Genomic DNA, 72,089 nt, shown 5'->3' with positions numbered 1-72,089 from the left:
CCAATCAACGTTAAGGGAATTCAGAGTTTCTTGGGTCATGCGGGGTTCTATAGACGATTCATCAAGGATTTCTCTAAGATAGCAACCCCCTTGACCCAACTCCTTGCAAAGGATGCGGAATTTAGTTTTTCCCCCGAATGTTTACTTGCATTTAATACGCTAAAGGAAAAACTAGTTAATACACCTATCATGGTGAAACCCGATTGGAACCTCCCCTTTGAACTAATGTGTGATGCGAGTGATTTGGCTGTAGGTGCTTGTTTGGGCCAACGGGTGGATAAACTCTTTCGCCCTATCTATTATGCGAGCAAAACGCTCAATGAGGCCCAACAAAACTATTCCATCACGGAAAAGGAGATGCTTGCCGTTGTTTTTGCTTTCGATAAATTTAGGTCATATCTTGTGTTATCCAAAATTATCGTATACACTGACCACGCAGCTCTCAAGTACTTGATGACTAAGCAGGACGCCAAACCACGCTTAATACGGTCGATCCTACTCCTACAAGAATTCGACATCGAGATCAAAGATAAAAAAGGAGTGGAAAATGTTGTGGCCGACCATCTCTCTCGCTTACAAGGCGAGCAAGGCGAATCTCCAGAAGCTATTGAGATTAAGGAGACCTTTCCCGATGAAGCACTCTACGCGGTAACATCTTTACCTTGGTATGCCGATATGGCAAACTACAAAGCCGGTAATATTCTTCCCCCGCACCTTACATATGAGCAGCGTAAGAAATTCTTTCATGATGCTAAGCACTATTTTTGGGAAGAACCCTATCTGTTCAAATCTTGTACCGATAACATTATTCGTAGGTGTATACCGGAAGAAGAGGTTAATCATGTGCTACATATGTGTCATACCCAAGAGTCGGGGGGCCACTTTGGCCCTAGTCGGACTATGGCAAAAGTCTTATAATGTGGGTTTTATTGGCCCACTCTGTCCAAAGATTCCCAAGACTTCGTCAAATCATGTGACGCTTGTCAAAGGAGCGGAAACATTTCCCGAAAACATGAAATGCTCCAACAAGGAATCCTAGTCTGCGAACTTTTTGACGTGTGGGGGATAGACTTCATGGGACCTTTCCCTAAGTCGCATAACAACGCTTACATTCTTGTAGCAGTTGACTATGTCTCCAAATGGGTAGAGGTCGTTGCCTTACCTTCGAACGACTCTAAGGCGGTAGGGAAATTTATAAAGAAAAACATTTTCACTCGGTTCGGGACCCCGCGAACTATCATTAGCGACGTGGGTTCCCACTTTTGCAGCCGACAATTTGATCAACTCTTACTTAAGTATGGGGTTGCACACCGAGTCTCTACACCCTACCACCAGCAAACTAGTGGGCAAGTTGAGGTTTCTAACCGAGAGCTAAAACGCATTTTAGAAAAAATGGTTAACTCCTCTAGGAAAGACTGGAGCTTGAAACTCGATGATGCTCTTTGGGCTTACCGCACGGCGTTTAAAACGCCCATCGGGATGTCCCCTTATCGTCTAGTTTTTGGAAAGTCGTGCCATTTGCCTATGGAATTAGAACATAAAGCATATTGGGCGCTGAAATTTTTAAATTTTGACATGCAGGCTACAGGAGAACACCGCCTCCTCCAACTCAATACTCTTGATGAACTTCGCTTAGGGTCATACGAAAATGCCAAACTTTACAAAGAACGTACAAAACGGTGGCACGACAAGCACATCCAAGTTCGGGAGTTCAACAAGGGGGATCAAGTTCTCCTCTACAACTCTCGCCTCCGGCTATTCCTCGAAAAATTAAAAAGTCGGTGGTCGGAACCATACACCGTCATCAATGTGCACTCCTCCGGAGCAATTGAAATTCAAGGCCCCGACAATGCAACCCTCCGGGTCAATGGCCACCGTCTAAAGATATACCGCGGCGGCATCTTTCCACAACACAGCGAAACCACACTCCTCGCACCACCGTAAGCTTACGCATCACCAAGGAAAGTCGAGTTACTCCGACTATAAATGTAGCGCTGGTTTGATGCTCTCAAACCCTGTATATATCCATTCATTTTTTTTCTGTTTTCTTCATTTCGCTTCACTGCCACGGAAAGCCAAATCCCAATTATAATCCGACGTAATACGCGGGGCGTCCCTTTTCGCACGCCCCACGTCTTTGTGCCTCTGACCCAAAACAATGCAAAGGACACCTTGCACGCAGGGCGTACCCCCTATTACGCCCCGCGTATGAGTCCCTCTCCGTGGCTCCCAATGTCCAGAAACTCGAACACACGGGGCGCCCTGTTCCTGCGCCCCGCGTATTTGAGTCTCTGACTCCAAAAGCAATAAAAACACACTACAAAAAAATGGTCTATTACGACGCTAAAATTTAAGGTTTAACGACGCTTTTCGGTGTCCCTAAATGCTTACCCACGCTTTTTAAAGCGTCGTCGTAAGTGTCATTAAATCGCGTGTCGTTAATTATAACGACGCATAAAAGCTTGTGTGGGTAAATTCAATCCGGCGACATACCATATATAAACGTCGTCATGCTTCCAACACTTGCATTTTTAGTGTCGTGATTTTTTTATATATTATTTATTTTCCATTTCAGAAATTTCCACTACGTTCTGAAAAAGCGCCGCAAAGTGACCGACACATAATTTTTTGTTATGTCGTTATTTCCTTTCGAAAATATTGATAGCAACTTAAATACGGCGACACTTTAATTTAAAAGCATCTTCAAAATGAAGATATTTAATTAAAAATATGTCTACATTTGGCTAATAAAAATCCATTAAATATGTTTTTTTTTTTATAACAAAGGCAAATTTCATTACAAAAAACAAACTCCATGTGTAGTACATGCTTGAATAGAAATGGGTACAGATTCAAATAAAATTTGCGGAAATGAGAGGGTCAAGCTCCCTTGGGCCAATTCATGTGCAGCCATGTTCTGCAGTCTGCTTTCATATTCGAAGATTACTGTTTCAAATTTTGCGGTTTCCTTCCGTATTGCTTGGGTGATCACATCAGTGTAGCTGAGGTCAGAAGCACGATTGATGTCCTCAATAGCATTCTTACAATCAGTTGCAACAATTAACCGTCAGAACCCGCATTCACTCGAGAAAATTAAGCCATTCAGGATAGATAGTAGTTCAGCTTGTAGAGGAGACCAGCAGAAACCAAGTGGGCAGCCACCGCTCATGAGAACTTTACCCAGATTGTCACGAACAATGAAGCCCGCAGCACTGCATCCTCCGGTTAGTGGGTGAGCAGCATCACAATTTAACTTATAGTAATCTGCTGGTGGCGGTTTCCAGTGCTTAGTGGAAGTGGCCTGTGTTTGAGTCATCCCACTTCTGCGTTTTGAGGCAAAGGAAACAGCATTATGGGCTCCTTGGATTAGATCGACCACATCCATTGCACCCTGCCCATGGGAACTTATTTCGAGCTGTAAATAGGAAAGCCTCGCCTCGTTAGATATGGACCCTTCATTGCTAGCTTCCTTTCCGATCTTAAGAAGAAAAAGAAAAGGGAATTACGAGGGGTGGACTTAGGCGAGCAGGTAGCAATCAACTTTCTGAAACTCATACGGTCAATCAACTCCTCTGGCTTTCTTTTAAAACAGAAAGATGTGAGATCCTAAAGTACTGAGATTGATTGGCAAACCTGTTGGTGGATAATAAACATTGATCAATTACACTAACACCTCATAAGCTAAAACAAAGCATTATAAGTCTTTGTATTCACCATGTAATGTCAATTTTCTGTTATATAATGTAGAGAATCAAGTTAGTATTGTTGTAAGAAAATCAAATACAAATCATCTCAATTCCAAATAGATATGATACATAGATTTATATCTAAACCCATGATGATGTTTGCTTTTTGAAATAGTCACTACATATTTTTAAATACTTAAGAACAACTAAAGTTGCCAAAGAAGTTGATTCCAAGTTTCAAATTCCTAGTATGATTGAAATTAACTGAAGGATTTGATCTACATCCAAGATTAGCCTCTCATTACACTCTGCAATTAAGTTCTAAAATCATAGTTATTTAAACTTACTACAATTTAAATCCAGCAATAAGGTAATTAAAGTTAACAATCATGGAATTTTGCAATAACATACATATCAATTAGTTTAACAATGAAGAACTCCAGTAGGAATAGTGAATGTAGGACATAGAAACTCATTTCCCATACCAAAAACCCTAAAACTCCATAAAAAGAATGACTGTCCAAAATAACATACCTGTACCATGTCTTTTGCAGCCTTACAGAAGAATGCAAATTTCTCTGTCAAATGGGTAAAATAAATTATCAAATTAATTAAATACCTAAACTGATGAAATGTAAATCAATTAAATTGTTAAACTAGAATAGAATTTTCCAAATTCTTGCCCTTCTCAGTATCAAACCATAGCAGAAAACCCAACCATTACACATATATATGGAACAAAAGACACGTGCTAAATTATAATGCTCTGCATACTTATCATGAGCTTGAAGAAGGGTCTTGCTCTTCTATGCCCCTTTTTCACTGTGTTCTTATGCAAGGGGAAGACCAAAAATCAAGTACCTATAATTCAAACCCAACTTACCAAGTCAACAATCAGAAAGAGATGAAAGAATCCAAGAACAAAACTTTCTTACGATGACATATTCATATTTGGAGAAAGAGAACAACTGAAAATGATGAAATTATAATCCAATTAATCAACAGTGGAAATAGAAAATTAAGAACAAAAATTTGAATTGCATACCTGGCTCGATCAGACAAAAAAAAAATTCTCTGCGCTGCAAAGAAAGAGGCGGATTTGAATCTAGGTTGTTAGGTTCTGGAGAGAATAATTGAAATTGAAAAAACAGAGATTGTTTTGTAAAGGTGAAAAAGAGAGTAATTAAATTATCAAAACAAAGAATTGAATAGCTTACCTAGTTCCTCAGACGATTGTGATGAAGATAAAGCAAATTCTCGACAGAAGAAGAAAATACGTTCTAGGTTTTAGAGAATAAATGAAATTCTCAATATCAATTTCGCTGCAAATTTATTTCCTTGTAGAATTCTCTTTTTTTCCTTGTTTCAATTTTCGAAATTGTGAGCGGGAAGTTTACCTCCAAAACTGAAAACCATAAATGGTGGTCTTTGATTCCATTAATTAGCAGAAACGGTTTTCAATTTGGCTATTTTTTAAATGTCTTCAATATCAATTATCTTTTTTTTTTTTTAAGAAATCACTTATCTTTTTATCTTTTTGAAACCTATATAGTGCAAATATATGGACATAAGACTATAATATATCTCTCGTTGTTATCTGTGTTATAGTGTTTCATTTTATTTTTTATTATTTATTTTAAATCATTATGATTAATTTATTTTTTTACTAATCATTTTTTTTAGTTTAAATCATCATTATTATTAATGCAAATAATTTTATTTGAACCCACAAAATAAAATTAAAAATATTGAGATATTTTTCCACTACATAAATTCTAAATCGTCTTGAAGTTAATAAATACCGACATTTTTTTTTTCAAGTGTCTAGTTAAATTTTTAAAAATACCAATACAAATAAAAAAATGTTATTAAATTATTATAAAAAACGACACAAATGAAAAAGTGTGGTTGATTTTTTTAAAATACGGGTAAAGAATAAAATTATATTCTAATGCCAAAATATCGAGACACTTATTTACGATGCAAATTTTAAACCGTCTTTCACCTAAAAAAAATACCGATGTTTTTTTTAAAAGCGTAGTTATTTTTTCCAAAATACCATCGAATAATAAAAAGTGTCATTAGTTGGCAGTAAAGGCCGACACATTCACAAAAGCGTGGCTAAATTTATAAATATGGAGACACATGTTGAAAAACGTTGCTAAAAATGTGTCGTGATAGACCCTTTTTTTTGTAGTGACGCCGCCCTACGCGGGGCGCCCCCCTGGGTACGCCTCGCGTAGGGCCCCTGACCACTAAGGGTCTCCTTTTCCTTCATTACCTTTATTTTTTGTTTTTGTTTTAATTTCTTTTTACGACGCCCTTGGAATAGGCGTCACTTTAAATAACGCGGAGGGTCGTGCAATCCCGCACTTAACGTTTGTTTTGCACTAACAAAAACATAAATAAAAATAAAATAAATACAAAAATAATTAAACTACTTTATTGAATCTTTCAAATTTTTCCCAACACGCTATCCCTCCTTCGGAAATTAATTAAAGTTCCGTTATTTGTCATCAAAAATAAAAGACGTCGACACAAGGGGATGACCTAATTAAGGAATTTTAGTCTTGGTTTTGAAATTAAGGAATTTGTGCAAAGCTTAGGTTAGTACTAAACTAAGGCATTGAGTCTTAACCCAAATGTTATCTCCATAATAAACTTTAAAAAGGCAATAAAAACGGGATAGTTGAGAATTTAGCGAAGACTTGATAGTACACAATTTGAACCCGAATCTTTGTGAGGTATTTTTGAGCCTAAAGGAGTTCGTACGAGAACTCCAATTCTTTCACAATTTTTCGAGAGCTTTGACTTCACTCGACTCATAGAATTTGCATCCAATACCGGGTTAAGTACACTTATTTTTGGTAAAAAGGCAATAGATGATAAACCGAACCCACGTAGGCTAATTTTCCTTAATTTATTTTTCTCGTTTTCATTGAACATTAGGAAACCCCTTCGAGCCTATTAACCAACCTTTTCGTTAACACCCTTTTAAACATTTAACCCTTTTTCCTCTTGTTCAAATACCGACATAATCAAGTTGCACCCGAATTACCCGAAATAAGTCACGGCCTTGGCAAATGAGCACCATAAGTTGTCAAAATATTGTTTTTGTGCCTCTATCAGAACAAAGGATACCGATAAAAATAAAAAGGCATTCTCAAGCTCCACCCGAGCAATTTTGAAGTATATTTTGTAAAATTCGCCAAGGCCGAAATAAACAAAAATATGGTGCAATCACAAAACGGTATTTTTGAGCTCGGGTTTCTTTAAACTAACCACTAAAGAAGCCACCCACATTACAACCCCCCCTACGGGTTCATTTTTAATGTTGCCTAACCATATTTTAGGAGGAAAAACCCGGATGAAAATGCAAATTCAACATGATCTCGAGTAAGTGCAAAGAAGAGTGCTAAAACACCGACCCACCTAAAATTGAGCGTAAGAGCGAAATCCCTTAGTGAGGTACTATCGGATTCTCAAAAGATAATCAAACCCCGTTAATATTGCCTATTAATCTTGATCATGGAGGTTTCAAACAAGTTCGTACTCAATTGTTTGCGTAGGTACTTACCGAAACCTTTGCATAAAACCATAACTTTGAAATCACGCACTTGGCAAAACCAACCTTCGGTTTGTTTCTTAATTTTCTCAATCCCTTGTCTTTCGATTTCTTTTACTTGAGGACAAGTAAAACTTTAAAGTCCGAGGAGGTTTGATAGGGGCATTTTACCCCTATCTTTTAGCGTGATTTACGGGTTGATTTTGGATAAAATAAATAAGTTTAATTACAAAAATAAAGTGTTTTGATAAAATAAAGAAATAAAAATAAATCTCGTACTTTCAGTTAATTTTCCGTGCTTTTGATTAGTTTAGGAAATAAAAACGTCAAGCTAACTCGGCTCGCAAGATTTGTATTTCAGGTACGAGCTAGGAGCAAAAATCTACTCAAATACGCGGGGCGTATCATCCTTTACGCGGGGCGTGAAACATGTTGTCAGCAATAATTGCCTTATCCGCAGGCGCCGTGTGGAATTGACTCAGCATACGCGGGGCGTATGACACATATCGGAAATGATTGGCCTAATCTTGAAAGTCAGACTGCACTGTCTCCCTGAGTCAACTCTTCGTACGCGGGGCGTATAACTATACACGCGAGGCGTACCAGGCAATTCCTCAATGATAATAACTCAGAGACTCTTTTACGCGGGGCATACTTCAGCTACGCACGGCGTAAAAGCTCTCATTCAAGCAATAAAACTTCAGAGACTCAAACACGCGGGGCGTACTTTAGCTACGCAGGGCGTGCTTGAGACAACAAGACATGGAATTGGTCCACATGCAGGAGATTTCTGACGGAATGGCCATTTACGTGGGGCGTATCATGGGATTTCTGCACCAAATAATGTTGCTCCATACTTGTACTTTGTGAAATTACAACATTGCCCTTGCTTGATGTCTATAAATAGGAAGCTCTTGAACTTCATTTGACACCAAGAAGAAACAATTACACACTAGAGAGCAAACTATACTTATTTTTATTATTGTTGTAGCATAGATTCAGTTTTTGTAGCTAAACTCTCCACCTCGAGAGCTTGTTCGGTTGTTCCGGCATTCCATCGAAGCTCCGCTCCACCATTCGTCACCAAGCTCGAGAGTTCCACCTCCACGACCTAGGGGACGGCTTTGAGTCCGGTTAGCTAGTTTCAAGGGCGGATTCTCCCCTTTTACGTGCTAATTAGCTTGTACTCTTCCTATGTACTAGGCTTGGTTGTATTCCATTTATATACATTTCATATTTATAATTTCATGATTTATAATCTCTATTTCTCTTTACGTGTTAGTGTTTGCTACTTGTTTTGATATTGATAATTGATTATTGTGTAGGAGAACGTGATTTTTGACGCCATTCGGGCTATCCTTAGGGAGTTATATAGGTGTTGCCCTACCGGAAGTGACAAACCGGAAACCGTAGGAATTGACAAGCCACGGAACTTACGGGCCCTAGTTTCTAATTCCCCCGCATTAGACACGCCTTGACTAGGAATCACGTAGTCTAAGTGCTTCACGGGTCGGTCCTACTACACTTAGTCGTCTTTGCAAGAGTAAATCATTATCCGTATACATTTAGAGTCGTTATTTATCGTGATTATAACTTATCGATATTCATCCCAATTCACAGGGTTTTAGCTACACAAATCTGTGTCGCCAATAGTTAGGGATAGTGTGTAGTGGTGTCTTACTTTACCCCAAAGTAATCGCCGCTTAAATAATATACGAAACCGAGTCGTCTAATACTTGTAATTATAAATCCCGTGGATTCGATACCCGGTCTTAACCGGATTATTACTTGATACGACGGGATACACTTGCCCCTAAGTAGTCGTAGCGTCTAGTAGAGTTAAGAGCAATTTATAAAGATCACATCCATAGATATAGAGTCCGCACTCATAATATATACATTTCATCGTAGAAACTCTACCACTAGGCGTCGCGCTATCATCGCTCCCACGATCCCGGCCAACACATACAAGATCAAGACCGGCATGATCCAATTGATACAACAATGTGGTCAATTCGGAGGGGAACTCCATGAGAACCCCAACGAGCATTTGGATAAATTTCTTATGTGTGTCGATACCTCTCGGCAAAATGGTGTTCCCGTTGAGGCTGTGAGACTAAAATTGTTTCCTTTTTCATTGACAGGGTAGGCGTTGGAATGACTACACTCATTGGAGGCGGGATCCATCACATCATGGGAGGAGCTCGAAAAGGAGTTCCTTTCCTACTATTTTTCGCCATCCAAAACAGTCAAGTTACGGACCGATATCACGTCCTTCAGGCAATTGGAATGTGAGGCCCTTCATGCAGCTTGGGCTAGGTTCCGGAAGTTGCTCCAAAACTGCCCCCACCATGACATCCCGAAGCACGACTTGGTAAGCACTTTTTACCACGGGTTAACCCCCACTAACCGTGTGACTGTTGATTCCACTGCAGGTGGGGATCTATTTCGGAAGTCAGCTAGTGAGGCCTACGAGCTCATTCATGAGCTCGTGAGGAAAAGCGTGCAATGGCAAGAGGATCGGCTTGCCGGCCCGTCGCGACACCAAATGTTTGCTGTGGAGAAAGAGGCTCCGAAAAGCTCCATGGCAGAGATGAATAAGAAACTTGACTCATTAATTGCCCAGCTAAGCCTCAACAAAAGTGCACAGGTCTTGATGTGCAATCACTGTGGTGGAGACCACGACGGACTCAACTGCCAAGCCGGTAGTCCTTTCGCCGGCGACATCGAGAATGTAAGTTACGTAGGAGGAAATCCAAGGTATAATCCTAATCCAAACTCCTATCACCACCACAATAATAATAACGGCGGATGGAGGCCTCGGTACCAACACCCGAACTTGTCATATGGCAATAATAATAACGTGTTGAGGCCCCCATCCGGCTTTGAGCAAGAATATCGGGAAAACGGGCTCGGGCAATCACAAGCCGCGCCCGGTAATCGGAACGCTCCACCTTCCAACAATGTACACGACCAATCGGTCACGTCTTTGTTGAAAGACATATTAACCCGTCTTTCCGATAGCGAAGTGTTTTGCAGGGATCTTAGCCGCCAAGTAGCCCACCTGAACCGTCAATAGCAGGAAAGGCCTCTAGGAACCCTCCCGGCGAACACTGAGCAGAACCCGAGGGGTAAGAATCGGGAATCCGGACAAGCAATCACACTCATGAATAGGGGAAGTTCGGACCCGTCAAGCTCCAACGCGGACGTCTTGCAATGAGCCTCCATATAAGAAAGTCGAGCTACTTCGACTCAAAACGTAGCATCGGTTTGAACTTCTCGAACCACTTGTCTATATGTATTATAAACTATTTGTTTTTCCTTTGAATTGTTGTTATTTTATTTTCATTTTCATCTCTTGCTCTTCATTTTTATTTTATTTTATCCTATCTCCTTTTATTTTCATAAAATTAAAGGAAAAACAAATCCCATTTTTATCCAAATTTTTTGAAGTCACGCAGGGCGTACACACCATTACGCCCCGCGTAATCGTGTGTCTGCTCATGTTTTTACCAAAAAGGGCACACTACGCAGGGCGTACCTACAGGCGTGCCCCGTGTACTCTCCTTAATTCGGCTTAATAAGAGCCACATAGAGGACACGCGGGGTGTACCTGATAGGGGTCAAAAACCCCTATCTTTGGGTACGGTTTTAGGACGGGTTTTAGCGTTATTTAGTTAATAAGCGAGCAATTCTCGCATTTAAATGCTTTTGTGTGAGTTAATTAGAAATTGGAAATGTTTTATTTACTTTTCGTTGTTTAGGCTCGTTTTATGATCAATTTAGGCAAATACGGCCAAAATGGCATGCGTATTATAATTCCGTTATCTTTTGAAGCTAAATGATCCATCAAAAGTCGCACCGAATGAAGCGTTTGCTCAAAATAAGCGATTGGCGGGTCAATTTAGCATTTGGACTAATGTTATCTGGAGTTTTTGTGCATGCGCAGGGATAAGTTTGGGCGGAAAACACAGTTTTGGCATTCGGCGATCGCGCGGGGGCGTATGGGCAAGACTGCTCGACGAACTGGCCTATTTTAGGCCAGCTCGCGGCGAGCTGGCCTTCGTAGGCCAGCTCGCCGAGCTGGCTGTGCCTGCTCGCCGAGCAGGGCCTCAGAGGCCTGCTCGCCGAGCAGCTCGCCCTGCTCGACGAGCAGACCTGCGGGAATTGGTCAAAAAGACCAATTCCGCCCCCACGACTTCACGATCGGCCCCACGACTTCCTACCTGCATAAGGACACGAAATAGGTCAAGAAAAGGGCCCGAACCACGCCTATAAATAGGATTTTTCCAATGTAAATTAGTATCTTTTATCTTTGTAATTTTCTTAGCTTTTCACCTTGAGAAATCCTCTCCACCTCCTCCATATCCTTCAAACCTCCATTGAAGACACCTCTAAAGCTCCGCTCACCGAGGATTGCTCAAGCTCCATCCTTAAGTCCTAGGAAGACGCCTGCATTGGTAGACAGGTTCCCTGAAAGGGATTTTTCTTCTTTTATATTCTGTCTAGCCTCTGATCCATGCTATGAATCCTAGGCTCATTGTATCTTCGTGACAATACTTTCATCTTTGATATATATTATAGTTTTTGTTCATTCAATTGCTTTAATCTTTGTCTTACGCTTTGTCTGATTGGTTTAACTCATTCGATAATCCCAAAATTAAGTTGGCACATATTGCGAGCTGAATCTGACCTAGTCAGTGCCTATAGGATTGACGACCCTATAGAAGATTAAGCCCAAATTACTGAGCCTTAGAGCTAGTTTCGGCCTTACAAGGGAATCACGAACTAGGAACCTCAAGAGGATAGGTAGGGTTAATCGCCTCGGACACAACTGACTTAGATTTTAATTCAATTGCTTAAACAATCTATTTTCATTATCATCGTATCCCTCATGTTCCTTCGGATAATTGCATTGGTAAAAGATCATCTAGGAGTAGTTTAACTTAATTAGGGGTAGCGTAACTTAATTAGGCGTAGAATAACTTAGTTAGAATCAGATAACTTAGCTAGGAGTAGTATAATTCAAACCTAGGAGTAGATTAACTTAAGAAAACCAACTCAAAACCCCCTAAGCCTATATAACACCTGAAACCAAGTAACTCGATACTTGCAGAAATAAATCCTGTGGACGATACCTGGACTTTTCCAGAAATTTATTACTTGATAACGACGGGGTACACTTATCCCTTAGTGAGACTTCTTCTCTGAAGACGCATCTAGTTTTTGGCGCCGTTGCCGGGGATTTATTTCTTCTACAATATCGAACCAACGGTCGATTTGTTAGTTTAGGCATTCATTGTAAATATCCTTTGTTTATATCATCTATACTTGTTTATATCATTTATACTTGTTTATATTCATACTTGTATATACAAATACTTGTTTATTCGTTTATACCTAAGTATATATGACCTTTCTATACTTGTTTATATCTACCGTGTTTTCTCATAACATGCGTAGTTGTTCATACCTATCCTTATTTATACTTGTTTATATAAACGTGTATTTGTACTTGACAAATTCATCTATACTTGTCTGTCTGTGCCTGTTTATACCTTTTATACTTGCTCATTCTTATATTTATGTTTGTTCATATTCTGATTCATACTTATACATACTCGTTATCTCTACTAGTCTGTACCATGTACATCAATCTATATCTGTCAATATAAACCAATAAGAATACTTGTATAAAACTGTGCAACCTTGTATGATGTGTATAATTTTCTTTCATAGGAAAAATTTCTATTTTCATTTATTTCTTGTATTTATTTCTTCTCAGCATATGCCTACAAGATCAGCAAGAATACCGTGTGTCCCTCTTAACCCTGAACTTGAATGTACTCTTCGCAGGAGCAAACAGATTGGAAAACTGAAGCAAGACGATATCATCGAGCCTATCAAGATGACTGACAATGAACGGAACAATGAACGGAACACTGAGAACACCGGGCCAGAAAATGACACTCGTCTGATGAGTGAGATCCTGGCACCACACCAACACCAGCATTTGTCCGGCATTGCCGCTCCGAATATTCTGGCCAATACATACGAAATCAAGTCCGGTATAATTCACTTGATCCAACAGACCGGATTGTTTGGAGGAGAAGCACATGAGAGCCCGAATGATCATCTGGATCGCTTCCTAATGTGCGCAGACACTGCGAGAACAAATGGGGTCCCCCAAGATGCTGCTAGGCTGAAGTTGTTCCCGTTTTCTCTAACTGGGCAAGCTTTGGAATGGCTAAGAACACTGGAGCCCGGATCAATCACGACTTGGGCAGGATTGGAGAAGGAATTCTTGTCCTACTACTTTCCTCCCTCGAAGACAGCAATGCTCAAGGGTGAGATCACATCCTTCCACCAACCCGAGCACGAAGCGCTCCACACATCTTGGACCCGATTCAGAAAAATGCTGCACATGTGCCCTCATCATGATATACCCAAGCATAAATTGGTGAGCGTCTTCTATCATGGATTGACACCCACCAACAGGGCTATTGTAGACTCCGCAGCGGGTGGAGATTTGTTCAGGAAGACAGCAACATAGGCATATGACATGATTAACGAGCTGGCTAGGAAGAGTGTGCAGTGGCAAGAGGAGAAACTCGCTGGCCCCACAAGGCAGCGGTTGTTTGCTGTGGAAGAACAAGAACAAAATCCAAGTGTTGCGGATATAAGTAGGAAGATGGACGTCTTGTTGGCTAAATTTAGCCAACCTCCCACCTGTGTGCACTGTGGCGGCGACCACCATGGAAAGGACTGTCAGGCAGGGAGCCCTTTCGCTGAAGATAGGGTGGAAATGGTCAATTATGTTGGGGGGCAACCGAGGTACAACCAGAACTATAACAACTACAACCCCAACAACCACAACTCCTACAACAACTATAGGAGGCCTCAGCACCCGAACCTATCTTACGGGAATTCAAATCAGAATGTGCTTCGACCTCCCAGCGGTTTTGTTCAGGAACATAGAGAGCAGGGGCTTGGCATGCCCCCATATCAACAGCAGAACCAAGGGCCAATGCAACCTCCTAAGGAATCTGACGAGGTGGTTACTCTCTTAAAGGAGATCTCGGCTAGGCTTGCCAACAATGAAGCTTTCTGCAAGGATCTGAGCAATCAGGTAGCCCAGATCAATAGGGACAGGCAGGAAAGGCCACAGGGTTCTCTCCCAAGCACAACGGAGAAGAATCCAAAGATCCTGAGAAAGGATTGAGTAAGGGGGAGAAATCGAGTTCTCCTCGGTTTAAATTCAAAGCTTGAACAATTATTTCTGCATTTTTTCTTTTCTTTTTGTTTTGGTTAAATTTGGTTGTTAGTTTTTAATTCGTATTTTTATTACATTGTCAAGCTTTGCACCCCATACTCTCTCTAAATTAAAAAAAAAATGCCCCAGCTTGGGCGAGCAGGGCACTGACGCCCTGCTCGCCGAGCTGGTTGGCCGAGCCAGCTGCTCGGCCGACACAGGTTGTTCGGGATTTTTAATCCCGAACTAAAAAAAAACATAAAATAAAGATAAGGATAGGGGATGACTCATCATCCCCTTCCTTACCTTCTTCTTTCTTTCCTTCTTTCTTTTTATTCTCTTCTTTCTTCCCTTCTCTCTTTTTCTTTTTTCACAAAACCTAAAACCCCAAATCCTCCATACTAACCCGAATTCAACAACTAAGGTATGTATTCTTACCTATTTTTGATTTCTAACATGTTTCTAGGTTTAGATTTTAGTTTAGGGTGTTAATTTTTGAGATTTGGGACAAAACCTAAGTTTTGGGTTTTTTATCTTTTTTCTCAAATAACCTTTTACTTGCTTTTAATTCTTGATATTCTTGCAATATATAGTTACATTATGATCAATATGTGGTTTGGGTATGATTTTTGTTCTTAATTTGTGAATATTTGGAGAAATTGCTCAATTTGGGTAAAATCTCCATTTTAGCTCAAAGTTCAACTATTCAGTTTATAGTTGACAACTTGCCAATAGAATTCTATATCACATTCTTAACACATTTTAGTCACTGGGTATCTCTAATTTTGCACGAATTTAGAATTACGGGTAAATTACTTAGGGACTGAAAGCTTATGGTTTTGGTCCCTAAGTTTCTAAACTATGGTTTTACCTATTTAACTGGTTATTTGGAGGTTTATGTTTATGTTTGTGAAGAAATTCTAACTAGTCCGTTTGGTCTATCTCTCAGGCGCTATGGGAAGGAAAGGCAAGGCCAAGATCACAGTTGACAATGAAGCCGACTCTGACATCGAATTCAGTGACGCTCTGCAAGCTAAGTATAACCCACCTTTTGGGCTAGTCGATGAGAGAGAGGGGCTGTTGTATCATTGGTTTTCTAGGCAAGAACTTGCCACTCTAATCATTGTTGACCAGAAATATCTAGCATCTATAGGTCTGGAAAAGGATTTCAATGAAATCCTAAAATTCCACGGTTGGCATAGACTGGCCACAAAAAGGACCCTAGTGTATTACAACTTCACTGTAGAATTTCTGACCACCTTGAAAAAGGAGTTGCCTGTGGGGTGTGGTAAGCATTCTTTCAGACTGAACGGTGTACCCTATCGTCTCAGTGACACTACGTTAGCAGCCTTGATGGGAGTCTATAACCATCCAGAGGCAGTCTCGGGTTTTGAGGAACCCATGACAAAAGATAAAGCTTGGGAACAATTAACAGGCTTATCAGAATTTGACTCCCGCACTGCTAGCCCAATCCACCTCTTAGACCCAGTGTTAAATCTTGTACACAAGTTTGTGGCTCACAACTTGTTAGGCAAAAATGAGAGCAATAAGATCTCAAAGACAGAATTGCTCATACTGTGGTGTGTGGCCAACCATAAACCCGTCAATAGTATCAAAGCCATTTTTGAAGGCTTTTCAAGCCAAACAAGTAAAAAACGCGGGTCCGTTGGCCTTGGACATTTGGTTACCAACTTCCTTGATAACCAATTCAAAGATTTGGACATTCAGGAAGATGGTTTCCACCCCACCTTGCTTAACTCCACATTTTTAGGGAAATCTACTTTCCATTCAGTTTTGAACAGGAACTCATCTGGAGGAGCAAGCTCAAGTGGGAGGGCAAGAAAACGGGCAAGAAACCCACCACGACAAAGAGAGGGAGAGCACGATGAACCTGAGGAAGAAGAAGCTGCAGCAGCAGATGACCAAACGGAACACCAAGGGCCGGGGACGGAGGCCCAATTCCAAGCCATTAACACCATGATGGCAGAAATGAGAGACCTTAACCTTTGGACCTTCAATACTGTTCAACAAATGGACCAACGGTTCACTACCTTCGAACAGAACATGGACCGGAGGCTCACGGGCCTTGAATATGTAGCGGCAAACTACTGTGAGCGCTACAACATGCCGTGGCCACCTCCCCCGGCCGACCAGTAAGTTGTCTTCTCCACCCTAACTTTTTGCACTTGTACTTTATGGTTTGTGATGCAATGTTGGAACTTATTGCATATTTTTAGTGTGAGGAGGAGGGGTAGACAAACTTACAAAAATTGTATAAATTTTTAAATTTTTGTTGTGTCGTGTCTAGTTTAGTTTAGCGTTTTTCGGGTGTTATTTATGTTTTGCATGTTTAGGACCTAAAACCGTGAACCTCCTTCGAATCTAAACTTCGTTATTTGTCCTTGAGGGCTGAGAACCGAATCTAAGATTGCATGACAACTTTGTTTTTCAAGCGCTAGAACTATTAACCCTTGTTGTACCTTTAACCCTCTAACCACATTACAACCCCAATTCGAGGCTGTTTTTGATATCATCGGAGTCATATAGCATAGTAGAGGAACTCGGATGAACGTGCAAAATCAACGTAATCCTAAGCAAGAACATAAGCCGAGAGTAAACACTTAGCCACAAAAATTATGTGAAATGAGTGAACTACCTATGGTGAGGTGTTTTACTTAGCGATCCCCTCAAGCTCGTTTAATTGAACATGTGTCCTTTTTCTTAAAACATATGACCTATGATAATGGAAATGCGGCTTTTGGATATCGTGTCTCTACTTCGTATTTCCGAATGCATGTGATTACAGATGCTCGAAATTGTGTCAAGCACCTAGTCAAACCAGGAGGTTTTCTAGCTTGCTTGTGATTGCGGGTTTAGTTTTTTAGTTTACTTGGGGACAAGTAAAGTTTTAAGTGCGAGCAGGTTTGATAGGGGTCAAAAACCCCTATCTTTGGGTACGGTTTTAGGACGGGTTTTAGCGTTATTTAGTTAATAAGCGAGCAATTCTCGCATTTAAATGCTTTTGTGTGAGTTAATTAGAAATTAGAAACGTTTTATTTACTTTTCGTTGTTTAGGCTCGTTTTATGATCAATTTAGGCAAATACGGCCAAAATGGCATGCGTATTATAATTCCGTTATCTTTTGAAGCTAAATGATCCGTCAAAAGTCGCACCGAATGAAGCGTTTGCTCAAAATAAGCGATTGGCGGGTCAATTTAGTGCATGCGCAGGGATAAGTTTGGGCGGAAAACACATTTTTGGCATTCGGCGATCGCGCGGGGGCGTATCGGGCAAGACTGCTCGACGAACTGGCCTATTTTAGGCCAGCTCGCGACGAGCTGGCCTTCGTAGACCAGCTCGCCGAGCTGGCTGTGCCTGCTCGCCGAGCAGGGCCTCAGAGGCCTGCTCGCCGAGCAGCTCGCCCTGCTCGACGAGCAGACCTGCGGGAATTGGTCAAAAAGACCAATTTCGCCCCCACGACTTCACGATCGGCCCCACGACTTCCTACCCGCATAAGGACACGAAATAGGTCAAGAAAAGGGCCCGAACCACGCCTATAAATAGGATTTTTCCAATGTAAATTAGTATCTTTTATCTTTGTAATTTTCTTAGCTTTTCACCTTGAGAAATCCTCTCCACCTCCTCCATATCCTTCAAACCTCCATTGAAGACACCTCCGAAGCTCCGCTCACCGAGGATTGCTCAAGCTTCATCCTTAAGTCCTAGGAAGACGCCTGCATTGGTAGACAGGTTCCCTGAAAGGGATTTTTCTTCTTTTATATTCTGTCTAGCCTCTGATCCATGCTATGAATCCTAGGCTCATTGTATCTTCGTGACAATACTTTCATCTTTGATATATATTATAGTTTTTGTTCATTCAATTGCTTTAATGCTTTAATCTTTGTCTTACGCTTTGTCTGATTGGTTTAACTCATTCGATAATCCCAAAATTAAGTTGGCACATATTGCGAGCTGAATCTGACCTAGTCAGTGCCTATAGGATTGACGACCCTATAGAAGATTAAGCCCAAATTGCTGAGCCTTAGAGCTAGTTTCGTCCTTACAAGGGAATCACGAACTAGGAACCTCAGGAGGATAGGTAGGGTTAATCGCCTCGGACACAAGCGACTTAGATTTTAATTCAATTGCTTAAACAATCTATTTTCATTATCATCGTATCCCTTCATGTTCCTTCGGATAATTGCATTGGTAAAAGATCATCTAGGAGTAGTTTAACTTAATTAGGGGTAGCGTAACTTAATTAGGCGTAGAATAACTTAGTTAGAATCAGATAACTTATCTAGGAGTAGTATAATTCAAACCTAGGAGTAGATTAACTTAAGAAAACCAACTCAAAACCCCCTAAGCCTAGATAACACCTGAAACCAAGTAACTCGATACTTGCAGAAATAAATCCTGTGGACGATACCTGGACTTTTCCAGAAATTTATTACTTGATAACGACGGGGTACACTTATCCCTTAGTGAGCCTTCTTCTCTAAAGGCGCATCAGTACCCTGGGGCGCGCCGCGCGTATCCTCGGGGAGTTGTGAATCACAACTCCCCATGGCAGCTTTGTCCTCATAACTTCCCATCATTCCTCTTCCCCAAAAATCTTTCCCATTTCTCCACTCCACCTCTTCTCCTCTCCAATCAACTTCTACCTTTTCAAATTCAAATCCTTAACCTCCCTCCATAATAAATTGTGCATTAACTACCCTCTTAATTACAAAATTAAAACACACAAAAACATTAATTAAATATAAAAACCATAAAAGCATTAACTCCTCATTAATAACATCATAAATCAAAACTCCAAAAAAATTTAAAATACATCTAAAAAAACCAAAAAAGATTGTTCCCAGTTCATCTTTACGCGCGGCGTACTCCCCTGTACGCCCCGCGTACCTGCCTTTTTCTTCCATCCAAAAGGGCAGGAGGTGCACTACGCGTGGCGTACCCCCATGTACGCCCCGCGTATCGCGCCCCTATTGCATAATTAACGCTCAAGAGGTGGGATACGCGTGGCGTGGCCGCTTCACGCCACGCGTATCCCTCTTGGGGATCCGAGTTTTGCTTGGATCCCCACTTCCCTCCTATATATACACCCTTCCTTTCCCCCTTTTTCTTCCTCACTCATTACCCCAACTCTTCAAACACTCATCTTCTACTCTTTCTATCTCACATTCCACCATGGTTAGGAGAAAGAACACCACCGATATGCGTCCCCCACGAGCCACTCGTGCCCGTACCGGCCGCACCCAAAACCAATCACAACCACCACCCGAGCGGGAAAGCACACCACCCCTCACCCGCCTTTACCGGGCTCCCTTTCACCTTCTCATCGAGGAGGAGGCTACCCGGTACGAAGACCTTTGTGCCGCCACCGTCATGGAGCTTCCCTATATCCAACGTAGCGTGCTTGATCAACACGATCTTGGCACGCCTTTCAAAGCTCGTCTCCGTGCCCTCGGGTGGTACAACATCTACAGTAAAGAATACCACGTGTACCCCTCCTTGGTCATTGAGTTCTACACCACCCTCACCTCTAACAACGTCCCCGGAGCCGCCCTCTTCACCTTCCGCCTCCACAATCGCCCCTTCTCCATTGACACTCAATGGCTCCAACACCATTTCACTTACCAAGCGGAGGGGGGCACATCCAGTTGGCCCGACGGTGTTGACGCTCATGAGTTTTGGACCTCCATCACCGGGTCCGAAAACTATGATATCTCCAACCTCCGCCCATCTCTCATCCGTGACCCTATCCTCCAACTTCTCCACCGCTTCATCTCATTTTACTTCTCGGGGAAGTCCGAGTCCTCTAAGGTCAACAAGCACGAACTGTTGGCCCTCGACTGTTGTGCTAATGGGCTCACCTATGACCTTGCCTATCACGTGGCTGCTCACCTCCACGCCACATCCATCCAGAAACGGGCCAAGCTCGGGTTCGGCCACCTCGTCACCATCTTCACCCTCTCCACTCTCGGCTCCGACGCCATTGAGCGCCTCCCGCGCCTTGTGCCTCGACCGTTGGACAAAAACGCCTTTAAATCCTTAAAGCGTCCAACTACTGGCCCGGGCGAGACTTCGGGGGCGGCTCACTCCAATGCGGAAGGGGACTCGGATTCAAGCATGGGTCTCAATTTCAGTCCTCCACCCCTCCACGACTTCAACGCTCTTTATGCTCGGTTGGATATCTTGGAGGATAACCAACGTCGGGATCGGGCCCATTTCGACTCCCGCTTCGATGCCCTCGATGCTCGCTTCGATGCCTCCGAGGCTCAAAGGCAAGCGGATAGGGCTAACTTTGACGCATTCACCAACGCCTTCTACACCCACTTCAACATCCATGGCAATCCGCCTCCACCACAACCATAGTTTCCGTTTTTCTTTTTTTATGTTTTCTTTATGTATGTTCTTGTTATTTCCTATGTTATTAATGTACGATGTTGTTTCTAATCGTTAAGTTCCGGTTGTGTTTTGTGCTTTCGTTATTTTTGTTTTTTTTTTTGTTGTTTCAAATAACATCACGCAGGGCGTACCCTGCATTCTCCATATTACAAAAGCTCAGAAACTCAAACACGCGGGGCGCCCTATTCCTGCGCCTCGCGTATTTAAGTCTCTGACTCAAAACACAATAAAAATGCTACCCTACGCGGAGCGTCCCCTGGGCACGCCTCGCGTAGGGTCCCTGACCTCTAAGGGTCCTCTTTTCCTTCCTTACCTTTATTTTTATTTTTGTTTTGACTTCTTTTTACGACGCCCTTGGAATAGGCGTCATTTTAAATAACGCGGAGGGTCGTGCAACCCCGCACTCTTATTTTGGTCTGCACTACCAAAAACAAAAATAAAAATTTAATAAAAAAAAAGTTAAACTAATTTATTGACTCTTTTAAATTTTCCCGACACGCTATCCCTCCTTCGGAAATTGACTAAAGTTCCATTATTTGTCGTCAAAAATAAAAGCGTCGGAACATAAAGGAATGATTCAATTAAGAGATTTTAGTCTTGGTCTTAAAGTTAGGGAATTTGTGCAAAGCTTAGGTTAGTTCTAAACTAAGACATTGAGTCTTAACACAAATGTTATCTCCATAATAAACTTTAAAAAGGCAATAAAAACGGGATAGTTGAGAATTTAGCGAAGACTTGATAGTACACAATTTAAACCCGAATCTTTGTGAGGTATTTTTGAGCCTAAAAGAGTTCGTACGAGAACTCTAATTCTTTCACAATTTTTCGAGAGCTTTGACTTCACTCGACTCATAGAATTTGCATCCAATACCGGGTTAAGTACACTTATTTGTGGTAAAAAGGCAATAGATGATAAACCGAACCCACTTAGGCTAATTTTTCTTTATTTATTTTTTTCGTTTTCATTAAACATTAGGAAACCCCTTCGAGCCTATTAACCAACTTTTTTTAACACCCTATTAACATATACCCCTTTTCCTCTTGTTCAAATACCGACATAATCAAGTTGCACCCGAATTACCCGAAATAAGTCACGGCCTTAGCAAATGAGCACCATAAGTTTTCAAAATATTGTTTTTGTGCCTCTATCAAAACAAAGGATACAATAAAAATAAAAAAGGCATTTTCAAGCTCCACCCGAGCAATTTTGAAGTATATTTTGTAAAATTCGCCAAGGCCAAGATAAACAAAAAAACACGGTGCAATCGCAAACCGGTATTTCGTGAACTCGAGTTTCTTTAAACTAACCACTAAAGAAGCCACCCACATTACAACCCCCCTCCGGGTTCATTTTTAACATTGCCTAACCATATTTTAGGAGGAAAAACCCAGATGCAAATGCAAATTCAACATGATCTCGAGTAAGTGCAAAGAAGAGTGCTAAAACACCGGCCCACCTAATTGAGCGAAAGAGCGAAATCCCTTGGTGAGGTACTATTGGGTTCTCAAAAGATAATCAACCCCCGTTAATATTGCCTATTAATCTTGATCATGGAGGTTTCAAATAAGTTTTGTACTCAATTGTTTGCGTAGGTACCTACCGAAACCTTTGCATAAAACCGTAACTTTGAAATCACGCACTTGGCAAAACCAACCTTCGGTTTGTTTCTTAATTTTCTCAATCCCTTGTCTTTCGATTTCTTTTACTTGAGGACAAGTAAAACTTTAAAGTCCGAGGAGGTTTGATAGGGGTATTTTACCCCTATCTTTTAGCATGATTTACGGGTTGATTTTGGATAAAATAAATAAGTTTAACCACAAAAATAAAGCGTTTTAATAAAATAAAGAAATGAAAATAAATTTCGTACTTTCAGTTAATTTTCCGTGTTTTTGAAAAACGTCAAGCTAACTCGGCTCGCAAGATTTATATTTCAGGAACGAGCAAGGAGCGAAAATCCAGTCAAACACGCAGGGCGTATCACCCCTTACGCGGGGCGTGAAACATGGTGTCAGCAATAATTGCCTTATCCACGGACGCCATGTGGAATTGACTCAGCATACGCGGGGCGTATGCCACCCTACGCGAGGCATATGACACATATCGGAAATGATTGGCCTAATCCTGAAAGTCAGACTGCATTGTCTCCTTGAGTCAACTCTTGGTATGCAAGGCGTACCACCATATACGCAAGGCGTATCAGGTAGTTCTTTAATGATAAAAGCTCAGAGATTCATTTACGCGGGGCGTGTTTCAACTACGCACGGCGTAAAAGCTCCAATTCAAGCAATAAAACTTCAGAGACTCAAACACGCGGGGCGTACTCCAGCTACGCAGGGCGTGTTTGAGACAATTAGACATGGAATTGGTCCACATGCAGGAGATTTCTGACGGAATGGGCATTTACGTGGGGCGTAGACAACCTTACGCGGGGCGTGTCATGGGATTTCTGCACCAAATAATGTTGCTCCATACTTGTTCCTTGTGAAGTTACAACTTTGCCCTTTGCTTGATGTTTATAAATAGGAAGCTCTTGAACCCCATTCAAAAACACACAACTAGAGAGAGCAAAAACTATACTTGTTTTGATTATTGTAGTTTAGGTTTTAGGCTTTGTGTAACTAAACTCTTCCATCTCGAGAGCTTGTCCGTTGTTACCGGCATTTCACCAAAGTTCTGCCCCATCTCCGCACACCAAGCTCGAGAGCTCCACCATTCAAGACCTTAGAGACGGCTTTTGAGTCCGGTTAGCTAGTTCCGAGGGTGGATTCTTCCCTTTACACTTGCTAATTAGCTTGATCTCATCCTATGTACTAGGCTTGTTTGTAATTCATATTTACACTTTCCATATTTATAATTTATGATTCATAATCTTCTTTTCTATATATGTGTTGATGTTTGTTACTTGTTTTGACATTCATAATTGACTATTGTGTAGGAGAACACGATTTCTGACGCCATTCGGGCTATCCTTAGGGATTCATATAGGTGTTGCCTTACCGGGAGTGACAAATCAGAAACCGTAGGAATTGACAAGCCACGGAACTTACGGGCCCTAATTTCTGGTCCCAAGCATTAGACACGCCTTGAATAGGAACCACGTAGTCTAAGTACTTCACGGGTCGGTTATACTACACGTAGTCATCTTTGCACGAGCAAACCTTCAACCGTATAAACATTAGAAGTTATTATTTGTCATAGTTATAACTTATCGCATTCACATCACTCCATAGAGTTTCGTTATATAAATTCGCCTCACACATAGTTAGTAGTAGCTTGTAGTTGTGTCTCACACCAACCTTAAAGTACTCACCGCTTAAATAACGTATAAAACCGAGTCGTTTAATACTTGCAGTTATAAATCCCGTGGATTCGATACCCGGTCTTAACCGGATTATTATTTGATACGACGGGGTACACTTGCCCCTACGTAGTGGTATCTAGTAGAAACAAAGCACTTAGAAAGACTATATCCATAATCATAGCACAATCATCGCAATATACATATTTCATCGTAGAAAACGACGCTACTAGGTGACACGCATCACCCCCCCTTGGAACTAATTACACAGGACCAACATAATTAACCCCTCAAAATTCACCTAGTTGGTTGATAAAAAGCATCATGAGACCCTGATCTTTTTTTTTTTGTTCATTAAGCTCTTGAACTGTTATTTTGACATATTAATCCCTTGATCATTTATTTTTTATCCCTAATTTAGTTAAAAATGTATTATTCATTTCACTTGTATTTGAAATTATATTTTTTTAACGTTTGAATAACACAGTATTAACTGAGTTTTATGTTCAAAGCTGACTTTTTTGTCAAAAAAAAAAAATCAAAAACTTAATGAACCAAAAAATGAAAGTTGGGGTCTCGTGACGCTTTTTGCCTAGTTAGTAAGTAGGATTTAGAAATTTACCATAATAATTCATCAAATGTGTTTTCCCTTCTCCTTTAACAAGTTCTAACATGAAGACTATTAAAGACTATATTGTTTATTTGTAAATCATATCTTATTTGTATACTCAACACAGTTTAGTTTCCTATTTCTAGCTTAGAATATAGGAATAGACTTTCACTACAAAGTGAACTGTATTCTGTATATATAGATAATTACACATCAATTACAATCACTGAACAATTCAAATTGTTACATGGTATCAGAGACCAAACCCTAATCTATCTCTCTCATTCCTCCTAAATCGAAACACCTCTCTCCCTCTCTCTCTCTCTTGTTTGACCGTCGCCGCCGGCATCCCTCAACGTCGCTGTAATGACCAGTACCTTCGAGACCTCCAACACCGAAACACCTCATACTGAAAACTCAAACACCATGACAGCTAATACAGACACACCTCCTAACACCCATCCGTCCCTCACAGTATCGAACATATCTACGTTCATCAAAATCACCCTAGACATCGAAAAAGGACATACCCAACCTGGGTTGCCCTATTTAAACTTCATGCCAAAGCATTACAGGTCCTTGATCATATTATCCCTTCCCCAACTACAAACATTTCCACCAACTCCCTGTAGCACACAAACCCTGAACTCTAGTCCCGTATCGATGTTGTTCTCCTCCAATGGATATATAGCACTATCTCTCTTGACCTACTACACACCATCATTAAAGCCGATTCCATCGCAGCCAAACCCTGGAGCCGTCTACAGGATATATTCTCAGACAATAAGCACTCTCGTGCCCTCTTTCTTCAACAATAATTTTCAAAAATCAAGCTAGACGACTTCTCAGATATCTCATCATACTGTCAACACCTCAAATCTCTTTCTGATCAACTATCAAATATGGACTGTCCTGTTACTAACGATCAAATGGTTTTACAACTTATATATGGTTTAACTGATGCGTATGATATTGTTGGAACTCAGATCAGACATGGGGATCCCCTTCCTTCCTTTCAAAAAGCCAGATCCATGCTCATCCTCGAAGAAACCGCCTATGCCCGTAAGACCACGCAATCTTTGGATTATGTAGCCCTCACTGCAGTTGCCGCTGACTCCGCACAACCGCCGTCCTATTTTCCACCCGTGTGGCCCGCGCTCCACCACGCAAACAATTTCAACCGAGGCGGAAGGTACCACCATAGTGGTAGACACGGCGGTCGTTACGGTCTGCGGTCATCTGGTTCCGCCTATCGCAATCCATACAGCCCGCCATGGGATTACTCCTATCCCTCGGCATCGCAACAACCATGGGCCACCCACCCTGTCCATATCCGACAAGCACCTGGACCACTCAGACTCCATCTGGTCGACAGCCGTCACAATCCGGCATTCTTGGACCCCGCCCCAACATACACCAAGCACATCTCAATGTGGCAACCCCATCCTATGCTCCAGCTGACATTGTAGCAGTCATGCACACCATGTCCATCACACCGCCTTCTGATCAATGGCACATGGATACAGGAGCAACATCTCACATGACAGCTCACAAAGATACACTCACCTCTTATTTTAATTCGAGCCTCAATGGTAATATTATTGTCGGTAATGGTCATTGTGTCCCTATTTGTGGTTCGGGTAATGCATCCTTACCCACTAAACACCATCCTTTAAAATTGAATAATGTTTTGCATGCTCCTAAGCTAATTAAGAACCTTATTTTTGTCCGTCAATTTACTGTTGATAACCAAGTTTCTTTGGAATTTGATCCATTGGGTTTCTCTGTGAAGGATTTACTGACATGGACACTATCATGAGATGTACACTACAAGAAAATTGCTTTTTGGCAACAATAGAAAATGTTGTTGCAAAACATAAACTTTAGCAACGATTTTTTTATGCTGTTACCAAAGATTGTTGCCGTAAATTTCTTAGGTTTGAGGAAAAAAATATTGACTTTGGTAACAATTGACTCGTTGCTGTAAATGAAAGCTTTTATAGCAACCACCGTATGTTGTTGCTGTAAATAAAATCATTTACTGCAACGACTGCATGTGGTTGCTGTAAATGAAAGCATTTTCGGCAATGACTGCATGTCGTTGTTGTAAATTAAGAAATTTACAGTAACGACTACGTGTTATTACGTAATAGTACTGGGGATCTCTATCCAGTCATGTCTATCTCTTCCACCTCACCCTCTACTCATTCTGATCTTACCGTATTGTCTTATGATATTTGGCATAATCGTTTGGGACATCTAGGGCCTCCAATTTTGAACACCCTACTGAATAAAAATTTAATTTCGTGTAATAGGATTAAGACTATTTCTGTTTGCTCTTCTTGTGTTAATGGAAAACAAGTTAAATTACCGTTTCACTCCTCTTACAATTTTTCTTGCATGCCTTTTGATTTAATTCACAATGATATCTAGACATCTCCTACTTTAAGTTCAAGTGGTCATCGTTACTATGTGCTTTTTCTAGATAACTATACGAATTTTTTTATGGACTTTTTCTTTAGCTCATAAATCACAAGTCTATTCTATGTTTCTCACTTTTTGTTCATTTCTTCGCACACAATTTGAGCATGACATTAAAGTATTTCAGTGCAACAATGGGGGTGAATTCGATAATAATTCGTTTTGTCAATTCTGTCAAAATAATGGGATTCAATTTCGATTCTCTTGTCCATACATATCACCTCAAAACGGAAAATCCGAACGTACAATTCGCACTATTAATAATGTCATTCACACAGTCATGAACCACGCTCTGTTCCGTTTAATTTTTGGCACCATGCTCTAGAACTCGCCACATACCTTCTAAACATATATCCTCACAAAATCCTAGATTATCATTCTCCCACCAAAATCATCTATCAACGAGACCCCACTTACTCACATTTACTTGTTTTTGGGTGCTTGTGCTTCCCTCTCATTCCTTCCCCATCTCGTCATAAGTTAGAAGCTCGTTCATATCTGTGCGTCTTCCCAGGTTATCCGTCCAATCATAGAGGATATAAATGCTATGATATATCTAAAAACAGAATCGTAATTTCCCGTCACGTCGTGTTCGACGAGTCTATTTTCCTATTTTCATCGAAACCAACAGCTCCTCTTACTGCTTCTGCGGATTATGAGGCAGTCGACGGTTTCATATCATCTCCCGCATCCCTCCCACATCCCTCGTTCGTCTCTCCTAACTCCCTCGTCTCACTCGCCCCGCTTGTCTCCCTCGTCCCACACGTCTCCCTCACATATCCCATCTCACTTGCCTATCCCGCCTCCCTCATCTCCCTCGTCTCACCCGTCCTTCCCATCTCCCTCGTCTTCCATTTCTCGATCGTCCCCTGGCCCCTCTTCCACAGCCCGAGATTCGACCTCCTGCCCGATCTCTTCAACCAGCCCCGCCTCATCCTCACCGACTCGCACAGCCACTGCTGCCGCGTCCCCAATAGCCGTAGTACCCAACCAAAATACCCATCCTATTGCCACACGAGCACAACAAGGGATATACAAACCCCGTCGTATATTAAATCTGTCCACTTCTGCACCACCTATCATATCTCCTATCCCCAAAACACCAACCCTTGCATTACGTGATCCAAATTAGGCACAAGCCATGACTAATGAATTTGAGGCTCTTATTCAAAATAAGACGTGGGTACTCGTACTCCGTCCACAAAATGCTAATGTTATTTGTAGTTGGTGGATTTTCAGGCATAAAACCAAGTCAGATGGATCCTTTGAAAGGTACAAAGCACGGTTAGTTCTAGCCTAAAATATAGGAATAAACTTTCACTACAAAGTGAACTGTATTCTGTATATATAGATAATTACACATCAATAACAATCATTGAACAATTCAAATTGTTACAAAGACATTAATTCCCTCTTTTATCATATTTTCTTCAGCAAATTCAATCCAGCTATATCTAATAAAAACTTCATAATTTTTATCCATCTCTGTTTTCACTGTCCATGAATTTCCCATTTCATTCTTAATGGTAATTTGTGAACATTTGCTAGTAGCAAGGCCATTGTTCCATACAAAATCTAATGGAATTCTCTGCAAATGTTCATCTCAAGATATGAAAAAATAAATGCATTATTGATGAAATTTATGATTTGGGTTAGTTAGTAGTACTCACAATTTGCCCGTTAGATGATTTCACCGGGACATAGACATAGGGCTTCTTGATCGATTCATTCTTTTTGGCCTTCTCGTTTTTTTGAACTCTACAATATAGTATTAACAAGGTTGTAAAAAAACGTTAGACACTACTCGGATGGCAAAACCCACGATGATTAATTATATTTGTATTTTTGTCATTTAATATTTTTCACCAGCGCCAATATAATACTAATTAAACTATCAAAATAACTAATTTACTCTTAGCCTAGTGGTTGGGAGCTTACCTATGCCTTGGGAGGTCATGGGTTCAAATCACATCCGGGTCTGGTGGGAATTTTTCTTTCTTCTTTAATGTAAGCGCATTGTGCTTAAATTTTTAGAAAAAACTAATTTACTCTTCATACTCCTCCCCAAGAACTTCACTTTCTCTATCAAAATTCTCCTTCTTATTAATTATTATAGTTTAAGTAGCATTGTTTACATTAAGGTAAACATAATGTAAAATGCATTAATAATACAAAATATCATATAAAATAAATAAATTAATAATCCTAAAATGATATATATATATATATATATAGGAGAGGGCTCTTGTGAGAACCCTTTCCTAGGTGAGAATCACCCAAAACTACGTAGTTTTGGGTAAGGAAATTTAAAAAAAATGTTGCTGTCTAGGGGGGTGGAACCTAAGACCCTGAATCTATACTCCACACTACTTACCACTGAGTCAATTGTCTTTCTTGTCTACTATGTGTCGCGCTGCTTAATATATTACGACCCTTTTAGCTTCCATTGTTTAATATTTGATGCATGCACTTATTAATATCAATTAAATATGCATAATAATAAATTATTAATAAAAAAAGAAATATGCATAATAATGAATTATTAATAGAAAAAAAATGCAAAAACATGCTCTAATTTCTTATTTATTTAATTCCTCTATATTTTTGTAATTTATATTTTCAAATGTTAAGGACGATGTTCTAAATATTGTTACATATATTCTAAACTTTATAATTTGTGTTCTAAAAATTAAGTATAATGTTTTAAAAAATAGTAAATATATGGACCATTTTTACATTTGTTCTATAATATAATTTATAACACTCATATTCTAAATAACATAATGTATGTTCTAAAAAACATAACACACGTTCTAAAGTTTATATTTTGTGTTCCAAAAATTAAGTATAATGTTCTAAAAAAATCAGTAGATATCTCGATCGGTTTTTCATTTGTTCTATAATATAATTTATAACTCATGTTCGAAAAAACATAACACGTGTTCTAAAAAACATAACGTATGTTCTAAAAAATATGTCGTACGTTCTAAACTTCATGGTTCGTGTTTTAAAAGTTAAAATATATGTTCTAACGTTTGTTTTAAAAAATATATAGTTTGTGTTCCAAAAATTAAGTATAATGTTCTAAAAAAATCAGTAGATATTTCGATCGTTTTTTCACTTGTTCTATAATATAATTTATAACTCATATTCGAAAAAATATAACACGTGTTCTAAAAAACATAACGTATGTTCTAAAAAATATATCGTACGTTCTAACTTCATAGTTCGTGTTTTAAAAGTTAAAATATATGTTATAACGTATGTTTTAAAAAATATATAGTTTGTGTTCTAAAAATTAAGTATAATGTTCTAAAAAATCAGTAGATATCTGGATCGTTTTTTCATTTGTTCTATAATATAATTTATAACTCATGTTCGAAAAAACATAACACACGTTCTAAAAAACATAACGTATGTTCTAAAAAATATGTCGTACGTTCTAAACTTCATAGTTCGTGTTTTAAAAGTTAAAATATATGTCCTAACGTATGTTTTAAAAAATATATTTTTCTATGTAACATAAATTATAAAAATATAAAGGAATTAAATAAATAAGAAATTAGAGCATGTTCTTGGATTTTTTTTTATTAATAATTCATTATTATGCACATTTCTCTTTTTTTCTATTAATAATTTATTATTATGCACATTTCCTTTTTTCTATTAATAATTCATTATTATGCATATTTAATCGATATTAATAAGTGCATGCGTCAAATATTAAACAAAAAAACAATAGAAGCTAAAAGGGAGATGGTATATTAATCAGCGCGCGAAATAATATACAAAAAAAGCAATTGGCTCAGTGGTAAACAACATGGAGTGTAGATGAATAGGTCCTAGGTTCAAACCCCTTAATAAGCAGCAGCATTTTCCCTTAATTTTTCTACTCAAAACTACGTAGTTTTGGGTGGTTCTCACTTAGGGGAGGGTTCTCACTTGATCCCTATATATATATAGGGGTGAGATCCAGCGTGACAAGGAGCTTATTGTGTGACATAACAAAACTACTTAGTTTTGATAGAGAAAATTGTTTTATTTCTTTTCTTTAAAATACATTTTTCCGACATCTCTAACATCATTTTTTGAAAATTTTTATACTATTAGACTCGTCTAAATTAGACGGTAATTTTAAGATCCCTGAAGCTCAAGTAAAAAAATTCCCGGTGAACGGAATCCGGGTGGGCGTTTTCCGGCGAGAAACAAAGTGCCCAGAAAATTCTCAAAAAATTCCAAAAACTGTAAAACATTATTCTAAGAAACTTTAATTCTTAGGTCGAAACAGTATTTCTTACGGTTTAGTCCCAATAAAACGTTTTCCTTAATTTTATCCATTTTACATGCTTCAACAATTTGTTGGGACTATACCGTAAGAAATCTCGCTTCGACCCAAGTATTAAAGTTTCTTAGAATAATGTTTTACATTTTTTGGAATTTTTTGAGAATTTTCTGGGTACTTTATTTCTCGCCAGAAAACGCCCACCCGGATTCCGTTCACCGGAATTTTTTTTACTTGAGCTTCAGGGATCTTAAAATGACCGTCTAATTTAGACGAGTCTAATAGTATAAAAAAATTTCAAAAAATAAGGTTAGAAATGTCGGGAAAATGTATTTTAAAGAAAAGAAATAAAACATTTTTCTGTTGGAACAATGCAAGTATTATGTTGGAACAAATGGTACACTGATTTGGAACAATGTAAGTAGGACAAAAAACGTGCCCAGAAAATTATCAAAAAATTCGAAAACATGTAAGACATCATTTTAAGAAACTTTAATTCTTGGCTCAAAGCGAAATTCCTTACAGTTTTGACCCAATAAATTGTTGAAGCATGTAAAATGGATAAAATTAAGGAACAAGTTTTATTGGGACTAAACAGTAAGACATCCCGCTTCGACCCAAGAATTAAAGTTTCTTAGAATAATGTTTTTAGAATTTTCTGGGCACTTTTTTTCTTGCCAGAAAACGCCCACTCGGATTCCGTTTACCGGAATTTTTTTACTTGAGTTTCAGGGATCTTAAAATGACTGTCTAATTTAAACGAGTCTAATAGTATAAAATTTTCGAAAAATGAGGTTAGAAATGTCAGAAAAATGTGTTTTAAAGAAAAGAAATAAAACAATTTTCTGTTGGAACAATATAAGTATTATGTTGGAACAAATGGTAAATTGATTTGGAACAACGTAAGTAGGACAAAAAACGTATCCAGAAAATTATCAAAAAATTTCAAAACATCTAAAACATTATTTTAAGAAACTTTAATTTTTGGCTCAAAGCGAGATTCCTTACAGTTTTTACCCAACAAATTGTTGAAGCTTGTAAAATGGATAAAATTAAGGATAACGTTTTATTGGGACTAAACCGTAAGAAATATCGCTTCGACCTAAGAATTAAAGTTTCTTATAATAATGTTTTACATGTTCTGAAATTTTTTGAGAATTTTCTGGACACTTTTTTTCTTGCCGGAAAACGCCCACCCGGATTCCGTTCACCGGAATTTTTTTTACTTGAACTTCATGGATCTTAAAATGACCGTTTAATTAAGACGAGTCCAACGGTATAAAATTTTTTGAAAAACAAGGTTGGAGAAATGTATTTTAAAGAAAAGAAATAAAACAATTTTTTATATCCTCTCTTTCCTTTTATTTACAAATTTACCACATTGTCATACTGGATCTCACCCATATATATATATATATATATATATATATATATATTGAGATCCAGTAATACAAGGGGTTCTGGTGTGGCAATGAGCTTATTGTGTTATATAACAAAACTACATAGTTTTGATGATAATTGAAAAAATGCAATGTGACAAATTTGTAAATAAAAGGAAAGAGATGATAGATAAAATTATTTTATTTTTTTTCTTTAAAATACATTTTCCCGACCTTTCTAATCTCATTTTTCAAAAAATTTTATACTATTAGACTCGTCTAAATTAGACGGTCATTTTGAGATCCCTGAAGCTCAGGTAAACAAAATTCCGGTGAACAGAATCTGAGTAGGCGTTTTCCGGTGAGAAAAAAAATGCCCAGAAAATTCTCAAACAATTCTAGAAAATGTAAAACATTATTATAAGAAACTTTAATTCTTGGATCAAAGTTGAATTTTTTAGGGTTTAGTCCCAATAAAATTGTTTTCTTAATTTTATCTATTTACATGTTTCAACAATTTGTTGGGTAAAAAACATAAGGAATTTCGCTTTTAGCCAAGAATTAAAGTTTCTTAAAATGATGTTTTACATGTTTTAGAATTTTTTGATAATTTTCTAGACACTTTTTTTGTCCTAATTACATTGTTCCGACAGTGTACGAAATTATTCAAAATCAGTGTACCATTTGTTCCAACATAATACTTATATTGTTCCAACAAAATAAATCAGCGTACCAATTTTTCCAACAAAATAGTTATATTATTCCAGCATAATACTTATATTGTTCCAATATAATAAATCGGTTTACCAATTATTTCAAATCAATTTTATTATCTATGTCTTCAATTTCATTTTTGTTTTTTAGTATTTAATATAGTATCTTTAAATTTATATTAGTTATATTATTTAGAAAATAATTCTAATTCTTATATTCTTCCAACAGAATAAATCTGTGTACCAAATGTTTCAAATCAGTGTACCAACAGAATTGTTATATTATTCCAACAAAATAGTGCTGAAAGGTATGACCAAAAAGTGCCCAGAAAATTATCAAAAAATTCCAAAACATGTAAAACATCAGTTTAAAAAACTTAATTCTTGGTTTAAAACGAGATTCCTTACGGTTTTGACCCAATAAATTGTTGAAACATGTAAAATGGATAAAATTAAGGAAATTTTATTATTGGGACTAAACCGTAAGAAATCATGCTTCGACCCAAGAATTAAAGTTTCTCAGAATAATATTTTACATTTTCTGAAATTTTTATACAATTTTCTGGGCACTTTCTGTTTTCTCGCCGGGAAACGCCCACCTAATCGCCGGATTCCGTTGATTTGGGACTAAACCGTAAGGAATCTCACTTTGTGTCCAAAATTAAAGTTTCTCAGAATAATATTTTACATTTTCTGAAATTTTTTGAAAACTTTCTGGAAATTTGTTTTCTCACAAAAAAACAGATCGCCGGATTCTGTTCACCGGAATTTTTTTTACCTAAGTTTCTGGGATCTTAAAATGACCGTCTAATTAAGACGAGTCCAACGGTATAAAATTTTTTGAAAAACTATATATATATAACCCAAAGGAGTACGTACTATATAATAAGTTAAGGTCCAAATTTGCCTATATCAGAAAATACAAATTTACCAGAACCAAGTGATAAAATTTTACTGTTAACATTTTCGATTAATCGATTAAGATCAATTTATCCATATCTAACCGTCATTTGTGGGTGATTACTCCCATTTCTTTCATCAATGATGTACTTTTCCTTGACTTTTAATAAACCAAATTACATTAGTTTCAAACAAATAAAAAATTACATTAATATAAACTACGAAAAGAAATTACATTAACAAGGAAAACCTCAAGGCCATATAGAGACTTCAAGTGAGCTTATATATTAAGCCACTTATAAAGAACCCAACAATGACGGAACATCGAACCCAGGTGGAGGTACCGCAAGAGTCGCTTTCTTACTACTGACTGTACTCTCATTGTTGTACATTTCTTGTTTTGGAGCTTCCACAACAAAGAAAAACATATAGTTAGGTTGCTTGTAAAGCCTTAAAACTCGGGTAGATTACACCCGTAATTTTCCAACTATCAGAAATGGAACGAACTTATTATAACTCATAATTTTGGGATAAATTACACTAATGGATCATGAACTTTGCTTTTACTTTCATTATGACTCTTGGATTTTAAAATCAGATATTATACCCCTGAACTTTGCATTTTACTAACATTACAGTCCCTTTTACTGTTGAGCAAGAAAACCACTCTAATATCAGCTAACCCTCCATTCTAAAGTCGATAAAAATAATATTCTAAACTATAATTTTTGAACTTTTTGGTTTTAAGATCATTTGGGTTTGTTAGATTAGGAGAGCGAAAACAATTGTTTAGAGAAAGAAAACTCTAAAAATGGTGATTAAAAACTCAAAAACGGTGATTACATTAAAATGTGATTGATACAACTTTAATTCTCGGACTTTTCTATTTTTAAATCGTCATCAATCATTTTGATTTGGTCAATGGTAAAAAAAAAGCTATTATATTAGTAAACCGTAAAGTTAAGATATCATAATGTTCGATTTTGAACTTCAAAAGTCATAATGAAAGTAAGGACAAAGTTCAAAAGCTATGGGTGTAATTTATCCTATAAATTTGCAACGATAAACCCCTCAGTGGATGTAATATCAACCATTTTTAACCACGTGAGAAAAAAAAGTACACATTTCCTTTTCTTGTATCCCTAGTCCCGTGTCAAAAGAAAAAGTCGGTAAACAATTTATTAATCCTTATATTTTTACTTAACACAATATTTAGTTCTCATATTTTAATATTACATTGTTTAGTCCTTAATTTTCAAGAGACTAAAGTGTTTAATAGTTCAAATATTTGAAATACTAAATTGTTGAATATAACAAAATTTAAAGATTAAATAGTATATTATTAAAATACGATAACTAAACAATGTGTTAAATAAAAATATAAAGATTAATAAATTATTTATCTAAAAAAAGTAGTGACTTCCGAAAAATGAGTTTACGGACAACAAAAGAAACAAGAGTCATTCCGCGATAGATTCCTCGTTATAGGCAATTAAGTTCTATTTTGGATAGATAAAGCACCCTCAAAACTCATATTAGTAAGTAAAAAACATCATGAGATCCCTAATCTTTCATTTTTTGGTTTATTAAACTCTTGAACTTTTATTTGGACACATTAAACCCTTGATCATTTATTTCTTATCCCTGATTTAGTTAAAAACACATTATTCATTTCATTCGTGTTTAAAATTATATTTTTTATAATTTACATTAAGGTTCTTACAGTTTGCTTATAGCCACATTACACATAATGTGAAATTAATAAGACTTTTAACCGGGTTTTATGTTCAAAACTGATCTTTTTTGTCGGATCAAAAGATTAATGAACCAAAAAAAGAAAAGCTCAGGAGTCTCGTGTTTTTTTTGGGTAATTAATTTATTAGTCCCTATATTTTGACAAAACACACTATTTAGTCCCTGTATTTTCAAAAACACATGGTAAAGTCCCTAACCTTTTTCTCAGTGAACTATTTAGTCCTTCCGTCTGTTTGTTAGATTTTTTACCGTTTATGACTTCGGAAATGACTAAATTACCCTTTACTATTTACCTTCAAACTTTAGAAGAGGAAATCCAATTTAGAAGAAGAAGCTATTTGTATGGAGAACAAGAAAAAAAACAGACCCAATGCTTACGAATTTGAACGATTAAGAAGAAAATCAAGAAGAAAACACTCAAAGTTGATCTCAGATGCATTAGAGTTTAAAGGAAAGGAAAATAAAAGAAAAGAAGAACGCAAATCCAAATTGACTAACAAAATCTTCATGAGAGTCTAACGGTAGGGACTAAACAGTTCACCGAGAAAAACGTTAGGGACTAAACAGTTCATCGAGAAAAAGGTTAGGGACTTTATCATGTGTTTTTGAAAATACAGGGACTAAACAGTGTGTTTTGTCAAAATATAGGGACTAATAAATTAATTACCCTTTTTTTTTGCCTAGTTAGTAAGTAGGATTTAGAAATTTACCATAATAATTCATCCAAGGTGTTTTTCCTTCTTCCTTCACAAGTTCTAACATGAAGACATCTCCCTCTTTTATCCCATTTTCTTCAGCAAATTCAGTCCATCCACATCTAATAAAAACTTCATAATATTTATCCATCTCTATTTTCACTGTCCATGAATTTCCCATTTCATTCTTAATGATCATTTCTGAACATTTGCTAGTAGCAAGGCCATTCTTCCATGCAAAATCTAATGGAATTCTCTGCAAATGTTCATCTCAAGATATGAAAAATAAATGCATTATTGATGAAATTCTTATGATTTGGGTTAGTTAGTAGTACTCACAATTTGCCCGTTAGATGATTTCACCGGGACATAGACATAGGGCTTCTTGATCGATGAAGAAGCAGTTTTCTCGTTCTTTCCGGCCTTCTCGTTTCTTTTGAACTCTGCAATGTAGTAAAAAACGTTAGACACTAGTCGGGTGGACAAGACCCAAGATGATCAAATTTGTATTTTTGTATTTTTTAAATTTTTAAATTTTTAATAAATAAATTATTATATAAACATTAAAATAAAATTATAGTATGTAAAAGTAATAGGGTCAATAATTTATTAGTTTCCACCCTTTTACGTAACAAATTGTTTAGTCCCCCTATTTTGAAACGCATATTTTAAGGTCTTACCTTTTGTCACCGTAAGAGTCCTTTTGTTATTTTTTAGATTTTTAACCAAGCATATCTTAGCTTTCACGACCGTCCATGTTACTCTGTTATCTTCTGTCTGCCTACTTATACCGAATAATAGATGGCTGCCTACTTATGTCGAATATAATAGACAGAATGACAAAAAGGTTAACAGTGATCAAGAATAGGAACCTTATAATGTGTTTTTCAAAATAGGAGACTAAACTGTTAGGTAAAAAAGATAATAATATAAAACATTTAAGATAGAAAAACATATATATATTATGATTTGTTACATTAATGTCTTCAAAAAAAAATTAAAAATGTATCAATAAAATAACATTAATAACAAAATGTTCCACCAAAATAACATTAATATATTTAAAATTAACATTTGATAGTTTTAGGTTCTTTCTTTTAGTTTTTTATTATTTAATATTTTGTTTAAAATTGAAAAAATTCACATAAATTCAAGACCCAATTTTTTAAAAAGAGCCGCCTGGAATCGGTAAACCAATTTATACTGCTGGATTTAAGGAAATCGGAACGATGTTATAAAAATCCCCGACAAGACAGCCTTCTGGGTCGATTTTTAGAACAGTTGGTGTTAAAGGGTACAAACACATCAATTTTGCAGCATAAGGATTTCACAGCAAGGTTAACTTACCACACATTTTGAGTATAGGCGTTTTTCCCTTTTCGATGAACTCGAAAACAAAAGAATCCCCCGGCTTAAGATTATTAGCAATGCGGAACTCCTTCCAACCATCTGTTATATAAGCCTGACCATCTAAATTTGCCGGCCAAGATCTTCCCTCTCGGTCTATAAGAATCACCTTGCAATGCTTATTGTTTTCGAGCTGCAGCCTCGCGAATTTTCCTATGTACTGCTCGGAAACAAGAATTAGAGAGGATTTGATAAAAGAATTACAACAGAAACATAATTTTTCAAAAGCATAGAGCAGGAAGTAACAACCAGTCTAGAGGCACACCAAGGATGACTATCATATATTTTCACCACCAAGAAGCGTTGCTGAACTACAGAAGTAGTTTTAGCTTCTGATGCAATCTTGGTTTGCTTATTCTTTTGCGATCTCCCTGAATCAACAAACATATTTAGGATCTAACCTTCAAAACTATAACAAATATACAATTCGACTCGAACTTACACATGCCAGATTCTTTTGCTACTTTTTCAGGAACTTTCTGCAATTGATTTCGGATATGAAAGATCATCCACGATCATTAACCAAACTAATATATTGGCTTGGTACTCACCAGCTGAGATTTTCCAAGGTCGGAAGCCTCAGTAGTAGCATGAAGATGTCCGGATGACGAAGAATCAGCTTCTGCATTATTCTTATTCATGACTTCCTGATTAAGTTCTGGATGTTTTTGCAGTCCGTCAAAAGCAGCATTTGAGTACATAACAGAAATATAAACATATTGATAACATGTATTTTTAAACGTGTTTGGTGTTTAATACTAGTTTAGTTTCATGTATTATTGTATTTCATGTTAATTTTGTTGCTTTTGTATCATATTTCACTTCATTTTAGTTTTTGGTGAGTTTTTGACGTATTTTGGTGGTTTTGTTACAGATTTGGCCTCATTCATCGTGATTTCTATGATCAATCATTTCGAATTCTAGTTCTTTCTAAACTTACGTTGCATTTCCAGAACAGGTATCATCCCATTTCTAGTAAGCTCAACAATCACGGAGTTTCTGGTCTTAAGCTTATGAGCAAGGTGGAAGGAAGTCGAACCACATGCAAAAAAAGTTCTACCATTTGAACTGCTGAACAATAGTTTTGCTCGCAAATTTTTGGGGAATATACTTATTAGATATATATTAGAGAAATAGATTATTTACTCACTTACTGTTTGTATAAAATAGTTAGTTAGCATTAGTCTTTCACTGAAACGTGAACTGTACTTATTATATATACTCATTTACAAATCAATGGAATCACAGAACAATTACAATTGTTACATGGTATCAGAGACCTAAACCTAAACCTAATTCCTTCTCTCTTCCAACCCTTCGAATCACCTCCCCCTTCCTCTTGCTTCCGACCTACGGCCGCCGCAGCCACCTCCGGCGCACCTCCTCCGATTCCGTAACACTAAAACCCGCAACCACTAAACCATGAGCACCAATACCGAGAAATCCTCCACCGGCACTCCTCCAACCAACAATTCTCACATAAATCAGTCAGACAAAAACCCTAGCCATCATCCATCCCTTACCGTCTCCAACATCTCCACCTTCATCAAAATAACCCTTGATACTGAAAAAGGGTACTATCCAACCTGGGCCGCCCTATTCAAACTCCACGCCAAAGCCTTCGATGTTCTTGACCACATCATTCCCTCACCCGAAAACGCTTCTGACAACTCTCTAGAAATTACCAATCCTGCCCTCTGGTCCCGAATTGACGTTGTTGTCCTCCAATGGATTTACAGCACCATATCCCTTGATCTGCTACAGACCATCATTGAGGCAGACTCTACCGCTGCCATAGCCTGGAGCAAACTCCAAGACATTTTCTCAGACAACAAACATTCCCGTGCCCTATTCCTCCAACAAGAATTTTCCAAAATCAAATTGGATAATTTTTCAGATATCTCTTCATATTGCCAACACCTAAAATCCATCTCTGATCAACTATCTAATGTGGATTGTCCTGTCACAAATGATCAAATGGTCCTCCAACTTATCTCTGGCCTAACTGATGCCTATGACACAGTCGGTACTCAGATTCGTCATGGGGATCCACTACCTTCCTTTCCCAAGGCTCGCTCAATGCTCATTCTTGAAGAAACAGCACGCTCTCGCAAACATAGTACCTCAACTGAATCTGTCGCCCTCACAGCCACATCGGCCGAACCAGCCGTGCAGCCTTCGCACCACCAACCTGCGCGACCTGCGCATAATCGCAACTCTGCACCTTACCGTGGCGGAAGGTACAATAATCGGAACTACAGGGGCAGAGGGGGCCGATATCCATACCGACCTGCACATAACCAGAATTATCGCCCCTCCTCTTCCCCAACTTGGGCTTACTCTCAGCCATGGGCGACACCTCCTTGCCCATTTCCAACGAACTCATGGCAGCCCCAGGGTCCATCCGGACATCAGACACAGCAACCAGGAATCCTAGGACCACGCCCACATGCTCCTCAGGCTCATCTGAACATGTATCAACAACCCTATTCGCCTACTGACATTGCCGAAGCCATGCACACGATGTCAATTGCACCTCCTCCTGATCAGTGGCATATGGACACAGGAGCAACATCTCACATGACTGCTCACAAAGGTACACTCACTTCTTATTTTAATTCGAGCCTCAATGGAAATATTATTGTTGGTAATGGTCACTGTGTACCTATTTGTGGTTCTGGTAATGCTAGTTTGGGTCCTAAACACCACTCATTGAAATTAAATAACGTCTTGCATGCTCCTCAACTTATCAAAAATCTTGTTTCTGTCCGTCAATTTACTAAAGATAACCAAGTTTCTGTCGAATTTGATCCCTTGGGTTTTTCTGTGAAGGATTTACAGACGGGAACACATATCATGAGATGTAACAGTACCGGGGATCTTTATCCAGTCATGTCAAGTCCGGTCACCTCATCGTCCTCCCCTTCCGTCTTTACTGCACTGTCTTCTGAAGTCTGGCACAATCGTCTAGGACATCCAGGGCCCCCTATTCTGAATGTTCTTATGAGTCAAAATTCAATTTTATGTAATAGGAATAAGAATGTTTCTGTTTGTACTTCTTGTATTAATGGAAAACAAGTTAAATTACCGTTTCAGTCCTCGCACAATTTTACTTCTATGCCATTTGATTTAATTCATAGTGATATCTGGACTTCTCCTATCTTAAGCTCTAGTGGTCATCGTTACTATGTATTGTTTCTTGATAATTACACAAATTTTCTATGGACATTTCCCCTAGCTAACAAGTCTCAAGTATATTCGGTATTTCTTACCTTTCGTTCTTTTGTTCGAACTCAATTTGAGCGTGATATAAAAGTGTTTCAATGTGATAATGGCGGCGAATTTAACAATAACTCTTTTCGCCAATTTTGTAATCAAAACGGAATGCAATTCCGATTTTCTTGTCCGTACACATCACCTCAAAACGGTAAATCCGAACGCACAATTCGAACAATTAATAATGTTGTACGAACCATAATGAATCATGCGTCCATTCCTTTCCATTTCTGGCATCATGGTCTTGAACTTGCCACATATCTACTTAACATCTATCCTCACAAAATCCTCAATTATCAATCTCCCACCAAAATACTCTACCAAAAAGATCCCACTTACACTCATCTACGGGTTTTCGGCTGTCTCTGTTTCCCTCTTATTCCATCCACATCACGACATAAGCTTGAAGCCCGTTCATTCCCATGTGTATTCCTTGGATATCCACTGAACCATAGAGGATATAAATGCTATGATTTAACCAAGCACAAAATCATTGTTTCTCGACATGTCGTCTTCGATGAATCGGTGTACCCATTCTCGTTTAAATCCGCGCCGTGCGCATCAGATACTGTCCCATCCCAAATTAGTGAAATTCTCGTCTTCCCTCCACATCTAGTCCCTACGTCGGTAGTTCGAAAGTCGTCGAATGCGTCTCCCGTGTCTGCGTCTGAGTCGTCCACCTCAGTCTCCCCAATCGTTGCGTCTGTCATCTCCCCAGCGTCTCCTAACTCCTCTCCGGCGATGTCCGCGTCCGAGCCTACGCCAACCCCGGCGTCCCCTTCCGCGTCGTCTAGGAACTCTGTCACATCATCTCCTATGTCGTCCGAGTCCCTATCGCCCCATTCGGCTATGTCGTCCAGCCCTATGTCGCCCAATTCCGCGTCGTCCAGTCCATCATCTCCTCATTCGTCCGTCCCCGTGTCGTCCAAACCAACCTCATCTGCGTCTAATTCCTCGTCGACCCTCGGGTCCTTATCGCATGCTCCATCCCTCACACACATATCCTCACCTAACAGCAGTTCAGATTCTCATTCAACATCATCTGAACATTCTCCCACTGGCTCCCCAACTTCCTTAATTCCTGCACCCAATCCTAACACACACACCATGACCACCCGTGCCCAACACGGCATTCATAAGCCGCGTAGAATGCTAAATTTGTCTGCTTCTGTATCCTCTAATGTTTCTCCTCTTCCCAAAACACCACTTCTTGCCTTCTCTGATCCAAATTGGACACAGGCCATGACTGATGAATTTGAGGCTCTTATTCAAAATAAGACGTGGGTACTCGTACCCCGTCCAAATAATGCTAATGTTATTCGTAGTTGGTGGATTTTCAGGCACAAAACCAAATCTGACGGATCTTTTGAGAGATACAAAGCAAGGCTGGTTGGTAATGGTTCAGGACAACTGTCCGGTATTGACTGTGGTGAGACTTTCAGCCCTGTAGTCAAACCAGCTACCATTCGGGCAGTATTCAGCATTGCCTTATCAAAGAATTGGAACATTAGGCAGCTGGATGTCAAAAATGCTTTCCTCCATGGAGAACTGAATGAGACAGTCTATATGCATCAACCACTGGGCTTCCGGGATCCTAGGTACCCTGATCATGTTTGTCTATTGAAGAAATCCTTGTATGGATTGAAACAAGCTCCCCGCGCATGGTACCACAGATTTGCAACTTTTGTCACCACCTTGGGTTTCACACATAGCATCTCTGATCACTCACTGTTTATTCACCAGCATGGCTCAGACACTGCATACATCCTGTTGTACGTTGATGATATTGTGTTGATCACCTCTTCTGATAAGCTTCAGGGTCATATTCTATCCAAACTAAATTCAGAATTTGCTATGAAAGATCTGGGACCTCTTCACTACTTCTTGGGTATATCAGTTACCCACTCTCCGGGTTCCATGTTCCTATCACAAAGGAAGTATGCATCTGAAATTATAGCCAAGGCAGGCCTTGGGTCATGCAATGCCGCGGCTACACCTGTCGACACAAAACAGAAGCTCAGTATCTCTTCCGGCTCTGCATATCACAATCCCACAGAATACAGACAGCTAGCAGGTGCTCTTCAGTATCTTACACTCACTCGGCCGGACATCTCATATGCCGTTCAACAGATCTGTCTGTTTATGCACGACCCAAAAACATCTCACATGGCTGCTCTCAAAAGGATACTTCGGTATATACAAGGTACTATTGACTATGGTCTCAACCTGCTAGCATCATCTACTTGCCAATTGATATCTTATACTGATGCGGACTGGGCTGGATGCCCAGATACACGCCGATCAACTTCCGGGTACTGTGTTTTTCTTGGTGACAACTTAATATCTTGGTCCGCCAAACGACAGCCCAATCTCTCTCGATCCAGCGCTGAGGCAGAATACCGGGGGGTAGCCAATGTCGTGTCCGAAACATGCTGGATCAGAAATCTTCTTCTCGAACTGGGCTTCCCAATTCACAAATCAGCAATTGTATATTGTGATAATGTCAGTGCCATCTACCTCGCAGGGAATCCGGTTCATCATCATCGAACAAAACATGTCGAAATGGACATTCATTTTGTCCGTGAACGGGTTGCAAAAGGTGAAGTTCGAGTCCTCCATGTACCGTCTCGCTATCAAATTGCGGATATATTCACCAAAGGTCTCCCGTCACCATTGTTTGATGATTTTCGCAATAGTCTCAACGTTCGGCCTCCGAACGTTTCGAATACGGGGGTGTATTAGATATATATTAGAGAAATAGATTATTTACTCACTTACTGTTTGTATAAAATAGTTAGTTAGCATTAGTCTTTCACTGAAACGTGAACTGTACTTATTATATATACTCATTTACAAATCAATGGAATCACAGAACAATTACAATTGTTACAATACTGCCACGGCACAAAAATTACCGGGTTTGAAAAGTGAATTTGCAATGCATATCCCCCTGAGCACAAGTATTGAGTACTTACTATTCTCAGGATGTTGAAGAACAGAGGAGCTAGCTTTTGCTTCTAATCAGAGAAACATAATCATGAGACAACATTTTATACAACAACTAGGCATTAATCCCAACCTCCAGTCAGTCCTTAAAGATATACGATCTCTAAGGTTAATTCATCTCAGAATTTTCAGTCTTTCAAAAACTAGGCAATATCCTTTTCTGGCGAAGTTCCAAATGCATATTCTTAACCCCCCCTCCCCTCCCCCACCCACCCCCCATCTCAAACTTGTCCAGAAAATGATGAGGGAATTTCCTTGACGGAGAAGAACAAGACGGACCAGGTGGAGCAACCGACTCAAAAGGGGCAAAACGGAGCATTGGAGGGGGCAAGAGGTATCCGGGGAGGAGAAGCAGCAGGTGACCAACGAGTCACATGAGGAGTTAAAGGTGTATAAATTCATCTAATTCTAAGTTGTAAAAAAACTTTGCGAGTCATCTAACTCCACTTGACTCTGCGAGTCATCTGCTGGTGGTCATTTTTAATTCGTTTTTGCTGTAATTATGGGCGTTTTAACCCCCTTTCTTTGAGCTAATTTACCCTTTAGGGTTAAAGGTGTCTAAATTCTTCTAATTCTAAGTTGTAAAAAAACTTTTATCATATCATTAATCAATTTCCAGATCATTTCTTTGAGAGTTGGGGTTCATGCCTATGATTTGGGGATTCTTCAATTCGTTCAGGTTTAGCTTGAGAATTAGGGTTCTTCACCCAAAATTGTGGTTTAGGGTCAAAACTTTCACAACCTTATTTCTCTCAACCCTTCTATGCATCAGAGAAGTCTTAATGATCCTTCCTAATTTCAAAACAACCTATTAGTTCCTTAAGGTGACATAATTAACACTCCCCTAAGTCCTACATGACAGAGCAAATGGAGATTTGTACAAATTGAAACATGTATCACTTTAAGGAAGTTCATGGACCAATAGGTCACTATAAGCAATAATGCAAGTTCAGAGGGCCAATGTATCACTTTAAACAAGTTTAAGGAGTTAATCGTCATTGTTAAAGTTGGGGGACAATCCGCATTTATGGCCAACTTTGAGGGGCTGTGTATTTAATTAGGCAATGACAGTCAAAGAAAATTCATCAGGTGCCCCCCTATACTTGACCAAGTAAACTGATTGTCCCTCTAAACTTTGGAGATGTCCCATTAGCCCCGGAACTTGCTTAAAGTGATGCGCACTTCAACTTGACCAAATCTACTCTTGCCACGTAGGACTTAGGGGTTAATCATGTCACTTTAAGCAAATTCAAATAGCTAATGAGATATCTCCAATTTCAGTTTAGGCCAGCACATGGAGCCCTGATGTATTAAGCCATTATTGAATTGACTCGAACTTTATTCGGCTTCATGTTTGAGGAGGAAAACTTACTGTAAATTTTCATAACAGGCGTCTTCCCATGAAAGGCACCCCACTGAATAATCAATGAATCTCCTGCCTTAAGCTTATGAGCACTCTGGAAGGCACCCCAACCACCTGCAACAAAAAACTTTCTACCTGTACTTCTGTATGAAAGTGTTGCAGGCCAACAATTTTCCTCTTCATCCTTAAGAATCACCGAATAATTTCGACGGCGTAGATCAAGTTCTCTTGCAAAGCTCCATGGAATATACTGATTCAACACAAAAATTAGGTGCTTTGAAAAGAAAATTCTGTAATGCAGATAAATTTCCCAAGAACAAGTACGGATTAGTTACCAATCTAGATTTCTTGACATCGCCTGGTGTGAGCTTAAATACACAATTAGGATGTTCAAGGACAGAGGAGCTACCTTTTGCTTCTTTCCTAGTTTTTGCATTCTTCTTTGTTTCCAATTTCTTTGCTGCATTACAGAAATATAATCTTAACACAACATTTTATACAACAACTAAGCATTAATCCCAAATGGTTGGGTCTTCCAATCAGTCCTTAAAATATATGATCTCTATCGTTAATTCATCTCAGATTTTTCAGTGTTTAAAAAACAACAATATCGTTTTCTAGAAAAGTTTCAAATGTGTTAAAAAATTATTGATCAAAGGGTTAATATATACATTGAAAAGATCAGGGGCTTAATCAGTAAAAATTGAATTGGTCGAGTAAATATGCTTTTTTCCAATATTCAATTCAACTCAAACATGCATACTAGGAAAGAAATGAACTTACAGCAGCCAGATTGTTTTGCTCCTTCAGGAATTTGCTGCAATTGATTTCGCATATGAATGATCGGTCGTCTGTAAGCAATAACCAAATTATTATATTGGATTAGTACTCACCAGCTGAGATTTTTCAAAAAGGTTGGAAGCCTCAGTAGTAGCATGAAGATGTCCGGGTGACGAAGAATCAGCTTCTGCATTATTCTGATCCAAGATTTCCTGCTTAACTTCTCGGTGTTCTTGCAGTCCTTCATGACATCATTGATCAAAAGCAACTTGTAAGTACATAACACAACACAAAGGGGTGTTTGTTTCCGCTTGTTGGAGCTGTTTCTAGCCTTTTACGCCAAATTGCTGAACATACTGTGTTTGGTTAGGTTTATAAAACAACATTTGTTAGCTTTTAAAAACTCATTTTTAGAGTTAGGGGTTTTAATCCTAAGATTTGGGGATTCTTAAATTCCTTCAAGTTTAGCTTGAGAATTAGGGTTCTTCACCCAAAATTGTGGGGTTTTAATCCCTTCAAGTTTAGCTTGAGAATATTATAAACTTTCACAACCTTATTTCTCTCAACCCCTCTCTGCATCAGAAAAGTCTTAATGATCCTTCCTACTTTCAAAACAACCTATTAGTTCCTTAAGGTGACATAATTAACACTCCCCTAAGTCCTACATGACAGAGCAAATGGAGATTCGTACAAATTGAAACATGTATCACTTTAAGGAAGTTCATGGGCCAATAGGTCACTATAAGCAATAATGCAAGTTCAGAGGGCCAATGTATCACTTTAAACAAGTTTAAGGAGTTAATCGGTCGTTGTTAAAGTTGGGGGACAATCGGCATTTATGGCCAACTTTGAGGGGCTGTGTATTTAATTAGGCACATATTTGGGGCAACAATAATCGTATAGAATTGGGCAATGACAGTTCAAGAAAATTCATCAGGTGCCCCCCTATACTTGACCAAATAATCTGATTGTCCCTCTAAACTTTGGAGATGTCTCAATAGCCCCGGAAATTGCTTAAAGTGATACGCACTTCAACTTGACCAAATCTACTCTTGCCACGTAGGACTTAGGGGTTAATCATGTCACTTTAAGCAAATTCAAATGGCTAATGAGATATCTCCAACTTCAGTTTAGGCAAGTACATGGAGCCCTGATGCATTAAGCCGTTATTGATTTGACTCGAACTTTATTCCGTTTCATGTTTGAGGAGGAAAACTTACTGTAAATTTTCATAACAGGCGTCTTCCCATGAAAGGCACCCCACTGAATAATCAATGAATCTCCTGCCTTAAGCTTATGAGCGCTCTGGAAGGCACCCCAACCACCTGCAACAAAAAACTTTCTACCTGTACTTCTGTATGAAAGTGTTGCAGGCCAACAATTTTCCTCTTCATCCTTAAGAATCACCGAATAATTTCGACGGCGTAGATCGAGTTCTCTTGTAAAGCTCCATGGAATATGCTGATTCAACACAAAAATTACGTGCTTTGAAAAGAAAATTCTGTAATGCAGATAAGTTTCCCAAGAACAAGTACGGATTAGTTACCAATCTAGATTTCTTGACGTTGCCTGGTGTGAGCTTAATTACACAATTAGGATGTTCAAGAACAGAGGAGCTAGCTTTTGCTTCTTTTCTAGTTTTCGCATTCTTCTTTGTTTCCAATTTCTTCACTGCATTACAGAAATATAATCTTAACACAACATTTTATACAACAACTAAGCAATAATCCCAACTGGTTGGGTCTTCCAATCAGTCCTTAAAATATATGATCTCTATCGATAAGTCATCTCGGAATTTTCAGTGTTTCAAAAACAACAATATCGTTTTCTAGAAAAGTTTCAAATGTGTTAAAAAATTATTGATCACAGCCTTAATATATCAATTTAAAAGATGGCTTAATATGCCTTTTTCCAATACTCAATACTAGGAAAGAAATGAACTTACAGCAGCCAGATTTTTTTGCTGCTCCTTCAGGAATTTGCTGCAATTGATTTCGCATATGAATGATCGGTCCTCCACAAGCATTAACCAAATTATTATATTGGATTGGTACTCACCAGTTGAGATTTTTCAAGGTTGGAAGCCTCAGTAGTAGCATGAAGATGTCCGGGTGACGAAGAATCAGCTTCTGCATTATTCTGATCCATGATTTCCTGCTTAACTTCTGGGTGTTCTCGCAGTCCTTCATGACATCATTGATCAAAAGCAACTTGTAAGTACATAACACAACACAAAGGTGTGTTTGTTTCCGCTTGTTGGAGCTGTTTTTAGCTTTTGATTAACAGTTGTTAGCTTTTAAAAGCTCATTTTTAGAGTTTTTCACGAAAAGCTTTTTGTATTTATGATTTTTTATAAAATTATTTTTCCTATCGCACAAAACACATTTCTTCTTTAAAGTGTATTTCGTATAATACTTCATTATAGATTAACAAACACTACTTATCAATAAGCTAAAAATCTAATAGTTGAACCAAACAGACTGAAAGTTGAGCAAATCCTTAATCATTGATTGAAACTTTTTTTCGGGTTCATCTTTGAGGAGGAAAACTTACTTCGCATTTTCAGAACGGGTATTTTCCCATTTGTAGTAAGCTCAACAATCAGTGAATCTCCTTCCTTAAGCTTATGAGCAGCAATGAAGGAAGTCCAACCACCAGCAATATAAGTTTTACCATTTGAACTTTTGTACAATAGTGCAGGCCAACAGTTCCCTTCTTCATCCTTAAGAATCATCGAACATAATCGGTCATATAGACCATGTTCCCTTGCAAATTTCCGGGGAATTTGCTGATTCAACACAAAAATTACGGCGTTTTAAAAGAACATTATGTGATGCAGATATATTAAGTACGGAATAGGGGTTAAATGGACCGTTGGTCGCTGAACTTCCATAGTTGTCTCAAAATGGTCACTCAACTTCAATTTGTCTCAATAAAAAAGCATTCAACTATGGATTTTGTCTCAATAATGTCACCGCGGCGACTTCAACAGCAAAAAGACACCGGAAATGTGACGTGACTGCCATATCAGCAGTAGTCAACTTTCACCACTGATCAAAACGAAATGTGGTTGACACATAAATGACATGTTGTTGACTACTGCTAACGTGGAAGCCACGTCATTTTTCCAATGTCATTTTTCTCTTGAAGTTGACGAAGTGACTTTATTAAGACAAAATTCAAGTTGAGTAACAGTTTTAAGATAACTATAAAAGATCATTCACCAATGGTGGATTTAACTCTACCGAATAGTTACCAATCTAGATTTCTTGATGCTGTTTGGTGTGATTTGAATTACAGAATAAGGATATTCGAGAACAGAGGAGCTAGCTTTTGCCTCTAAACTAGTTTTCACTTTCTTCCCTGCATTACAGAAACATAATCATCAGACAACATTCTATACAGCAACTAAGCATTAATCCCAACTTCCAAACAGTCCTTAAAGATATATGATCTCCAAGGTTAACTCTTCTCACAATTTTCAGTGTTTCAAAAACATCAATATCCTTTTCTGGCCAAGTTCCAAATGCACATTTGGGGCACCAATCATGATATCATAATATGTGTTAGGAATCGGATCGATTATTGATTGTAATAGTATTAGACATGCAATTACAAGAACAAGAGATTTATGCGGTTTAACTAATTTTGAATAGGTCTACGCACGCAGAAGACCACATAATTCATTAGTAATCGAGAAGTTGGTACGAAAATCTCATATTTTACCAAAGTCCCTAACTCTGACATCTCATAAAACCCGATTAACCGAAGCTTAAACATATGCATATCACATAGCAAAAGCTCCAAAACAGTCAATGCAACTAAATAAGCAAACAACTCTTACTTATACAGACTTAAAAAGTAGAGTTAATACATTTGTTGCCCCTTGTACTTGGTCCAAAAATTCAAATGCCCCCTTCCCTTCAAAAGTTCGAAATGAGCCCTATTCTTGTCCAATTACATTTAATAACTCTCTATTCTTATCCAAATGCATTCAATAACCCCGAAACTTCAATTGCCCCGTGAACTTTCAATGGTTTGTAATTATTTGTCTATTTGGTCATCCGAGCACTTTGACACATGGTGGAAGGTCTATCCAATTTTTTCCATCTAACAAATTCTATGGAGAAACAGGGGGATTGGACAAGAATACGGCTCATTTGTAACTTTCGAAAGTTCAGGGCTAATTTTTGGGCCAAGTAGAGGGGGCAACATATGTATTCTATAACACCTTAACAATATGGATTTGGAAATGATAGTTATATGTGAAAAAATGAAATTGATCTTAAAATGAGGGGAAATGTAGGGTTGGAAAATAAGAATTAGACCTAAATGATCAATTACAGTAAGGAATTGGGAAATTAACTTAAATTAAACATGATCTATGCATGCAATATGAAATTAATCATACAATGTAGGGTAGGAAATGAGAATTAGACCTAGATGATAAGAAATTGGGAAATGAACTTAAATTAAAGAAATCAATTACTTCTTGCATGCAATATGAAATTAATCTCAAATTGGGGAAAAAATGCAGAGTTGGAAAATAAAGAACAACAAACCCCAGAACAGAGAAACGAACTTTACCACTAATAGAATCTCTTGGAAGATTCTGTTCATGATCTTCCGTAGCAGTAAAGGGAGGATATTCCTTCTCACAAGAAGTACGGTCAAAAACCAGAACATAAAAAACCAGATCCCCTTCATGTCTGAAAACCAAAAAATCCCCAATTTGCAAGCCGTGATCTTCCACAAATTGTTTCCATCCATCTTCAAATCTTCTGCAATTGATCTTCACAGGCCAAAGCTTTCCCCCTTGTCGGCTTCCCAGCATAGCTGTCTCACATTTCTGTTCTTTCAAGTACTTGGAGTAGGCAGCTGGAATTAACTGCAAAAATTCAAAATTCAAAATTCAAAATCAAAAATTACAATCAAAATCACAGTAGGAGAAAGAGTTGCTTACAAAGTCATCCTGAAAACCTGGGAGGAGTGGCTTGAAGAAGTGTGGTTTAGTGAGAAGAGTTGTAGACATTGTGCTTGTAAAATCTAAAATGTGTTCAACTGAATTTATGTTGGTTTGATCTTTATTTTTAACCAAACTCTGCAGAGAACATGTTGGAAAGAAGCAGGAGCAGCATGCTGGCTCTGTTTCACAAAGTTATTAACTTTTAACTTTTAGTACATTAGTATCTATTCAGTTGGGCCTTAATTTATAGTGTATAGTTAACTTTTTTAAATTGCTTAAATTGATATCATGAATCCCTAAATTAAATTTTAGGGAAAATGTACCAAAATGGACGCAACGTTTTTAAGAGAACTATTAATTTAGATTCAACGTACAAAATAACACTAATATAGATTTAACATTTAAAAAAAAGTTCCGATTTAGATTCGATAACGAAATGTGACACGCTATTCATATTAATCCGTTAAATTCTGACTTCTATCTCAATGTACAATTGAAAGATCTTAACGTAGTAATATGAATGACGTGTCAAGTTTTATTATCAAGGCCTAAATTGAAAATCTTTTTTAAACGTTAAGTCTATATTAGTGTTATTTTGCACGTGTAGCCTAAATTTATACTTTCCTAAAAACCTTAGGCTATTTTGATATCTTATATTGGATTTTTCCTGTAAATAATACTATAATTAAAAAAAGTACCATAATTAAAAATAAGTCTATAAAATGTTGGGATAAAGTACCAAAATAGGCCTAAAGTTTTTGGAAAAGTATCAATTTAGGCTCAACTTTCAAAATATCACCAATATAGGCTTAACGTTTACAACATAATATCAATTTAGGCTTAACGTTTACAATATAGCATCAATTTAGGTCCCACGTACAAAATAGCACCAATATGGGCTTAACGTTTACAAAATAATACGAATTCAAATTTAGCGTTTACAAAATAATACGAATTCAAATTTAACGTTTACAAAATATATACAATTTAAGATAAACATCATAATTAAATTAATCATATTATATTCTTTCTCTATTAACTTTATATGTTATCTTTTTATTTAGTTTTATATTCATATTTATTACTCCCTCCGGTCCACAATAGAAGTCTTTTAAGGTTAATGCACACTAATTAAGAAATGCAATTAATTTTAAGTAAAAGACTTTGTTACCCTTGTAATAATTGCATCCACTAGTAACTTTATATATTCCCAAGACAAAAAGTCAACTTAAATAGGGGTATATTTGGTAAAAGTAAATTAATGTGCATAGATTTAAGCAAAATGTCATGTATTGTGGAACAAAAAAAAACTCTCCAGAAAGACTTTTATTACGGACCAGAAGGAGTATAATACAATTAATTAGTATTCTTGCCCATTAAAATTTTATATTTTTTTTTCATCAATTATTTCATAACTACTAAATTTCATTTCTTATGTAATATATATATATATATATATAAACTAAAAGTAATGGAATATCCACAAAACACTAGCTAAAATAATATTGATACATGTCAGTCTTGAGTCACATGCTCCCTATCTCCAAGATTCACAAAATCTACTAGGTAGCAACCAAATACAAGGTCTATCATATCCATCTTACATTTCGGCTTCCATATCGCAAGGGCACAGTTTCTTAGAGCAATGAATCTAACATTATGTCTCGATATCTTTACAATAAAAGCATTAGATCAGGCTTGAGACCATTGTTATACTAACTTTGGTGCGATCCTTATATTCATATACAAAGGATTTCCATCAATAATAGTCTATTTTACCTTGCCCAGATTGTCTGAGATCAATTAACACTCAGCGGACTTTTTGCATCGGTTCGTCAACAACAACATCTCGGAAGGAACGAGGGGGAGAAGGGTGTTGAGTCCGCGGGGATCAGAGGAGGTGGCGGCGGAATTGGATTCGGGGGAGAAGGGTAGGTTGACGTATACATTAGGTCACTAATTTCCACCATTTTAATTGATTAGTATTAAAAGTACTTAAAAATATGAAAGTTTGTCTGTATAATAATTTATTAGTCATTTTCTTTTTATTTAACATATTATTTAGTTCTTTTATTTAAAAAATACATTATAAGATCTTTATGCTTTGTCATTATTAACATTTTGATCATCATGTCTACTTTTTTAACCGTTATATTTCGGTATAAATAGGTTTATAGAAAATAACATAGTAACATGATCATTTTGTATTGCACTTAGTTAGAAACCTAAAAAATAGACAAATTGACTAAAAGGTTAATGGTAACAAAAAAAAATAGAAACTTTATAATGTGTTTTTTAAAATAAAAAAAAACTAAATTGTGTTATATAAAAAAAGGTAGAAACTAATAAATTATATTTACTTGTTCCAATTCTATTATATTCTTATTAACATGTTATTATTTTATACAATGGGTTAGGCTATGCTTACTTTGTTTTTGAAAAGTAAGTCTTACTTTGTTTTGAAAAGTAAGTCTTACTTTGTTTTTTCCACCAGTTGATGGTGATGAACTTAAATATTGAATTTTGTGAGTTGATAACACTATTTCATAGGTAAACTATACCTATGGCCATTGAACTTTGTTAATTTTCACGGTATACTCCTGAACTTCAAAACGTAATATAAAAATCATTGAATTTTACACTTTATTATACCCGTAACCATTATTACTCATGACCTACATGTTTTTTAGCTTTGATATAGTTAATTTGTTGAAGAGAAAGTCAAAGATAAAAAAAATATGGATCCACGATAAAAATGAGCAAAGTTCAGTGACCACGGATGTAAGTTACCCTATAATAAAGTGATACACATCAATTCCTTGGTTGAATAACGTGAGTATAAATATATAAAATGATATAAGGTTTAAATGGGCCTTTTTCAAAAAGAAAAGGTTTAAATGGGCCTATTTATATACTTTGGGTAAAAACCCATGGTCACTGACAGAGCCGGTTTTAACAATCCTAGATGAATAAAAAGATAAAAGAAAAAACTCTTAATATAAAAATATTTAAAATAGAAATTTGGATGTATTTTAGATCTAAAATTGATAAGGTAGAATCCTTGCCTTTCCATTCATTGATAATGTGATATATATACACAAGATATATGTGTGAACATGATAATTACAAATCAATTATATTCCTAAATTACAGCAGAAATATCCATATCTAATACACCCCCGTAGTCGAAACGGGAGGTGGTCGAACGTTGAGACTAGAGCGGAAGTCGTCGAAAAGAATTTGTGGTAGACCTTTGGTGAAAATATCTGCAATTTGATGACGAGAAGGAACATGAAGTACCCTAACCTCTCCTTTAGCAACCTTTTCTCGAACAAAATGTATATCCATCTCAATATGCTTGGTACGTTGGTGTTGTACAGGATTACCAGTGAGGTAAACTGCACTCACATTGTCACAATATACCAAGGTGGATTTACTAATAGGGCAATGAAGTTCAAGAAGAAGATTTCTAATCCAGCAAGTTTCAGATACGACATTAGCAACACCACGATACTCTGCTTCAGCACTAGAACGAGATAAAGTGGGTTGCCGCTTAGCAGACCAAGACAGAAGATTGTCACCAAGGAAAACACAATATCCTGAAGTAGAACGTCGAGTGTCAGGACATCCCCCCCAATCTGCATCTGTATAGGAGACCAAGGAATCTAGTGAAGAGGTTGTGAATGTAAGTCCGAACTCCAGGGTTCCTTTAACATATCGAAGAATCCGCTTGATAGCTGCCATATGAGACGTTTTGGGATCGTGCATGAATAAACAGACTTGCTGAACAGCATAACTGATGTCTGGGCGAGTGAGAGTCAAATACTGTAATGCACCAGCTAAACTTCGATACTCAGATGGATCATGATAAGCAGAACCAGATGAAGCACTCAGTTTTTGCTTAGTGTCAACAGGTGTTGTACAGGAATTTGCTGAAGAAAGACCGGCTTTAGAAATGATCTCAGTAGCATACTTCTTTTGAGACAGAAAAAGAGAGCCGGCGCTCCGAGTGACAGATATCCCTAAAAAATAACTCAATGGGCCAAGATCTTTCATAGCAAATTCGGAACTCAATTTGTTGATAATTGACTCTCGTAGAGCAGTGGAAGAAGTAGCTAGAACGATGTCATCCACATATAAGAGTAGATATGCCATCTCTGCTCCCCGACGAAAGACAAACAGTGAATGATCAGATTTACTGTGAGAAAAACCCATGGTAGACAAGAAAGAGGCAAACCGTTGGTACCACGCCCGTGGTGCCTGTTTGAGACCATAAAGAGACTTTTGAAGAAGGCATACATGATCTGGATAGTTGGGATCCCGAAATCCCAGTGGTTGATGCATATAAACAGTCTCATGAAGATCCCCATGAAGAAAAGCATTTTTTACATCCAGCTGATGTAGTGGCCAACCTTTAGAAAGTGCAATACTTAATACAGCTCGAATTGTTGCTGGCTTAACAACTGGACTGAAAGTATCACCACAGTCTACCCCAACAAGTTGATTCGCCCCATTTCCAACAAGTCTTGCTTTGTATCTTTCAAAAGATCCATCTGCATTAAATTTGTGCCTGAGAATCCACCAACTACGAAGAACATTAGCATTAGAAGGACGGGGTACGAGGACCCACGTCTTATTTTCAATAAGAGCCTTATATTCTTCAGTCATGGCTTGTTTCCAATTAGGGTCTTGTAAAGCAAGTGAGGGATTAGAAGGAATAGGAGAAATAGTGGTGGTGTGTAAGTTGAGCTTTCTTTGGGGTTTGAAAATTCCAAGTTTAGCTCGGGTTGTCATAGGGTGAGTCGGTTGGGTTGGGTTGGCGTGTATAGGATCGGGAGAAGGCGGGGAAGTGGGCTGTTGTGGGGAGGTGAGCTGTTGTGGGGAATTTGTGTTTGGGCCGTGTTGAATTGGAGAAGGAAAGGGACTGTCGAGAGGAGAAGGGGGAAGTGCTGGGCTGTTTTGGGAAGATGGGTTGGGACTGTTGGGCCGTGGTGAAACTGGGCTTTGGTTAGGAGTGGACGCATTAGTGGGGAAGGGAATAATGGGTTGGTTTGTTTGTGTAGGTGAGTTGGAAATAGAAGAAATGGGAGGGGAGGCCGAGACATGTTGAGTGGAAAATGGAAATTTGCTTTCATTGAAAATAACGTGACGAGATATAATTATTTTCCGCGCGGAGATGTCGTAACACTTATAGCCTCGATGATTGGATGGATATCCAAGAAACACACATGGAGAGGACCTAGGTTGAAGTTTATTTCTAGAGGAAGAAGGGACAAGTGGGTAACAAAGACAACCGAAAGTGCGTAAGTGAGTATAAGAAGGAGTACGATTGTAGAGAATTTGAGTCGGTGAAAGAAGACTAAGATTTTTGTGAGGGAGAATATTTAAAAGATAGGTCGCATGAGCAAGAGCATGAGGCCAGAAAGAATGAGAGCAAGAAGCATGTGTTAGAAGAGTGCGAATTATATTATTGATTGTTCGAATCGTTCGTTCAGATTTACCGTTTTGGGAGGAAGTATGTGGACATGAAAAACGGAATTGCATACCATTATTGTTAAAAAAATCATGAAAATGACTATTGTTATACTCACCACCATTATCACACTGAAAAGTTTTGATATCTTTTTCAAATTGAGTACGTACGTAATTTCGGAATGTGAGGAACACAGAAAAAACTTGAGATTTATTTGCTAAGGGAAAAGTCCACAGAAAATTAGAATAATCATCTAGGAAAAGAACATAATATCTATAGCCACTAGAACTTAGAACAGCAGATGTCCATATATCACTATGAATAATATCAAACGGCATTGATGACATATTTTTAGAAGCATAAAAAGGCAATTTAATATGTTTCCCAAGCACACAAGAATTGCAAATAGAAAAATCAACATTTTTAGGACAAGAAATAAAATTATTAGTTCGAAGATTGTCTAAAATTTGAGGACCAGGATGGCCCAATCTATTGTGCCAAACTGAAGGAGATAAAACAGAAGCATTTAAAGCATAAGAAGACTCTGAAGAGGAGGATGTGACTGGATATAAATCACCGGTGCTATTACATCTCATAATAGGGATCCCCGTGCGCAAGTCCTTCACAGAGAAACCAACAGGATCAAATTCAACGGACACATTATTATCAATAGCAAATTTCCGCACAGATATAAGGTTTTTGATTAATCTAGGGGCATGTAAAACATTGTTCAATTCTAGGGTTTTGTTGTTTGTTTTTAAGGATGCATTACCAAGACCGATAACAGGAATACAAGTGCCATTACCTACTACGATACTCGTGTTAGGACTCTTATTTAAATAAGATGTGAGTTTACCTCCATCCCCGCTCATGTGAGAAGTGGCGCCGGTGTCCATATGCCAAGGTTCTGCAGGTGGTGTGATTGTCAAGGTGTGCATAGCCGCCTCAATGTTTGTTGGAGTGTAATACTGGGCCAGATGGGCCTGCGGATGGGCTCCCAATATGCCTGGCTGGACTGCAGAAGAATTGTTATTAAAAACAGGCCCGCGAGTTGCACCATGTGAAGAATTGGGCCAAGAAGGATAAGGACATGGGGGATAGGCCCATTGGGGCGCCTGTCCAGTCCATGGCCCGTACCCCCATGGCTGTTGTAAAGAAACAGCCCCTGACCAGCGAGGACCGCTATTTTGCTGCCATCGTCCGCCTCTGCCCCGTCCGCCTCTGCCACGGTGATAATAACCCCGGCCACCGCTAGCAGCGCCAGAATTTTGAGGGAAAGAAGGCCGAACGTGATTTGAATATGGAGGAGCTTGATTCGACGGGGACTGTTGGGCGATAGTAACGGCGGCAATTTCAGATCCGACGGTGGCGGCTGTGCGTTTTTTACGGGCAGATTCTTCCAATAATAACATGGACCTTGCCTTTGTGAAATTGGGCAGAATGTCATTGTGGCGAATTTGTGTTCCGATTGTCTCGTAGGCGTCAGTGAGCCCCGAAATTAATTGAAGAACGAGACGATCATTGGATACGGCAGCCCCGACGTTGCTTAATTGGTCCGAGAGGGACTTCAAATGTTGGTAGTAGGCAGAGATATCATCAAAATTTTCAAGTCTAGCATTGGACAGTTCTTGTTGTAAATAAAGGGCTCTTGAATTTTTATTATCGGAGAATTGTTGTTCTAGGAGTTTCCAAGCGTCGGCGGCTGTTAAATTTGGTCCGATGATACTGTTGAGAAGGTCTGAAGATATGGTTCCATAAATCCATTGCAACACGATGGCATCAACACGAGACCATAAACCTGGATTCTTTGCTTTCATAACCGAAGAAGAGGTTTCCGATTTATCGTCGGTTTCAGGAAGGATATGATCAAGAACTTGAAAAGCACGGGCATGTGTTTTAAAAAGTTCAGCCCAAGTGGTATAGAGGCCTTTGCCGGATTCGAGAGGATCACGAATAAAGGAGGTAATGTTGATAATGGAGAGGGCCGGATGAGTTGGTGCGGCGGCGGCACCATTGTTTTGTTCATTGTTTGGCATGGTGGCAGTAGAGTTTTTAGGGATGAAGAACGGCAGAATGAGGAAGAGAGAAAGAAGAGATTTGGGTGGGATTAGGGAGAGAAATTTTAGGAGAGAGTTTTTAGGAAAGAAATTAGGCTCATGATACCATGATAAGGTAGAATCCTTGCCTTTCCATTCATTGATAATGTGATATATATACACAAGATATATGTGTGAACATGATAATTACAAATCAATTATATTCCTAAATTACAGCAGAAATATCCATATCTAATAAAAATATCATAGTATTTAGTTATTTTCTAGGTATAAATAAATATTATAACTACATTTAAAAACAATACAGTAAAAAAATAATTTGGACCCCTTTTGGCTCAGACCCTTGGCGATCGCACTCATGTCCTATGCTCAAGGCCGGTCTTGCCCCTTAACAGGTTTCATACTCCATTTTTTTACAAATTTAAATCTAATATATATGAAATATAATTAATTTTTAACTCAACAAAAAGAACAAGATCAAACTTTTTGGCAATTTGCAAAGAACAAAATAATTGATTAATATATTATTGTTAGATTATGTATAAATTTATCCCTATGGTTATTACGGTGGTTTTCACATGGTCAATCACTGATCAAATAAATTTGGTCAGTCATCGTTAGATTTAGGAGGTATGAATCTAAGCCTTACGATGCTTTTAATCTCCACCACATGATTTTAATGAGCTTAAATCTAATAGTGACTGACCAAATTTATTTGATCGGTCACTGACCAGGTGAAAATGACTGGCGGTTATTAGGTAAAAATTGATCTAACTCTTATGTACAAAACAATCCAATTTCAAGCCTCGTTAATGAAAAATGAGTTTTTGTTTTGTGTGCAATTTTATGTTCTGACTATCTCGCAACCTTTAGCATTCTCACCACCCAATAAGGCTTTTCCTCCATTCTCACCACCCAATAAGCTTTTCCTCCATTAATGACATTGAAATGGTATTTTCTGGTGAATCCTGGCTTTAAAATTATACTATTTTGTAAGCAGATGCTGAATTTGCTTTCCCCAATAACCATATAGCTGAATTTGTAACACATCCCTATTAATGTTAAGAGAAAAGTTGTAAAATAAATTTTGAAACCCCTTGCTATGCTATTGTTGTTAAGAGACGGTGACTAACAAAAAAAAGACAAAATTTATATCATTATATTATAATTGAAATTAATTTTAAATTTTATAAAGAAATTTTTTTTTTTTTACATCGGAGACTCACCTAACCGGGAGGTCCTATGCGGCTTCCCCCTGGAGCCTCCCCTGGTCACTAAACTTTATTCATTTTTATGTATTGTCATTAAACTTTAAAAAGTAAATGTAAAAGCAACTCAATTTTATATATTCTAATATTATGACAACTAAATTTTAAATGACCCCTCAAAATAACCGTTAACTACCTAAAAATGAAAACATAAAAGAATTAAAGTTGTTTGAAACGACATTTATTATGTAACTACATTTTTTATTTTCTAAAAGCACATTTTCTAGATGTAGAATGTTTAAAGCATGTGGGATTGGGATCAAAGATATCAGAACATTTAATACTGGTCTTCTTGGTAAGCTCGCTTGGGGTATAATGCAAGAGGATTCACTATGCTTCAATCTTCTTCGATCTCGATTCATTAACGCTGCTGGATTGCCTAGAGTAGTGTTGAATCGACCATTTGGGGGTCTGTCCGCAGGGTACACGGCTTGCTGGTGGATCATAGCTTATGGTGGATCAGACAACAGTCAAATCTTAGTTTCTGGAATGGCAATTGGATCTCGCCTACGATTGCGGATCAGGTGCGGTTAAGCGCAGCAGCAAAGCGCAAGTGTAAATTGCAGGTCAGTGAACTTCTTTCGAATAATGGCTGGCAGAACTTGCCTACACTTCCAACCGAGACTCTTATTCAAGTTCTTAATACCAAAATGGGCTCAGAATTAACAGACATTTGTATCTAGAAGCCTTCCGTAACTGGATGTCTCTCGGCAAAGCTTCTCTATGCTTGGCTAAGACCGTCGGAAATCACTCAGAGGTGGTGCAACTTTATTTGGCGACAAACTATTCCGCCATCTCGGTCAATGGTTTGTTGGAGGGAATACCTTGGTAAGACCCCAACACACGACAGATTGTGTCGCAGGGGTATACTTGTTGTCTCCCGATGTGGGCTTTGTGGTAAAGCTCATGAAACTGCTGACCACTTATTTATTTCCTATCAATTCTCGCAGGAGATATGGGGAGGGATCGGTAAGCTTTTTGGCAAGCGGATTTACACTGATGCATCACTGGTTGGTTTGATCGATGAAGCTGCTAAGCAGCGTTTTAGTCCTCAAACTGCAACATTATGGGCTACTGCAATTGTTAGTGCGGTGTGGTTGATATGGCACTTACGAAAGATACGTCTATCGTTTTGCTTAATTTCTTCAATTTTCTTTTTTTTGAACACTTGTAATTTTTTATTCTTTTTATTAATATTGGTTTGGGTCTGCGGATTGGGGTGCGAATATAGTTGGGATGCCTTCCCTCTCCCATGCACCACGCTTTTAATAAAAAAAAAATCACATTTTCTAGAGCTTTCACTCTCTAATATTCTATCTTCTAATCAAATTACACCTAAATGATCCCAAAATGTAATTTTTAAGAACTAAAATTTCTTAAAATATCATTAATTATTAGAGTTTTTTATTTTAAGACTGCTAAAGATTATTTTAAGATGTTAATTAAAATTTAATGATCATAATGTTAGAAAATATAAAATTGATTGAATTTTATATTTTAAAATTAGTGATGTATATACCGTTAAAATCAATAAATTTAAGTGATTCAATATGATATTGGTATTAAAGCATTCATGGATTTGGAAATTGTTTTAGCATCTCCAGTAGATTTTTATCTCTCTAAAAGTAATATATTATTCCTGTTCCATAATATTTGGGGTAAATTATACTTATAGCCACTAAATTTTATCCATTTTTATGATATATATAATATAAAAGTAATTTGTTTTTTTTTTTTTTTTGATAAAAATAAAAGTAATTTGTTACACATATACCACTAGTATTATTGACTCAACTTTTTGACCTTTGACTTTCTCTTTAATAGCTTTTCTTTTTTCGTTAACTATTTCACATATCCCTTCCCTATTTCTTTCACAACCTCATCTATTTCTTTCTATATTATTTTTTTCTCTTTTCTATACTAAAAGACATTAAAAAAAATGAAAAAAAATTCACCAAGAAATAATCACTGCAATTAGGGGCGGAGCCGGGGTAGGGGAGAGTCTCCCGACCCTCTGGCCCGCTGGAAAACCCCAGAGTGGAGGTTTTCCTCCCTGATTCCGCCAGGGGGCGCTATGTACTTATGTTTAGAAGTATAAAATTAATATGTTTAGATGTTTATTAGGTTGTGTTCAAGATGAGAAATGTCATGTACTTATGTATTATTATGCATTGGCATGAAAAAACAGTGTGAAAAAAAAAAAAATTTACCAGACATGAAAAAGACATAAAAAGAAAGAAAGACTAATTAATTAAAATCATAATAAGGTATTCTCACATAATTTTAAACATTTATGGATGATACCAAAGTTAAGGAAATTGTCATTTAGCTAACGCTACCAAAGCCATAATTATCAATTTATTATATATTTATTCCATTCATAAGCGAACTTTAATGCCGGCTAAACTCCTCCCATTCACCATCCTCGTTTTGCTTCTCTCCTTCACCATCTCTGTTAATATTCTGTCTCTCATCTTCAACCTATTTATTAAAAATAAGCAAACATAAGATATAAGATATGTAAATGCATACGAAATCAAATCACCAAAAAAAGATTAAAAAAATAAATTCACTCTCTACTCTCCTTGACTCCCATAATAATTAAAAAAAAAACAGAATAATTAAGTAATGTAATTACCGTTTGGATGATTAAGCAGAAGTTGGTTCCTTCATCTTGAAGCATTGTCCGCATTTAATATCATTGTCTTGTCTGAAACCGGTTCCATGGAGAAGCGTATCCAACTTTCTCCTTGTGATCTAGAATCTCTCAGCGGAAGACGTCTTCCTAACTCTTACAATAGAAATGACACCGGGTGTGTAGGCCATAACCTCTAATCCATTTGTAGAAATGGTGTTCAACACTACGTTATCAAGTCGTGCCATGAAGTTATTTATATTCATAGGCATGTTAAATGGTTGAACCATATCGGTTCTTGACATAGTTTTCAGAAATATAAGTGTATATTCTCCTTGGGGAACGTTTCGGATTCGGTAGAAGTTAGGAATAATGTGGTATGCCATCTGATTTGAATTTTTTTGTTTCTCCTTACTCAATAGATAATTAGAGTATAGTTAATTTAATAAAATTATATATGTATAGGGCAGTATCACATAACATATGTGACTACTCATACTCATACACATACTCATTCTTATTCAACTATACAACATTATCATGTGATGCATGTTGACTACCAAGAAAAAACCCACTTAAGGCCAAACAGCTATTAATTAAAACCCATAAACACCTATTTAACCTGAGGCCCACTTAAAGCCAATAAAGGGTATAATTACCAACCTTACAATAAGTTGTAGAAATAATAATTATCTAATTCAATTCAGGAAAATATCATAACCTCGGATCTCAACCAGAACACTGCTTACACTACTAGTAGTTCCGAGAATATATCCAATATTTATAAGCACTATGAAGTTGCATGTTTTAAGAGACATATTACATTTTAAATCGTATATGATCACACAGATATGTTTTGGGATTAAAATCCCAAAAAATTAATTAATTAGATATTATTATATAACGTTGAAACTCAACTTGCAACTTGAAAGAATCTCAAATGGAAAAGATATGTTTTTGCAATAGCTTAGAAAAATAGATTTCGAGTTCGAATTTTAGTTTTAGTTTTAGTATATACAATAAACTTTAGTTGGGAGGTATGTTATCGAACAAGTGTATAGGCAATCTCAAATCTATTAATCCATTATGATAACTAAACAAAATAATTGCATATGCAAATATACTTTATATTTTCATGGGGAAATTGACATAATGGCAACGGGTAATGCATCCGCGGATATCTAACACTACCCGAGAGTGGCGGAGCTAGGACTCCACATCCGGATGGCTGATTTTACCCTTCTGGCCAATGGTTGAGCTATCTCTATGGTATTGAGAGAATTTTATAAATTCGGTAGGAAAGGGCAAACTTTTTTGACCTCCAGCTTGTGAAAATTTCGTCATTTTAATACATTCGGAGAGCTGTTCAGTATAAAAGGAGTAATTTTTATAATCTTTTATCTTTTTGTTTTTTGTAATTTTTATAAATTATGATTAGGTTATATGTATCAGATTTAGTTTGTAATGTTTTAACAGAAATTTTGTAATTTTGCTGGTAATATAGCAAATATTTTAGACATGATTGAAGTGACATTTACATACCAGTCAAAATATGTTTTCCAATTTTTAATAACTTATGGCTAAAATTGATCTTACTTGGAAACATTAGGGTTAAATTTGGTTAAATTTGGTCAAATTGATTATGTATACCTCTAATGGAAATTAATGACCACATTATCTATATTTAACTAAATAAACATAAATATTGTAATAGTCCATTGAATTCTAAACATTGTTCTAAAATTTATGTGAAATGACGAAAGTTTACATCTAAAATTCATAAGAGAATAATGATACCAAAGTTAAGGAAATTGTCATTTAGCTAACGCTACCAAAGCCATAAGTATCAATTTATTTTATATTTATTCCTTCCATAAATATTTAACTAAATAATAAAAAGCTTCTTAAACACAATCAAAATATATTCTAAGAAAATTAAATTAAGCAACAGTTCTACTGTTACATATATAACCGAACTTTAATGCTGGCTAAACTCCTCTCATTCACCATCCTCGTTTTGCTCCTCTCCTTCACTATCTCTGTTAATATTATGTGTCATCTTCAACCTATTTATTAAAAATAAGCAAACATAAGATATAAGATACGTACAACGCATACGGAATCAAATCACCTAGAAAAAAGATAAAACAAATAAAAAAATCACTCTCTACTCTCCCTGACTCTTATAATAATTAAAAAAAACAGAATAATTAAGTAATGTAATTACCGTTTGCATGATCAAGCAGAAGTTGGTTCCTTCATCTTGAAGCATTGTCCACATTCAATATCATTGTCTTGTCTTACTCCAGCTTCATGGAGAAGCGTATCCCACTTCCTCCTTGTGATCGAGAATCTCTCAGTGGAAGGCTTCTTCCTAACTCTTACAATAAAAGTGAAACCGGGTGTGTAGGCCATAACCTCTAATCCATTTGTAAAAATGGTGTTCAACACTGCGTTATCAAGTCGTGCCATGAAGTTATTTGTATTCATAAGCATATTAAATGCTTGAACCATATCGGTTCTTGACAAAGTTTTCAGAAATAGAAGTGTATATTCACCGTGGGGAACGTTTCGGATTCGGTAGAAGTTAGGAATAATGTGGTCTGGCATCTTATTTGAATTTTTTTTTGTTTCTCCTTACTACATGGATAATTAGAGTATAGTTAATTTAATAAAATTATATATGTATAGGGCATTATCACATAACATATGTGACTACTCATACTCATACTCATTCAACTACACAAGATTATCATGGTTAGGTTATATGTATCAGATTTAGTTTATAATGTTTTAACAGAAATTTTGTAATTTTGTTGGTAATATAGTAAATATTGTAGACATAATTGATATATGGAAGGTTTGAAGTGACAGTTACATACCAGTCAAAATATGTTTTCCAATTTTTAATAACTTATAGCTAAAATTGATCTTGCTTGGAAACATTAGGGTTAAATTTGGGCAAATTTGATCAAATTGATTATGTATACATATACACTCTTTGAATTGTTACCTCTAATGGAAATTAATGACCACATTATTTATATTTAACTAAATAAATATAAATATTGTAATAGTCCATTGAATTCTAAACATTGTTCTAAAATTTATGTGAAATGACGAAAGTTTACATCTAAAATTCATAGGAGAATAATGATACCGAATTTAAGGAAATTGTCATTTAGCTAACGCTACCAAAGCCATAATTATTAATTTATTTTATATTTATTCCTTCCATAGATATTTAACTAAATAATAAAAAGATTCTTAAAAATAATCAAAATTTATTCTAGGAAAATTAAATTAAGCAACAGTTCTAGTGCTACATATATAACCGAACGTTAATTTCGGCTAGACTCCTCTCCTTCACCATTCTCGTTTTGCTCCTCTCCTTCACCATCTCCGTTAATATTCTGTCTCATCTTCAACCTATTTATTAAAAATAAGCAAACATAAGATATAAGATATGTACAATGCATAAAGAATCAAATCACCAAGAAAAAAAGATAAAACAAATAAAAAAAATCACGCTCTACTCTCATTGACTCCCGTAATAATTAAAAAAAACAGAATAATTAAGTATTGTAATTACCGTTTGCATGATTAAGTAGAAGTTGGTTCCTTCATCTTGAATCATTGCCCACATTCAATATCATTATCTTGTCTTAATCCAGTTTCATGGAGAAGCGTATCCCACTTCCTCCTTGTGATCGAGAATCTCTCAGTGGAAGGCTTCTTCCTAACTCTTACAATAGAAGTGAAACCGGGTCCTTGTGATCGAGAATCTCTCAGTGGAAGGCTTCTTCCTAACTCTTACAATAGAAGTGAAACCGGGTGTGTAGGCCATAACCTCTAATCCATTTGTAGAAATAGTGTTCAACACTACTTTATGAAGTCGTGTCATGAAGTTATTTGTATTCATAGGCATGTTAAATGCTTGAACCATATCGGTTCTTGACAAAGTTTTCAAAAATAGAAGTGTATATTCACCTTGGGGAACATTTTGGATTCGGTAGAAGTTAGGAATAATGTGGTCTGGCATCTGAGTTGAATTTTTTTGTTTCTCCTTACTCCATGGATAATTAGAGTATAGTTAATTTAATAAAATTATATATGTATAGGGCATTATCACATAACATATGTGACTACTCATACTCATACTCATTCAACTACACAGGATTATCATAATTAGGTTATATGTATCAGATTTAGTTTGTAATGTTTTAACAGAAATTTTGTAATTTTGTTGTTAATATAGTAAATATTTTAGACATAATTGATATATGGAAGGTTTGAAGTGACCATTACATATCAGTCAAAATATTTTTTCCAATTCTTAATAACTTATAGCTAAAATTGATCTTGGTTGGAAACATTAGGGTTAAATTTGGGCAAATTTAGTCAAATTGATTATGTATACATATACACTCTTTGAATTGTTACCTCTAATGGAAATTAATGACCACATTATTTATATTTAACTAAATAAACATAAATATTGTAATAGTCCATTGAATTCTAAACATTGTTCTAAAATTTATGTGAAATGACGAAAGTTTACATCTAAAATTCATAGGAGAATAATGATACCGAATTTAAGGAAATTGTCATTTAGCTAACGCTACCAAAGCCATAATTATTAATTTATTTTATATTTATTCCTTCCATAGATATTTAACTAAATAATAAAAAGCTTCTTAAAAATAATCAAAATTTATTCTAAGAAAATTAAATTAAGCAGCAGTTCTAGTGCTACATATATAACCGAACTTTAATGTCGGCTAGACTCCTCTCATTCACCATTCTCGTTTCGCTCATCTCCTTCACCATCTCTGTTAATATTTTGTCTCATCTTCAACCTATTTATTAAAAATAAGTAAACATAAGATATAAGATATGTACAATGCATACGGAATCAAATCACCAAGAAAAAAAGATAAAAAAAATTAAAAAAAATCACGCTCTACTCTCCTTGACTCCAGTAATAATTCAAAAAATAGAATAATTAAGTAATATAATTACCGTTTGCATGATTAAGCAGAAGTTGGTTCCTTCATCTTGAAGCATTGCCCACATTCAATATCATTGTCTTGTCTTAATCCAGCTCCATGGAGAAGCGTATCCCACTTCCTCCTTGTGATCGAGAATCTCTCAGTGGAAGGCTTCTTCCTAACTCTTACAATAGAAGTGAAACCGGGTGTGTAGGCCATAACCTCTAATCTATTTGTAGAAATGATGATCAACACTGCGTTATCAAGTCGTGCCATGAAGTTATTTGTATTCATATGAATGTTTATTGCTTGAACTATATCGGTTCTTGACAAAGTTTTCAGAAATAGAAGTGTATATTCACATTGGGGAACGTTTTGGATTCGGTAGAAGGTGGGAATAATGTGGTCTGCCATCTGATTTGAATTTTTTTTGTTTCTCCTTACTCCATGGATAATTAGAGTATAGTTAATTTAATAAAATTATATATGTATAGGGCATTATCACATAACATATGTGACTACTCATACTTATACTCATTCAACTACATAAGATTATCATGTTTAGGTTATATGTATCAGATTTAGTTTGTAATGTTTTAACAGAAATTTTATAATTTTGTTGGTAATATAGTAAATATTTTAGACATAATTGATATATGGAAGGTTTGAAGTGACAGTTACATATCAGTCAAAATATGTTTTGAATTTCTTAATAACTTATAGCTAAAATTGATCTTGGTTGGAAACATTAGGGTTAAATTTGGTTAAATTTGAACAAATTTGGTCAAATTGATTATGTATACATATACACTCTTTGAATTGTTACCTCTAATGGAAATTAATGACCACATTATTTATATTTAACTAAATAAACATAAATATTGTAATAGTCCATTGAATTCTAAACATTGTTCTAAAATTTATGTGAAATGACGAAAGTTTACATTTAAAATTCATAGGAGAATAATGATACCGAAGTTAAGGAAATTGTCATTTAGCTAACGTTACCAAAGCCATATGTATCAATTTATTTTATATTTATTCCTTATGTGGATTTAACTAAATAATAAAAAGCTTCTTAAAAATAATCAAAATTTATTCTAAGAAAATTAAATTAAGCAACAGTTCTAGTGCTACATATATAACCGAACTTTAATGCTGGTAGACTCCTCTCATTCACCATTCTCGTTTTGCTCCTCTCCTTCACCATCTGTGTTAATATTCTGTCTCATCTTCAACCTATTTATTAAAAATAAGCAAACATAAGATATAAGATATGTACAATGCATATGGAATCAAATCACCAAGAAAAAAAGATAAAACAAATAACAAAAATCACTTTCTACTTTCCTTGACTCCCGTAATAATTAAAAAAACAGAATAAATAAGTAATGTAATTACCGTTTGCATGATTAAGCAGAAGTTGGTTCCTTCATCTTGAAGCATTGCCCATATTCAATATCATTGTCTTGTCTTAATCCAGCTCCATGGAGAAGCGTATCCCACTTCCTCCTTGTGATCGAGAATCTCTCAGTGGAAGGCTTCTTCCTAACTCTTACAATAGAAGTGAAACCGGGTGTGTAGACCATAACCTCTAATCCATTTGTAGAAATGGTGTTCAACACTGCGTTATCAAGTCGTGTCATGAAGTTATTTGTATTCATAGGCTTGTTAAATGCTTGAACCATATCGGTTCTTGACAAAGTTTTCAGAAATAGAAGTGTATATTCACCTTGGGGAACATTTTGGATTCGGTAGAAGTTAGGAATAATGTGGTCTGGCATCTGATTTGAATTTTTTTGTTTCTCCTTACTCCATGGATAATTAGAGTATAGTTAATTTAATAAAATTATATATTTATAGGGCATTATCACATAACATATGTGACTACTCATACTCATACTCATCCAACTACATAAGATTATCATGATTAGATTATATGTATCAGATTTAGTTTGTAATGTTTTAACAGAAATTTTGTAATTTTGTTGGTAATATAGTAAATATTTTAGACATAATTGATATATGGAAGGTTTGAAGTGATAGTTACATACCAGTCAAAATATGTTTTCCAATTTTTAATAACTTATAGCTAAAATTGATCTTGCTTGGAAACATAAGGGTTAAATTTGGGCAAATTTGGTCAAATTGATTATGTATACATATACACTCTTTTTTTTTTTAATAAAGGTAGGGACGATGAAGGTTCAGGCGCTAGACATCCCGACTAGGTCGGCACCCCCGCGACCCTCTCCTTCAAAACCCAAATATAATAAATAAATGAAAAGAATACAAAGAATAGAGGGAATCAAAATAAAGAAAAAAGAAAAGCTAAGAAATTCTAATATGTGCTACGTTAAAAATGTCCTCAAAAACTACGTTAGAACAGACCGCGGGGCATGAGTGCCACCACCGAATCTCAGAGTATACATATACACTATTTGAATTGTTACCTCTAATGGAAATTAATGACCACATTATTTATATTTAACTAAATAAACATAAATATTGTAATAGTCCATTGAATTCTAAACATTGTTCTAAAATTTATGTGAAATGACGAAAGTTTACATCTAAAATGCATAGGGGAATAATAATACCGAATTTAAGGAAATTGTCATTTAGCTAACGCTACCAAAGCCATAATTATCAATTTATTTTATATTTATTTCTTCCATAGATATTTAACTAAATAATAAAAATCTTCTTAAAAATAATCAAAATTTATTCTAAGAAAATTAAATTAAGCAACAGTTCTAGTGCTACATATGTAACCGAACTTTAATGTCGGCTAGACTCCTCTCATACACCATTCTCATTTTGCTCGTCTCCTTCACCATCTATGTTAGCATTCTGTCTCATCTTCAAGCTATTTATTAAAAATAAGCAAACATAAGATATAAGATATGTACAATGCATACGGAATCAAATCACCAAGAAAAAAAAGATAAAACAAATAAAAAAGAAATCACGCTATACTCTCCTTGATTACCGTAATACTTATAAAAACAGAATAATTAAGTAATGTAATTACCGTTTGCATGATTAAGCAGAAGTTGGTTCCTTAATCTTGAAGTAGTGCCCACATTCAATATCATTGTCTTGTCTTAATCCGGCTCCATGGAGAAGCGTATCTCATTTCCTCCTTGTGATCGAGAATCTCTCAGTGGAAGGCTTCTTCCTAACTCTTACAATAGAAGTGAAACCGGGTGTGTAGGCCATAACCTCTAATCCATTTGTAGAAATAGTGTTCAACACTGCGTTATCAAGTCGTGCTATGAAGTTATTTGGATTCATATGTATGTTAAATGCTTGAACCATATCGGTTCTTGACAAAGTTTTCAGAAATAGAAGTGTATATTCACCTTGGGGAACATTTTGGATTCGGTAGAAGTTAGGAATAATGTGGTCTGGCATCTGATTTGAATTTTTTTGTTTCTCCTTACTCCATGGATAATTAGAGTATAGTTAATTTAATAAAATTATATATTTATAGGGCATTATCACATAACATATGTGACTACTCATACTCATACTCATCCAACTACATAAGATTATCATGATTAGATTATATGTATCAGATTTAGTTTGTAATGTTTTAACAGAAATTTTGTAATTTTGTTGGTAATATAGTAAATATTTTAGACATAATTGATATATGGAAGGTTTGAAGTGATAGTTACATACCAGTCAAAATATGTTTTCCAATTTTTAATAACTTATAGCTAAAATTGATCTTGCTTGGAAACATAAGGGTTAAATTTGGGCAAATTTGGTCAAATTGATTATGTATACATATACACTCTTTGAATTGTTACCTCTAATAGAAATTAATG

General features: G+C 37.0%; 2 protein-coding genes across 12 annotated transcripts; both read right to left on the bottom strand.

Moving 5' to 3' along the window:
- Nucleotides 1-2,754: 2,754 nt before the first annotated feature.
- LOC136203152 (uncharacterized) lies at nt 2,755-5,153 on the bottom strand. 10 transcript variants are annotated; one of them, XR_010674718.1, is made up of 6 exons: nt 4,904-5,153; nt 4,732-4,765; nt 4,461-4,547; nt 4,221-4,264; nt 3,507-3,633; nt 2,755-3,415 (listed from the first exon to the last, which is right to left on the bottom strand). XR_010674718.1 is itself a non-coding variant. In XM_065994234.1 (6 exons), exons 4-6 carry the CDS (start codon nt 4,465-4,467, stop codon nt 3,068-3,070), a joined length of 462 nt encoding a protein of 153 aa, XP_065850306.1. In that variant the 5' UTR covers nt 4,468-4,547; nt 4,622-4,654; nt 4,732-4,806; nt 4,904-5,153; the 3' UTR covers nt 2,755-3,067. The 10 variants fall into 10 exon arrangements, 5 of the variants coding, with proteins under 5 accessions (XP_065850306.1, XP_065850304.1, XP_065850303.1 ...); XM_065994234.1 differs by lacking the exon at nt 3,507-3,633 and adding an exon at nt 4,622-4,654 and having other exon boundaries at nt 2,755-3,478; nt 4,732-4,806; XM_065994232.1 differs by lacking the exon at nt 3,507-3,633 and adding an exon at nt 4,622-4,654 and having other exon boundaries at nt 2,755-3,478.
- Nucleotides 5,154-34,673: 29,520 nt separating this feature from the next.
- LOC136203814 (putative B3 domain-containing protein REM15) lies at nt 34,674-52,025 on the bottom strand. 2 transcript variants are annotated; one of them, XM_065995052.1, is made up of 19 exons: nt 51,827-52,025; nt 51,451-51,751; nt 50,120-50,226; nt 49,417-49,651; nt 48,922-49,046; nt 48,809-48,845; nt 48,410-48,534; nt 48,084-48,324; nt 46,977-47,104; nt 46,867-46,900; nt 46,419-46,543; nt 46,093-46,333; nt 38,990-39,096; nt 38,881-38,917; nt 38,688-38,809; nt 38,379-38,598; nt 37,371-37,474; nt 37,047-37,287; nt 34,674-34,987 (listed from the first exon to the last, which is right to left on the bottom strand). In XM_065995052.1, exons 1-19 carry the CDS (start codon nt 51,893-51,895, stop codon nt 34,878-34,880), a joined length of 2,709 nt encoding a protein of 902 aa, XP_065851124.1. In that variant the 5' UTR covers nt 51,896-52,025; the 3' UTR covers nt 34,674-34,877. The 2 variants fall into 2 exon arrangements, with proteins under 2 accessions (XP_065851124.1, XP_065851125.1); XM_065995053.1 differs by having other exon boundaries at nt 51,451-51,741; nt 51,827-52,015.
- Nucleotides 52,026-72,089: the final 20,064 nt, after the last annotated feature.

Source organism: Euphorbia lathyris, chromosome 8, assembly GCF_963576675.1.
Source record: "Euphorbia lathyris chromosome 8, ddEupLath1.1, whole genome shotgun sequence".
Classification (NCBI taxonomy): Eukaryota; Viridiplantae; Streptophyta; class Magnoliopsida; order Malpighiales; family Euphorbiaceae; genus Euphorbia; species Euphorbia lathyris.
This window is presented reverse-complemented; position numbering and strand designations above follow the sequence as displayed.

What these genes read in the sequence shown, in the direction of transcription:
- LOC136203152 (XM_065994234.1), bottom strand. An exon ending in CTGCAAAAGACATGGTACAG is followed by an intron (nt 3,479 to 4,220) that starts GTATGTTATTTT and finishes TTTCTTCTTAAG; the next exon opens with ATCGGAAAGGAAGCTAGCAA.
- LOC136203814 (XM_065995052.1), bottom strand. Translation starts at nt 51,895, where the DNA reads ATGTCTACAACTCTTCTCACTAAACCACACTTCTTCAAGCCACTCCTC. An exon ending in ACGTCAAGAAATCTAGATTG is followed by an intron (nt 48,325 to 48,409) that starts GTAACTAATCCG and finishes GTGTTGAATCAG; the next exon opens with CATATTCCATGGAGCTTTAC. An exon ending in ACCTTGGATGAATTATTATG is followed by an intron (nt 34,988 to 37,046) that starts GTAAATTTCTAA and finishes TTGTTGTGGAAG; the next exon opens with CTCCAAAACAAGAAATGTAC.